The following is a 72,089-nucleotide window of genomic DNA, read 5'->3' on the forward strand; positions in this document are numbered from 1 at the left end:
AAAAAAAATACACAAACACAAGATATTTCACGATTTTCAAAAACTCATTTCACAATCAAAGAGAAATGTGGTAACATAACAACATTTTAAGGAAACTCATTTCAAACCTTTAACAACAAACCATCAAAACAATACATAAACACACTTTCAACACAAACAATGACGCAGAAAAAAGGGTTAAATATGTTTTTGATCCCTTAACTTTCAGTAAATTTTGGAATTAGTCCATTTTGAATCTTTGGACCAATTTAGTCTTTCATCATTCAGAATATGTGGATTTAGTCCTTTTAATCAAATTTTGTTAAGTTTATTTAATGTTTTGTACGCCTTTCAGGGTTGTATTTGAGTTGTTTATACTGTTTGACACATTTTTGCTTTAATGTTAAGTCAAATACTATTATGAAACGTGCTTGAAATGTCAAATAAACTTAACAAAATTTGATTAAAAGAACTAAATCCACATATTTCAAAAGATGAAGGACTAAATTGGTTCAAAGTTTCGAAATAGACTAATTCCAAAATTCACTGAAAGTTAAGGGACCAAAAACATATTTAACTTCGCAGAAAAATGGCAAAGAATTGCATGGTAAAAAATTAAAGAAAAATTGAAACTTTGACACCTAGAAGACGAAAACGAAAACTCACAGCTACAACCACCACACTCCACAGACGACCATGCTAGCCACCATACACCATACAAGGAAAAGAAACACCAATAAAATTAAAATATTATTAAAAACTAAAATAAAATTAAAAATTACCGATTGGATTGAAAATCATTTGAAAGCTCTTAGCTTTCCTAAAAAAGGAGTGAAACCATGATCGAGGAGTTGGAAAAACAAAAAATAAAAGAGGTGGGTAATGGCAGCAAAGGCAATAGGGCAAGGATTGAGAAGAAAGGTAAGGGGAGGAGGAAATCAGAAATAGAAAAGGAAGAGTAAGGATATGACAAAAAGAAAAGGAATCAAAGGAGTATCAGAGGTTTGAAATTTGAAATGCATAATAAAATTAGTGCTCAAAAGAAATTATGGAAAAAACAACATATGTCAAACTAACAAATAGGGTTAATAAAGGGAATTGGATCAAAACATTATCAGACTTCTAAGAACGAGAAAACCAAATAAAAGGACATGTGTCAGCAACTTAAATACGGGTATTTACCTAAGCTTCTAAATTGAATTATTAGTAAAAGGCTATGAATGCTAAGTGACATGCTTTACAACAAAATCAATCTTGATTTCTTTTCAATCTTCCAAAAGGTAAGAGTTCTATTGGTTGTAAATGTGTCTACATGGTTAATTATCATGCCAATGATAATTAACCATGGTTGAAAAAGATATAAGGTCAAATCAGTGGCCAAAGGTACACATAATTAGAAGGCGTGGACTATTTTGGTACTTTCTCCCCTATTGCTAAAATCATTACAATAAGAACGGTTCTTGCCATGACAATTATTGAAGGATGATTTCTGGAGCAACTGATGTGAACAATGATTTCCTTCATGGAGACCTTCATAAGGAGGTTTACATGGTCCCTCTTCCTAGTTCCTCTAAAGTTTACTGATTCATAAATCCATTTATGGCCTAAAACAAACTAGCAGGCAAATGACATATCATCTTATCTACCACTTTTCTTTCTCTTAAATACAAATAATCCTTTACTAATCAAGCTTTGTTTGTTGCATCTACTTCTCCTTCTTTTACCACATTATTAGTTTACGTGGATGATATTTTTTAGCTAACAATGATTTTAAAGAGATTAATTATTTTAAGAATGTCTTAGATAGTAAATTTAAAATGAAAGACCTTGGTTCTTTAATATACTTTCTTGGTTTTAAAATTGCAAGGTTGAAATGTTGAATTCACATGAATAAGAGAAAATATATTCTTGAACTTTTTTAAGACAGTGGTTTGATTGGTTCTAAACCTACAAACACTCCTTTGGATCCTTTTATTAAACTTCAAACAACTCAAGGACAATCTTTTTTTGATGTTGTTGGTTATAGGCGGTTCATTATCAAACTTTTGTATCTTACCATCACTCGACTGAATATTGCTTATTTTGTATAACAACTCAGCCGATTTATGTTCAAACGTCTTGATACTCATTACAAGGTTGCGCTAAGAGTCCTCTATTACTTAAAAGGATCTCATGCTCAAGGTCTGTTTTCATTTGCTACTTTGAAGCTTAGACACTCAACTTTTGTTGATTTTGATTGGACTTACTACTTGGATACTGAAGATCTATCATTGGGTTATGTGATTTTCTTGGCATTTTATTGATCTCTTAGAAATAAAAAAACCTATTTCTTGTTCTACCTCTGAAGTTGTTGAGTATAAACACTAACACAAAAAGTGCTTGTAACATCTGTTATTTTCAGCTTTTGACGACTGCAAAAATACCAACATCATATATGGTGATGTTAAAATTGACGTCTAAAAAAATCGATGTTCAACTATGCCAACAGGAGGGAAAAAAGGCTGAAATTGACGTCTGTCCTTGCACTGATAAACGTCAAGGGACATCGGACAGTGCTATACCCGACATCCCTTGGCGTTTGTTAGTGAAAGGATAGACGTCAAGTTTAGCCGTTTTTTTTTTTAATTTTGGCTGTATTTACATATAGACGTCAAGTTAGTGTCTTCTGATAGAGGTGATGGATTCTTGAAGCGCTGAAAAGATAATACAGATTCATTATGCATGAATATCATTGTTTAAAGTTTGATATGATTTATAATAACGTAAAGATATATACATATATTATTACCTCTATCCATTCATCTTTAACTGCAACTCATTTTCATACTCTTCACTGATGCAACGCTCATTCATCTAGCTTCGATCCATACTATTTTCTTTTCGTACAAAACTTCATCAATCTCAAATTTTTAATTCTCACAAGGTAAGACCCTACCTATTCGAAAAAATTATTTTTCATAATTTTCCTACACGTATACGAAGAAGTCAAACATCATAAATTTGACAATTTTGATAGCATTTCGCATTGGTCTCTGAAGTACACGAAATGAAAGAGATCAATCATGATCACAATCAAGTATGCATCTAGAGAACAACATAAATTGGCTCAATCGAAATTTTATCAAATTTATGCATAAACCTCAATATACACATTATAGGCAATTATGAAAAATAATTTTTTCAAACTGTCTGATCGGAAAATTCAAGATCTAATACAAACGATTAAAAATTTAATCATTTGTACTAGATCTCAAACGGAAACTAAGGTTCGCTAAAAATTGTGAACTAAAATTGTAATAAATCTTCACATATAAAATAACATGCAATAATAATATTAAAAAATAAAAATAAAAATATTTTAATATGCAACAAATCTAATAATAAATATAAATTTTATTCCAAATTTATCAATTAAATTTATCAACTATCATAAAATTTGAAATAAAAAAATAAGCCAAAAAAATCAACAAAATACATTAAAATCATTTTAACATGCAACACATCTTATAATAAATCTAACTTTTATTCCAAATATATCAAAAATCATAATTTTCCTAATAAAAAAAATAACCGAAAAAAATATACAAAATAAACGCATACATAAATTAGAGGAAAATGAAAAACTAACCTCTTGTAGCAAAAACAAGGATGCAGATGGAGGAGGGTGGGCTGTCGACGAAAAGCTTCATGGTGCAAAGAGGGAAAATCCTGCATTTATGTAAAATGGAGAGCAAAACGAAATCCAATCGGTTCAAAATGCTTAAATCAGTGCACAAATGAAAACCCAACAAGATTAAAGGTCGAAAAGTCACCTACAGAGGTCGCGCTGGCCAGCGGATGGCAGAGAAGGCTCGTGGAAAGGAAGAGGGGTTAGGTTTTCGCGGTGCTGTGAGTGATTTTATGAAGGGGGACGTCAGTTCTGGTACTAACCGACGTTAAGGGACGCCAGATTAGTAAAGAAACCGACGTTACGGGACGTCGGGCGCATGGGGAACATACGTCATGATGGGGGGACGTCGGGCGCGTCAGTAACCGGTGTTACGAGATGTCGGGTAATTACTGCACATACGTCAAATTGACGCTTTATTTACGAAACTGCCACCGATCATTTTTGACTTCTGTTTACTCTTCGACAGATGTTAACTGAATGACGTTATAGACTCTTTTTGTGTTAGTGAAAGCTTTGACCGGTCTTTCTTGTGAAATTCAATGGTTATATTATCTCTTTTATGATCTTCATGTTTTCTTAAATCCCACTTATGTACATTGTGACAATCAATTTGCCATTTACTTAGCTCATAATCGTATGTTTCATGAGTATACCAAATACATCGACATCGGTTGTCATCTAATTCATGAGAAAATTCAGCCAGATTTAATTCACTTGCTTCTTGTTTCTTCCTAAACCCATCTTGACGATGCCTTCAGCAAACCTCTTTCATCACACACCTTTGTAACATTCAACATTCCAACTTGAGGAGATATTACTCTATAATTTTCCTTATTTGTGATACAGTATAGTTGCACGTTATAATTTGTTTTTGTATCAATTTTTTTTATATAATTATATATTAGCGTTGTTTCTTCCATCTTTTTGTAATATAATGATAATTTTTATAAAATATGAGAACTAAGATCTTTAATATTTTGTTTAGCTTTCCAATGTTTCGTTCCTACTTCGCTTTGATATCTCTTTTAACATTTTAGCTGCAAAACTTATGAGTGGAGTGCAAATCTAAGCATAGAGAATTTACTTCATTTATGTTCTAAATCATTTTAGTATGGTGAGAGATTAAAATAGTTCCTTCTGATTTGGAATTGGTAATGTCAAATGTTTTTTTTTTTCATTCTAAATACGTCTAGTACTTTATTGATATATACGTGCTTTATGTGATAAGAATTACAACTTTATATATATATATATATATATATATATATATATATATATATATATATATATATATATATATATATATATATATATATATATATATATATATATATATATATATATATATATACTTTATGTGATAAGAATTACAACTTTATATATATATATATATATATATATATATATATATATATTCTAAACATTTATATGATTAATCAATAATATCTCTAATTAGATAAATTAAAAGGATTATCATTATATTCATTTTCTCTATTATAATTGAACTTATTTGTATGTATAAGGATTTAAATTACAATACATTATGTATTTATATTCTCCCATAGTACAATAAAAAAGTTAATCTTTTATATACTATTTTTCATTTTAATTTAAAAAATGCTGAAAATCGATTTGCCTTTTCTAATTGTATGCCAAAATTTGATTTGTTTTTTTATTATTGGAGGACATAAACACACAATATATTATAATTTAAACTATTAATATTTATAAATTAAATTTTAATTGTTAATTATAGTATAAAAATTTAATACCTAAATATAATCATTATTTTAATTTTTAATTTTAAAAAGTAAGGAGTTCAATTTACTCTGCCACTCTCTAATTGTGTCAAGGTTTCATTTTTTTTTGGTTGCTTTTGCCATTATTAATTCCTTCTCCTATTCTATCTTCTGTCTTTTCATAATCTCTTTGCTGTATTCAGTTTTTGTATTTGTTGAGTTAAAAACTTGTTAAGTTTGATAACTTGTGTTCAATTAATTGATTAAAAAGGATGGATGATGCTAAGAGTGTCTCTTATGAGTGTGAAGAAAGACAAACATTTGGAAGATGTAAGTAGTATTAAATTTTTGTTTTAAAAATATTGGTCTAAAAGATAAGTAAGATATATTGGCCTAAATACTCACTTTAATTTTTGTTATTTAAATACACAATGGCCTAAATTTTTTTTAGTTATTTAACTTACTTTTAAAAATTTCAATTTTTATGTAATAAAATAAAACTTCTTAAAAATTTTAACTATTTTTTTATTCAAATTATGAAAATATTCTTGATATATTTTTAATTTCAATAACAGGAAAAATGGAAAGAAAAATTTTTTAAATCAACATTGTAAAGACATTATTAATTTATATTATTTCTATTATATATATACATCAAAAAGAAACCAAATAGGATATTCACAAGTGTATACTGTATGAGAAAAAAAAGCATTTGCAATTTATAATATGAAAAATTAAAATATTAATTATTTTTTAACTTATTTATATTTATATTTTTTCTTTCTATCACATAATTAATCATAGTAAACTTTACGAAATATACAACCCTTTTATTTTTTGGACTACCCTCTAACTAGTCATTTTAACTCTCAAGGCATTCTCCTAGAGAAATTGTTTTCTTCATTCTGCATTGAATAAAAAAATCATGTTAAAATTCGACCAAAAAAAATTAAAAATTTAAAAAGAAAAAAAAAAAAAAAAACATTTCATGTTACGGCGAATACAATATTATCGTTGAACAGAAACACCATTCAGAGTTTCACAAAAGTGGTCGCTAGCTTCTCCACAGCAAGAGAAGAAGCAGAGACATGAAAGCCCCTTCTTCGCTTTTCCTCAAAGGCCACATCTTCCCTTCCTCTATTTTTCTCCTAACAAACACCAAACGTAAGTAACGCTTCATTCCTTCAATTTTGTTTCGATTTGTTTCAGCTTTCATATCTTAATTGAGTCATTTTATGCTATAACTATATCTGCAATGAACTTGAATCTGTTATTTTGTTGGGTTAGTTTGTGTTAATACACTTTAAAGAGTGCTGTTTGCTATTGGGTACATTTTGCAGGGACACCTAATGTAAAACTGCACCCTATTTTGTACTTATGTAAAGCCATCCAAACTAACTCATATGAAATTTCCAATGGAAGCTATCATCCCACTGTGCAACACTCAACAGAAAAAAATACAATGGTATGTGCTTATGTAGTATGAGTATATTGCTTATGTCGTATGTGTATGTATGTATGTGTATATTCCACTTAATAGTGTATTTGTGGTAATTTGAAAGAAAGATTTGCTAGTTTTATTGTTTGAAGGAACTTTTGAATTGTAGGAGAAGCCATCTAGGAAAATTGAATCTATTGGAGCATTTCAAAAGTTGCCCATAGTGATGCCATCAATTGACATTCTTGGATCTGCACTGAGAAAGGCGAGGAAGGTTTCTCCAACGAAAGGTACTTGGCTGCAATTATGTTCTTCGTTTTCTGGTTGATAATTGTGTTTACATCTTAAACCCTATAGTTGACATTGACTTTTAGTTTGCTTAAACTTTAGGAATTGCCAACATTGCAAAAAGGGAGAAAAACAAGGGTGCAAAGCAACTTGATGCATTGATGAAAGTATGTTTTTTTACTTTTGAATATGTCATGCTCTGAGCTATAATTTGTATTTCAGTTTCTACTGTCCATTTTATAGGAAAAAGAATGTATCATAAGTTAACAGCGCAGCTCTTGTTAGGAAATTGCTGTCCCCTTAAGGACTTATGTGGAGAGTTTTCCTAACAAAACATACCTTCATCCTTATGAAAGATCTCTGATTGAGCTGACTCTTGGAGATGGATACTATGAAATGGTATGTTAGTAAAACAGCCTTGTAGTACTAGACGTGTTTTATAACTTCCATTAGTGCATCCCCTTTGTTATTGCATGACATATAATAGTCTTATCATTATTTATCATTCCCAAGGCTGCATGGATACATATTCTTGGATAATGGCTGCATTCATATAAATTGTTATTTTAGACTTTGTGTAATTTGTTTTAAATATTTTTTACAGGTGCTACAGAAGGTAGATGGTTTAAGGAAGAGAGTAGTATCTGTTGGAAAGGAACATGCTTCACTTTGTGCTAAGGTTTATTTAGTAATTTACATTTGATTTTGATCTATTTCCTTGCCGGGTAATTGTGTAGTTTTCATCATGCTGCTTGAAAGTATTATTTTAACTGATATTTATGAAGTCTTAGTACCAAAATTTGGAATATTTTATGGTAGGTCTTGATGTCAATACTAATTTGTTCTTGTTGAATGTTTGAAATCTTGTCTTCCCCAATGGCAAGAATTTATGCTATTTAACTTTTTCAGAAAAAGAGATTTTTAATATAATTTGTACGGTCTTCACTGCTTCATCCTTAAAGTTTGAAGCTTGCTTATGTCACTATCTGTACCATCATGTTAGCCTCAGCCTGTAACGTTTATGAATTGAATTCTTTCAGATGGTTCCAATGTCTCTTTACGTTATCATCTTGTTAAATTGGTGATTTCTCTATTTATCCTTTGCTTTGCTAACATGATTGATTTTATTTCATCTTGTAATAACAGTCTTCATCAAAGCGAGAAGCAGAGGAAAGGTTGAGTGAGGTGAGGTGTAGATCTTTTGAGGAATCATCTTCTTCCTAATTTTTCTGAAGATTTCAGTATGTGCCATGATTTTATGCAGGGTCTTAAGAAAATTGAAGAGGTTTTTGCTCAAGAAAGAAAAGTTGTTGATGATTTGTTAGGCATAGCCAAGGTATTCTGCATTTTCAGCAAATGACATGCTTCTTTCGTTTTGTCTGTGTTTTCTACAATCATACATATCAGGGTTCACAATTTGGGTGACCTGTGAAATTTAATATTGTTTTCTCAAATAATATTCTGTCAACTTAATTTTTATTATCCAGCTGATAATTATAAATGTTACAGACTCTCAGAGCAATGCCAGTAATCAATTTGGAAACGCCAACTCTCTGTCTTGTTGGAGCTCCTAATGTAGGCAAATCTTCTTTGGTCCATGTACTCTCTACCGGCAAGCCTGAGGTATGCAACTAAATGCTAGAATAATTCTTTGTTAAAATTGCATAAGGCTCTTTAAAAATCTGGGCTTGAATGGAATTGTTTATCCTACTAAGTATCCTATCCATGTTTCCAATAAATCTACATCTCTTTGAATTTCCTCCTTATTGGTGTGCCTAAAAGATTAAATATGCATGCGGTGATCAATCAGGATACAATCCCCTTGGTTATAATTGTAACTAAAGGATAAATATTTCTGTATTGTTACTTGGTTGATCCGTGACCATTTATAATGGTTATGTGCTAGTGGTTCAGAAATGTTCGAGTGCTTTATGTTATAGTTGTGCTTTTTCTTTCTCTTGTTCTTGAAGGAATGGTTTTTACTAGACTGTGAGGTAGCACTTTGTATATATAATTTACCTTGTTAACATATGTACAGTTAAAAGGATCCTAACTAATCATATGTACAGTGAAGTGATACTAAACTAAATTAAATCTTGACATATTTTTCTTCAAGCTTAAGTAAAACTTCTTGATTGCTGAGTATTTATAGATTCCACCACCCACTCTATTTCTCATTTGCTTTCTTCCTAAAATTTCAGATCTGTAACTATCCTTTCACAACAAGAGGAATTCTTATGGGTCATATTATTTTTAACATTCAGAAGTTTCAGGTTAGCAAATTTGTGACTTTTTATTTTCCTTTTTAGCATTCTTTTCTCATTGTGAACTGCATGTCATGCAAGTTTAATTGTATACCTTTCACGTCTGTAGGTTACAGATACTCCGGGCCTGCTGAGGAGGCATGATGGTAATTAAAATTTCATTTGTTTTATCAGTTTCCTAGTTTTACTGATTTTTCTTATTTGGTGAATGTTATGTCCAAAGTTTTTCGTGGGGAATTTTTTTTAGTCCATTGGTTTTAGGATCAGTTTTCCTAATAGGAGGGGTATGGTTATATTATAATACTATGGGTTATTGGAGGATCTTAGACCTCCTGTATCCACTAAGTTAGCTCCAATAAATCACAATTTGTGATTATGCATTAATTTTACTGTTGATTTTGTTTTCCTTTTTATTTAGTTAAGCACAATCGTTTCCACTTTTTAATTTGTTTCTCTTGTTTGGATGTTAAGAGGACAGGAATAATTTGGAAAAGTTGACTCTGGCTGTCCTTTCACACCTGCCAACAGCAGTTTTGTATGTCCATGACCTTTCGGGGGAGTGTGGGACCTCACCTTCCGATCAGGTGTGCTTCTTTGGCAACTGAATTATTAAAACTAAAAATAAGTGTGAAATATAAATCTTCTTTGAGGGTCTATGAAGATAGTTATCTGGTTCATTGCTTTCCAAATTAAAATGCAAGAAATACAATTTTCATTTAAGCGGTTGAATCATGTAGTTATCTAGTCTACATAGGTTTAACTTGGACTTGTGGCTCCATAAGATTTAGATGCCAATGAAAGACTTGTGTTTGTGTTCAATTTCAGTGATTCTTCATTCTAATGTATTGTGGGGCTATCAATTTTTGATTATTTATTTTCTAATTACTTCCGTGGAAACCTATGAAAGGTATATCTGATAGCTGTCAGAAATAAAACAATAACGAAATTAGAGATGATGAAGCAATTGGGATGGTCTCAAGTGAGGATGCTTGATGTTCTAGGCTGCTCTTATTGTATCTGCTCCTATCGTTTTTTGATTTGTGCATACACTGTAAAGGGAACCTTCTTTGAGAAAGTTCCCTTGTTAATGAGCTTTAGTCTAAGTTATTGGACTCTTGTGCATTACAAAAAAAGGGTTCATTAAACCTTAACTTGGATGCATCACATGAGATTCTGTTGCTCTCGGTTCAATCATATAAAACTAGTTGGTCCCTACAACAATCCTTTCAAATTGTGGAGAGAGATTTTGGACTGTCGGAAAAATATCGCCAACCTATTAAGATCTTTAGGGGCAAATATTTAGCCTGTCATGCTAGTTAAAAGTGGTTCCAAATTCAAGAGAGGATTGGATTGAGTTCATAAAATGTTTCCAAAAACAATTTACAATTTTTATCTTTGAAGAATTATTGTTAAAGCTATTTAATGTCTTTAAACTTAAAGGACTCGATAAATGATCAAGAGTACCAACACATCCACGCTGACAGTATTTAAGATTGCAATGTGAAGTATATACACTGGAAAATGGATAAGATAGGGTATGGAATGGGAGCTGGAGATATATTTCAGTTCAGCTACTTCTACCCAGATAACTATAGGTGCAATTTTTATTTTCACAGCTCAACATGTGTTTGTTTTCTTGGACGGTGTTACATGCAGTATAGATGAAAAATAGCCATTTGAGGTAGTTGGGAAATGAAAAAACTAGCCATTATAAGCTAAAAAAGCCCACTGTATAGGGTTGATGGGCATCTGTTCTTGGTCTGTTCCTTGTGTATTAAGTGCTGCTTCCTTGCACTCTTGCTTGTGTAGAGCCGTGCTTACTCTAGATTGGGGTAGAAAATTAAACAGTTCAAAAGGTTGGTCCTAACACGATGCTATTATTCTCAAATTGTGTGCCACATTGCTGGCTTATGGTTGTCTATGTGTAACTGTGTACTTCAGCTTAGCGGAGAAACCTTGCCGTCCCATTGGGTAATTGTTGGCAAATCGGAATTTATCTGTATAATTAATCTGAAAATTTTTACACAAAGAAAGACAAAAAGCTTTTTGGTTATAACTTTTGGCTATTACATTCAATTGATGACTGTTGGTTATGCAGTTTTCAATATACAAAGAACTCAGAGAAAGGTTCACTGGACATTTATGGCTTGATGTCGTGTCAAAATGTGATCTGTTGAAGACTTCTCCTGTGGTCTATGCAACAGATGAGCCTCTTCCCTCACAACCCGAGCTTGAGAACTACCGGAAATCAGGTCCTGATGGAGCTATTAATGTATCTGTGAAAACAGAAGAAGGGCTACATGAGGTGAGGAAAATCTATTCTCATTTTAATATTTTGACTAGAATCTCTAATATGATGGGTGTATGTTAGAAGAAAGCTACACAGTTAGCTAAAAAATGACTACATTGTTAGAATCGCGCAGCAGAATGATCGCGTGTGGACAAAAACTAAGAAGGAGGTGTGGTTTAATTAATAAAAATTAAGACTTTAAATTTTTTTCCTCAAAATTTACTATTTAAATGAAAGATTCAATTCTTTAAAAGTAAGTGCATTTTTAATAAAGAGGGTAGGGAAGAAGATGAACACAAGTATTTATACTGGTTCGGATTGAAAGATTCTACGTCCAGTTGTTAATCTCTTAAACAAAGTGATTAACTAAATCACTAAAATAAACACAATACAATCAAATAAGAGAGTAAGGATTTTGAGAACACCTCTCTTGAAGTATTTCCTAGCCACAACAACACTCAATCCCGCAAGAACCTACTTGGTGAAAGTTATTGCTCTACTCACACTAAGTTTTTCAATGCTTCCTTTCTTAAAAACACTCAAACAGTTCTATAGCAATCACAACACTCAACTTCTGATGCTCAGAAAGGTATTTTCGATAGTGGAAAAGAGTTCTATAAATAGAGGTTCGAAAATTAGGTCAAGAAACTGAAAAAACAAGTTCCAACTGCAAGTGATAATCGATTATTTTCAGAGCAATTTCTAAATACAATATTTTTCGTTGATAATCAATTATCCATTGAGATAATCGATTATTACAGAAACATTTCTGAAAACTAAAGAAAACTTAGTATAATCGATTATCATGATAATTGATTATCACGGTGTATTTTGCAAAAATAAAATGTTCCCAAAATGATTAAGTGCTGACTGCAGTTTCATGACGTTTCTAAGCTTACTTAAACTACAAAATATAATAAGAACTTATTACAAGAGGCTTTAAACAATAATTAAATATTCTTCCAATATTTGCTTTGTGGTTCCTTGCAATTTTCATCATCAAAACCTTTGCAACTCAACTCCTCTTGTTTTGCCAGCACACATCGAAGCTGGTTTATGGAATTCTTTACTTGTGAAACTATAAAAACTTATGATATTATTCTAGATGTGCCCAAAGTCTTGCAGAATCTCAGCCTAGTAAATCATAACCTCTTTTTTCCCTAATAAATCACTCTTTTACGAACAGAAAACTTCTAATGATAGCCATAGTGCCACTCTTTGTGCTCCATCCCGTTTTTCAGTACTATATATATATATATATATATATATATATATATATATATATATATATATATTCTTTTTGAACTAAACTTATGTGTCTTGATGGATTTCAATGAAACTATTTAACTGAAATCTAACTGTACTATGTATTCTGGTAAAGGCAGTTACTGTCAGTTAAGAGTTCCCTATTTATAGGTAACAGAGAAAGAGTTATTGATGAATAAGAGTTGTGTTTTTATGTTGTGTAGTTGAAGCAGAGAGTGCATGAACTGCTTAATTTACAGATGGCCAAGATAATAGATACAAGCAACAAGCAGGAGAAGTGAAAAGTGCCACTCCAGTAAGGTTGAAATCCTAATTTGTGATGGAACTTCCTGGTGAAATAGGTATTCTGAAACCTTCATGAGTCTGAATATCTGCTAAAATAATTATGCAGCTATGTGGCCAGTCTAAGCATGAAGAGAAGCAAAGGCTTCATTACTGCTCTTCAAGCAATTGAGCATTGTACAGTATTTGAGTGGTAGGCTAAGCCTAGGAATTTTCCAGAAAATGTTTGCTCACCTATTAGCTTTGTTGGGAAGATCATGTTCCCATATTGAACCTTCTTGAAGAAACAAGAAATGGTTGTTTATCAACTTTCGAGTCTTTTGGTTCTTATTGGCTGTAAGCATGATGCATCTTAACATTTTAAGTCCATGTTGTTAGAAGTCATCATAAATTGGTTAATGTTAAAATCTGAGTTGATAGTAACTTAGATATATTATAATGTATTGATATATTCATAATACTTATTCTTATTTATACTAACCATAATTCTAACTAGTTAGGAAACAAATCATAGGATTAAGAAATATGGTAATTTATCCTAAAGATAAAGAGGAAATAGAGAAACAAATCATAAAACTGTGTTTCTCATGTATACAGAAAGTTGTTTTATTAGAAATAAAAAAATGAAATTTATGTTTGGCTAGTACATAAAGAATGACCACATTGAAGCTTGTTTATGCAATTCTTTACTTGTGTTTTGGCATCCATATAATTTTTGTTTGAGAAGGGTTTTGAGCCAGCTTCTAGTTTTTTACTAAATGAAAAACTTGTTTGATCTTAATAAGAGTGTTTGATAAACAAACTTTTTCATTAGCTTGCAATGTGTTGAGATGTTACTAGAAGCAATATTATTTAAAGCATTATTAACCTCTAATAATTTATTTTTTTATCCTTAAGCTATTTATTGAATTTCCCTTTTAACATTTTTTATTTTGTATTTCATATGTTTATATATACACACATATATCGTTATTCATTATTGAAAATTTTACATCATTTTAAATTTCGTTGAAAATATTTTAAAATATAGCCTAAGATTAATAATAGAATACGTAATAGTAAATACTTAATCGAAATATATATATATATATATATATATATATATATATATATATATATATATTGTTTTGTAAATAAAAGGTTGTAAAAGTTAAAAATTAGGTTTAATTATCCTTTTGGTCCCTCTATTTGTCATGAAATTTCATTTTGGTCCTCACGTTTTTCGTTGTCTCAATTTGGTCCTCATTTTTTTAAAAATGACTCAATTTGGTCCTCACCGTTAACTTTGACCAGACGGTGTTAAAGTCAATGCCACGTGTCAATTTCTGGTTTTTTTGAATTTTTTTCATATTTTTTGATTTTTTTTTTGAATTTTGAATTTTTTTTTTGAATTTTTTTTTCTTTTTGACGTGTCAGTTCACAATTTTGCCATGTGTCAAAGTGACTCAATTTGGTCTCTATATTTGTTTTTAGTTTCAATTTAGTCCCAATTTTTGTAAAAGTGAAGCAATATTGTCCCTCCTTAGATTGAGACTCAATTTAATCTTTGTATACAACTTATGATGATATTCTTAATAAAATTGACATTTTTATTAAATATTTATAGAAATATTTTTAAATAATTTTTTTATAGTTTTATTATTAAACAAAGTTAAATCCCAAACTTAATTTCAAAAATTAACAATTTTGTCATCATATATAAAGGCATCAAGTGTATCATATTATACAAACTTGGTAAAGATTAAAAATCAAAATTTGTAAGAATATCACCATAAAATTTATAAAAAAGTAAATTTAGTGTCAATTTGAGGAAGGACAATATTGCTTCACTTTTACAAAATTTGGGACTAAATTGAAACTAAAAACAAATATAGGGACCAAATTGAGTCACTTTGACACGTGGCAAAACTGTGAAGTGACACGTGTCAAAAATTTAAAAAATTCAAAAAAAAAATAAAAAAAATAAAAAAAAATTCAAAAAAAAATATTAAAAAAATATTAAAAAATTAAAAAAAACCAGAAATTGACACGTGGTGTTGACTTTAACACCGTCTGGTCAAAGTTAACAGTGAGGACCAAATTGAGTCATTTTTAAGAAAATGAGGACCAAATTGAGACAACGAAAAACGTGAGGACCAAAATGAAATTTCATGACAAATAGAGGGACCAAAAGGGTAATTAAACCTAAAAATTATTATGCCTCTTTTTCTATTTTATATTTATAAGCTACTTTAATTAGATGTCAAAATTGGGTTGTGGCTTGTGGGCTACTTGTCAGCCCATCAAAACTTACAAGCTGAGTTGGAAGTTTCGACATGCCAGCCTGTCTAATTTGCCTAAAAATCCAAATTTGTGGGTCAGTTTGTCTTTAGTATGTTTTGGTTTTTATTTTTTATTTTTTAAAATTAAAATAAAAATAATTAAAAAATTAAAATTTTTATATAATATGTTTGTAAATATGCAAATATGAAATACTATTATAATTAAAATTATTAATACTTATAAATTAAGTTTCAATTATTAGTTATAATAGAATAATTTAATATATATGTAAATGTAATAATTATTTTAACTTATTCAATTAAAATATTAATTAATCAATTAAAATTTTAAAAAATATGTATATTATTAAATATGTTTTAAATATTTAGTTATAAGTATATATATAAATAACTTTTAGAAAAATTAAAAAAAATAGAAAAAAAGTTGTGAACCAATTCGCTTGTCTATCCTGTGACGAGACAGGTTACAAGTTCTTATCTGTTTTTTTGAGATAGGCTAACCCAATCTGACTCATTTTTGACATGTCAAGAATGGTTAAGATGAAAATGGGTCAGGTTATCCTTTTGTCACCCCCTAACTTTAAAAGACAACTTTACTAAATACTTGATTGCTAAACTTTCACAATTTGATAAAATTCTAAACGATTTGATCAATAAAATTTTGTCATACCCAAGCAACGCAATTTTGATAAGATGCTCTATACTTTTTTCATAGCAAAAACGAAATTGTTTTGATTATATAACATTTTCATAAGTACGATAATCAAATCAAACAATCAAACAGCAAGTGTAATCTTCATAAAACCATGTAATTGTTAAATTTCAGAACTCTGCACTATATACAACTTCAAAGAAAGCTCACAATAAACAATACTAAAAAATAACTATTTTTTGAATTTTTAAATTTACTAAAGAGTCATCAACATTTAAATATTTCCATGAAGATTCTAATAGATTACACTCCTTTGAGATTATGTGTCGAATTTCGTGTTGTCACTACAAGAAAGAAAAATTCAATATGAAAGGTATTTTATTCATAACAATTTGAATGCTATTAAGAGAAGGAACTAATTAAAAGGCTATTGACCTACACTATAACTTAGTTACTCTATTTTCAAGACCCTATATATAGAAGTCAATCTGTGTAGATTCAACTCATGCTCTTACAAGCAGTGGCGGAACTTGACCAAAAATTCTAGGGGGGCCAAATTATATTTGTTATATATAAATTATTTTTTTAATTAAAAAAAATTAATTTCTTTTAATTAAAAAAAATCAATTTCTTTACATTATTTTTTTTATTCAAAATAAACACTCATGACAATAGAATCTAAACAATATAACAATGGATAATTTTCTAGACACATTTGATATGGATCCCATTTTAGATAAGTCTTTCGTACCTCATCAATTTAATTTGGTGGGTATTGCCAAATTTGAAGACGCTTTCCCGGATCACGTTCTAAAGTATTTTCAAATTCATTATATGTAACTTTAGGAACCTTAGAGAGTTGTTTTTCGTTTTCTTCAATATTTGGATTCTCATGAAGTTTCTCAATTTTAGATACGTACATGCATTTTTTTCATCTTCATCACAAGCCTTCCTCTTGAAAAAAGAATCAATTCTTTTACTCTTTATCATAATTTTTCTAATATAAAATTTTCACCTCTCACCTATTTACAAAAAGATAAAAATTATGAATAATTAAATCTTAAAAGCAAGACTCAATATTTTAAGAAAATTAATAACGTCTAAATGATTAGCTTCCCTTACCTTAGAGTATATTCCTAATCTTGTTCTTCCCTTACACAACTTCAAAACCTAAAATAGCTCTATCTACACAAAGAAGAGTTTGATCAACAATTAAAACATGATTTTATGATCTCTAACAGATAGACATATGCCTAGAGCGTAGAAAAGCCACATACAAGAGAGAAACATATTACTTCAAAAATAAAAAGGAAAAGATGAACTTACTCAAAAGAAGAAATTGTTCAGTCCAAAATGTTCCTTAACTCTTCAATTTTGTCGTAGTGCAATTTGATTTTGAAAATAATAAGAAATTGATGGTGAAAATTGAGATGAAAATAAAATGGGAGAAAGAAATGAAGGCACGAAAGAGAGAAACCAAATAAAAAAATTTTAAAAATTATATTAGAAAAAAAAACATAATTTTTAAATTTTAAAAAAGATTTTTCAAACTAAATTAATATAAATAAGATAATAATATATAAATAAGTAATAATATATAAATATATTTTTTTAAATATATAAAAAATAAAATAAAATAAAAATCAATTAATATAAATAAAATAATAATTTATAAAAATTATTTTTTAAATATATAGAAAAAAAAATTAAAAAAAAAATGGTTGGGGGAGCCGTGGCTCCCCCCTGTCACTTGGTACGTCCGCCACTGCTTACAAGAACTTCCAATGCATTATGGTTGCTATATAGTTACTATAGGAAAAGTCTAACATCTAGGATTTTGATTAAGTGCTGAAAAATGTAAAAACATGGTCATGTTTTGTCTAAAAGACAATCTGATAAAAGAATAATAGATCATGTAAGACGTAAGTGTTTCTTTTGACAAATGATACAATATTATGTAATTTTAGTTTATGTATAGTAAAACGTGAAAGCTTTCACATGATAAGACACGTAAAAGTAAACTAACCTTATATAACACTATATATATATATATATATATATATATATATATATATATATATATTTACTCTATGATTGTAGGAAATGTATATTAATTCAATCTCATAAAGAGATTTTGTTTGCTAAAGGACAAGAAACTTCTTAAGATCTCTCAAAACAATAGTTAAAGCTTATTTTTCTTCACCAAATTCCTAAGTAAAGTATTGTCAATTTTGGAAGAATTGTCACCTTCATGTGAGAATGCTACTTAAGCCAATTCAAGGAAATGCACACTAGCCATGAAGAAGAAAAACACATCTAGTATGGAGACTTTGACAAAATGAAGAAAGAACATTTTTGAGATCCAGTTGAGGGTCTATAAATTATCAAAGAAGTGCACTGGTTCGATTGTAGCACAACAAGATTGTATCCATAGAGATTTGGTTTGATAAAACACTAATCTATAATCTATTCAAGTTTGCAATAATAAAGTGATAAAGGTTTGATAGTTTCAAATATGTTTAAAAAAAAAGTGGTGAGTCAGCTTGTCAGGGCGGGACGGGTTGCAGTATCCAACTCTTTTTATTGTGACGGACCAATCCGACGTGACTGTTTTTGACAAACCAAAGACGAGACAAGAAAAAAACAGACAGGACTGGCCTGTTTTGACACCTAAAGAGAATTGGTGTCAAATACTATATATAAAATGGTGTATGTAATAATCGTACAAATATGACTACTAATTTATAAATAAATACAATTTAATTAAACCGTAAAAACAAAATAAATCCAAAGCGAAACCCATATCATTTATCATAATATTAAATTCAAAGTAGGACCCACGCCATGTATCTCAACATCAAATTCAAAGCGAGAGCATGCAACTCATATGCCATAAGTCGTAATAGAAAAAGATAATAAAAACACTACATTTTCCATCCAACTCCTATTTCACATCTATTGAATAATATTTTACTTAAAATATAAAATAATTTAAAATGAATCACAAAAAAATTAAAATAATATACTTTTTTTATTAAGTGTGAGGGTAAGAAAATTGGTTAATGGTCAAAGCAAGGGACATATGTGCATGACCATAAACTGCATCTGAGTAACGGCTTCTTCAACATCGTGCTTTGAAATTGGGATTTGGAGAGCAGAAAATGATCACGTCCCAAAACTATTTTTTTACTCTTCTACTTTCTTAATATTTACACTCAAACGCAATAACCATTTTTCTTCCGACACTTAAATAGAGGAAAATAAGCTCAGGGGAATATGAAAATGATCTTAAAATGTGTTTGGATAGAGTATTTTAATGAAGTAAGAATTTAGATTTCTTTGTAATAAAATATTTTGTTTGGATATAAAAATTAAAAAGCATTTCAAATACAACCATTTTTTCTGAGGGATTTCAATTAGCTAAATTAGTAAAAATTTAAATACCCTCACAATAGGTAGAATTTGAAATTCTTCTCACTCAACCTCACATTCTAGACTCTTTGGTAGGCCCGATGACACAAACGGGACCGACGATTCAGACGGGTCCAACGATCCGAATGGACTCCACTATCCAGACGGGTCCGACGACCCGAATGGGCTCCACGATCCAGACGAGTCCGACGACCCGAATGGGCTCCACGATCCAGACAGGTACGACGACCCAGATGGGCCCGACGACCCAAACGGGTCCGACGACCCAAACGGGTCCAACGATCCGAATGGACTCGACGATCCAGACAAGTCCGACGACCCAGACGGGCCCGACAACTCAGACGAATTGTTAAAATTAAATTTTATCTCACAATAAATTCAATTTTTTTTCCAAACAAGAAATTGAAATGTAAAGTATTTTAATTTCCTTATCCAAACAAGTTATTTAAAAAATGAATGGAATTTAATTGCAAGCAATTCAAATGCAAAACATTTTAATTTCTAAGCATTGTTGAAATACTGTATCCAAACACAAGGTTAACCTAAAATCTCTCTGAGGTCTGAGGTTAAAAATAATTAAAAACAAAGCAATAATAGGACCAACAGAAAGGGACAATTTTCCAACGGACCTATATTTAAATTATTGCCAATCTTTAATTTTGTGAATAGACCTCTTTACTATAAATGTAAGAAATTTCTTTTCCAGTCAACCGAAAATATAATTGTATTTGTGCATGTATTGGTAGATTGCCTACAGTAATTTGACTTTCTGATAGCCGAATTCTAAGTAGGTATTTTAGTTTCTTTTATTTAGACAAATGTACAGACAAAAATAAAATATAAACATTTTTAATATAAATTTTAGAAATTTTTAAATTGAAAAAGTATAGAATATTTTTAAAAAAGTTTTATTAAAAAATATAAAATTTTGATAGTTTGATATAAATTTGAAACTAAAAATATATTTCATTTAATATTTATAAATAAGTTAGGTGTAATATCCCATTTAATAAATGAACTTGATTAAATGAGATATCACATACAATATAATATAAAGAGCCACACAGCGAAATATATCTGTGTTAACCATTACAATCATCCAAAATATACTACAAGAGTAACTAAGGCACACCACGATGCCATGAACAGAATAAGAACACAAGTTTGACAATTATCCAAAAATACATGCTCATATAGCAAGATAGTACATAGGCCACAGTGCCTTAAAGAAATACTTGGAGCAAGGGAATCCCACCCAAGATTAGCTACGCGACGGAGTTTCCATCACCCTGATGACCACTAGAGGTTCCCACATCTGCTCACATCAATAAATTGATGATCATCGCAAAAGGAGAAAACCACACACAAGGTAAACACAGACAAACAGAAAGGGTAAGCTAGAGTAAAAAGGTTTTATCATACAACTAAACATGCAATTTAAAAGTCAAGAATACATATCAATCATCAAAGCATGTGATAGCAAACGAGCAAGACTCTAAGACTCAATTATCCGGATACATATAATCAGTCAGATTTACTGAATGTTTGCACTTGTGGTGGCCTCTACTACTCTACAGAGTTATTGCCAATAGGTTTCACCCTACCACGCACAAGATTAGCCTTCAAACATCTAATAACTCTCACCATAATAATAACCCTCTTATGTTTAACTTAAACCTTCATAACTCTTCCCCTCACCCCACCAAAACACCTTTTACTCTTCTCGCCATTCATTCTTCCTCCACATAGGTTTCCACAAAAACCATTGCTGGATTCAACACTTTCTTACTCACCTACACATGGGAAGACACTCTTGTTGCTACGAACAGAAGTTACGAAAAGGCCTTTGGTCTCCAGAGGAAGATGAGAAGATTCTGGATTACATCACCAAACATGGTCATGGATGTTGGAGCTTAGTCCCCAAACTTGCTGGTATATATATATATATATATATATATATATATATATATATATATATATATATATATATATATACTATATTGTTTCATTGATGCAACGTGCACAATGAAGGAGTGGAGTTACTTCATTCTAATCTTAATTCTGCATGCCAGGTCTGCAGAGGTGTGGGAAGAGTTGTAGGTTGAGGTGGATAAATTACCTCAGGCCTGGTTTGAAGAGAGCAGCATTCTCACAAGAGAAGGAGAACATGATCATTGAACTCCATGCAGTTCTTGGAAACAGGTAGTTCAGTAATATAGTTAAATATCTTTCTCTTTCTTTTTTAACGTACAATTATTTCTTTTGACTTTTGATCTTGTACATGTAATGTTTTACTGTTTCTTTTCTCATGGTGACTGCTATATAAGGTGGTATATCTTTTCAAAGATATTTTCACCCAGTGCAACTTACGTGATACTTCTTCTCTCTCAAAAAGTAGAGGAAAAAAACATAACAAAGTTAGTTTCTGCCATGTTTTAGTTCATCTATTTGTTTTAGTGTTCAACTACCTAAATGCCCCTGTGTCCAATGCTCAAAGTTGTGGTTTTCTTTTCTCTAGCTAATTGAATTACAATATCAGGGTATCACTTGGTCAAATATACAGGGTTGAATATGATCCAAAACAATACCTATGGGAAAAGGAATTCACCCTTGCAAGAAGAACATGCCAACGACAAGATTTGGAGGCATGTATGGACAATTTTTTTAGATTCAACTACTAGTATGGCCTCCAAGAATGTGAGTGATTAGGCATGTTCAGAAGAACTCTTTAGCGTGTTCATATTATTGGGCTTTATTTTTGTGTTGTATGTGGTTGGGATGTAACCGTGGATTCAAATATTCAACCACAAAGATATTTGGTTCAACAAATCAGGGACCACGATTTTCAACTGAGAAGAAATTGAATAAAAAATAAAGAAGTATTTAACAACCCCAAACCAAACCCATTTCTTCAACCAAAGAAACAAACAAAATAATCCAACTTCATCCCCATCTTCATGTACAAGTTTTCATGTCCTTCACCATACCATCACCATGGATCTATTTTTAAAACTAGGCCACAAAACAATCCCAACTACCGTGACCTTCTGTCAACTACTTCACTATACAGTGGCATTTTAACCAGTCACTTAGTAGCAGAATTTGGCTTTGTAGCTGCCATGATAGAGAATATAAAACTCTTATATCCACTTACATGTAGTGATTGTTTACCAAACTATTAATTTGCTCTTAGTCTATTTGTCAAGTATTACTAAACAATCTATGTTTTATTCTTTCAGAGGAGAAATAATTTAATTTTAGACAGTGAATTACTTGCAATGTTTTCCCCAGTCACATTTCATCTGCTAAGAGTAATCAATAATTTAAATCTAACTCCATCAAGCATGAGAGTGGGAAATATCAAATTTTCATTATTCACTAGCAAGAAGACTTAAAGCATAAGGTTTTAATACCTCTTTAGAAGATACAATATGCTCTATGGCCTCTTAGATGCTGAACTCTTACAACGCTTCAGATATGTACAATAACATCTGATTTTATAGTTCATGTACCTGTAAAACAGAATTTACCCATATAGCTCACTTTCACTGTCAAAAAACGAGATACATAATTCATCATTATCACATATACATGCAGACTTATGTAACAGAAGAAGGATATCTATATGTGTAATAAAATGACTTGTACTTGAACTAGTTCTACAAGATAATGGTCCATGGGATGCAGGATGCACTTCCACGGAATGCAGGATCCAAAGCAAACAAAGTGCATCAGGTTAGTTAAATTATCCACTTTCAAAGTTATTCATAAAGGCAAGATCAACCATTATCCTTTCTAAAATCTTATGATGATCCTTAACACATAGTGCTTTTGGAGGATTTTAGAAATTTTGTATTGAACTTTTAATTTGCAAAAGTTTCCTACTATCCACTTAGCCACCTCTACTTATAGCACTAAAATATATAACATCACCTTCTTTTCCAACTCTCACCACCACATGACTACAATGCTTTCTGCAGATTACAACGTTACTTCCCCCTTTCACTAACTTTTACATTGTTAAAAGATACCAAAAAAGTTAACCTATAAAATTACAACAAGAATTATTGTGTAAAGGATTAGAATATGTCTACGAGAGAGTTACACAAAAAAGAAATACAATTAAACCATAACTAGAAATGAAAATCAAAGAAAACGTGAGAAAACCTACCTATGAAAATTGTAGAACCTCTGAAATGGCAGAACACTAGAACCTGTAAAAAATAAAATAGCAATTAACAGTAGAACCATTTCAATAACATGTGAAAATCACAATAATAATGTGAATCATGGAAAGAGCATATGAGAGGGGAGAGAGAGCAAAAAGAGAAAATGAAAGTGCAAACAAAAACCTAAAAGAGAGTGAACCACTGAGATCAAAATTCAAACCTATGTGCCAGGAGCGAAAGACTGAGAAAAATGTTGCCAAGAGCAAAGGAGAAAGCAAAATGCGTAAGATTGTTGTTAGGTAGTGAGAAAAATACTGTGTCGTGGTCGTGTGAAGTAGTTGAAGAAGAAAGATGGACAACGTTTGACAAATGTGAGAGGAAGAATGTCTTATAATTTGAAAAATGGATCTTTATAAAATTAGTTTGCTGCAAATTAATTTTATTTATTATAAAATTACTTTCATATTTTTTAAAATAAATATTATCATAAAAATAAAACACATTTTCTTTAATTTGATAACAATACTTAATTTAATTATTAAAAAATAAATCATAATAAGTATAATTACTTTAGAATAATTTTATATAACAAAATTCACGTGAATTAATTGTGGAAGGCTTTTTTTAAAAGAAAATAATCTACATGTATTTTTTTAATAAACAATTTTTAAGGAATATTACATATATTTTCATAGAAATAAATTAGCAAAAAATATTATAAGTAATAATTGTATACATTTTATGGAGTTTGAAAGAAACCTAGACTATTTTCTAGAGGTTTAAAACTAAATCTGTGTAATTTAACAAAGATTTTAAAAACCTATACTACTTTTTAGAGGTTTAACACTAAACCTTTGTAATTTAAGGGATGTTTTAAAAACCTATACTATTTTTTAGAGGTTTAAAGTTAAACCTTTGTAATTTAACGGAGGTTTTGAAAACCTACACTATTTTATAGAGGTTTAACACTAAAGCTTTGGAATTTAACAGAGATTTTAAAAACCTCAGTTAAGTTAATCTATTGCTAAGGTTATATTAACCTTCACTAAATAACCCCCGTTAAATGCAATTTTTTTTGTAGTGTGTGAAACGTTTTAGAAAGAACTAAAGAAGGATTTGACATAATTACAAATTTAATTAAACAAACACTAGAGGTGTCAAAATGGATTTAGCTAGATTAGGTTGAAAAAAATTCAATTTTTTCAAAACTGGATTGAACTAAACCCGGCTCACTTAACCCACGAATTAAACGGGTTTGAGCCAGGTTGAAGGTGGGTTGACCCACTTAACCCACCAACATTTTTTTACAATTTTTTTAATTATTTTAATAATTATTTACTATTCCTAATCATATAGGTTCAAAATTTCATATTTTTGAATGCTAGAATGTTGCTCAATAATATTTGAATAGTTTGAATGTGTAATTAATTTGATTGTCAAGTTATATACATCGATACTTTAATCTTTAACTATAATCTTTATAGTAAATTATTCAAGCAACCGTCTTATAATTTTTTTTGTCTAAATTACCATGAAAAAAATTGTAGTTTTTTTATTTATATTTTGTTGAATAACATGACAGAAAATGTGTAATATTAGTCATGTTTTCTTGAACTGTATGGACACTTTCTTGGAAACAATTTATCATATATTGGTGGTGAGCATGATGAAGACATTGATTCTTGATTTTACTATGATTGTCATGTTATAGGTTGCTTAAAAAATTATTTAAATATTTGAATACTTAAAAATAAATTAATAAATTAATATTTTTATGTGGGTTGGTGAGTCAACCCACTTAATCCACCAACTCGTGGTGTCTTGAGCCGGGTTGCAAAATTTTTGGCTTCTCATAAAGTGAGCCGGGTTGGGTTCACTCATTTTCAACCTAGCTCGTGGTGAACCAACTCATGTGATCCAGGTTGGCTCATTTTGACATGTCTAACAAACAAATTACAATATTTGTGTATATCTTCTAAAGCTTCTTAATCAATATAGGTCCAGGTTTTGAGGTCATCATATTTTTTATAAGGGTTGGTGGACGTATATTTGTTGTTTGGGTGAACATTTCAACGTTACGCCAAGTGTGGGGATGTACCACGATTGGGTTTAGATATTGATTTTTTTTCCAACGATTGATCATTTGTGCAACACCATTATAATATTTGATATCAACCGTATCATGCACAAGGTGGTTATTAACTACCATTACGGGATGACAATAGTTGATTTCAGTAACTCTCTTGCGATCTCCACAATCTATTTTTTAGGTTTTTTTTCTTCTAATAATTCATTAAACGTGCAAGTGTGTCAGATTGACATGGTCGCAAGGGTGTCTGATGTGAATGTGAAATCGTAATCACATTGACTTTCCATGATGGTTGCCCTTTAAAGAGGTCCTCCGAAATAAACTATTGCTGGTGAACACGGAATGAGGTTTGGATATGTGGAAGAGGGTAAGGGAGTTGGATTTAGAAGAGAAAATATTTCTTCAGTAGACCTTGTAAAGGTAACATACAATTCAATGATTGTGTTAATAGGAAATTGAGACTTACAAATGATCATTTCTAAGACATCACGATGTGTTGCTTTTTTAGCTGCATTATATGTAATGGCTCTTCATTCATTCATTGTGGGTCTTCGGAAGTACAACCTGTTAATGGTTGCGTTAGTTGGAACTTGTAAGTTATGCACGTTTTTTCCTTAAGAAGGTTGAATGTGCAATTGTATGGGATATGAAAGAGTTTCAAACTTTCACATTGAAACTGCACACCATCTTCAAGTTCTGTGATTTTCTCATTTGCAAATAAGGTTAGGAGATAGGAATTTGAATAATTCTCATCCTTGTTGAGGCCAAAGTACTACATGTCAAAGTTTTCCATGTATTAATGTTAAGATAGAGAATGGAATGGTTGAGTTTATTAGCCAAAGTAACAATATGCTAGTTTGTGGTTGAAATATGTTTTGAAAAAATAATAAGTAAAATTGGAAGAACTAGACATGTTCAATTTTATCCATTTATAATTCAAAATTTTCTATTTCATATCCTAAATTGACAAGTAAGATGAATTATAGGAAACTGCTTATTTAATGCAAAAACATAATTTTGTGTTGTAACAAGAAATATTACAACTAGATAATTACAAAAAAAAAACAAATCTTCATGTGGGTCGTCCTGTAGGCTCATAAGCCAGGACTTATGTTGGGTAAGCCAAAACAGGTTGACCCTGACCACATTGTCATCCCTAATCCTCGTTAGTACTAGTGAAGGTTAGAATAAGAATATAAGGTGTAAACTAGGAAATCATGAAGAAACAAAATTAGACTAAGTTAAAATTATGCATATAATATTTTGTGAGAATGATAGTACACTACAAAAAAAAAGATATATAGCATGGGTCATTTTATGGAGGTTAAAAAGACCTCCACAAATAGAGATTATATGAGCTGGTTATGATAGATTTTTTAAAAATTGATAATAGAGGAGGTTTTTTATTTTTTTTTGGAGGAGGTTTATAACCTCTGCAAATTGCAATACATTTTTCTTCGAGCAAAGACACGTGTTCCTCCCAAATCAGAAAAATTAGAATGAAATTTTCCGACAACCTAAGTTCAGTGTCGCAGCCTCAACCAATCGAAAACCTAAGTTCAGTGTCTTAGCCTTAACCAATCGAAAACCTAAGCCAACCATCGCGTGCAGCGATCTCCGTCGCGCTGTCCCGTCTTCGTCGCGTCGTCCCATCTCCGTCGTGCCCTTCCATCTCCGTCGCGCCATCACCGTAACGCCGTCGCGCCATCTCCATCACGCCGTTGCGCCATCTCCGTCGGCGTTGTCTTCTTCGCTTCATCTCAGTCGCGTTGTCTCTGTTTCCCCTTTCCGTCGTCGTGCCATCTCTAGAGGTTCCTTGTCCATATACCTTTTATGTTCCTGGTTAAGATTTTATGTTCACTGTGTGAGGTAGAAGTGTTGAATGTTATGTTTTGTTTTTTCTTTAACAGGTGATTCGGACATTGCTATCGAAGGGTGCTGCCTCTATTTCCTATCCTGGTAGTTATTTACTTCTCTAGTAGATAAACAATAAGGTTAATTTTCCTCTGTTGGCTATTTTATGTGAATAAAAGAAAAAGATAAAGTGAATTGAACTTCTTCATTGTGTTTAATGATGCTCACAATTTCTTTATTTGGTATTGAAAATAGCAAGTGCTCTGTTGAATTCAAAAATTCAGATGGTAAAAGAGTTGATAGCGTTGTTTATAAAAATGTCAAAATAAAAGACTAAGAGTAGAATACCAAAACGAAAACAAGCTGAAACACCGTGCAGGTTAAGTATCGTCCCCAATATGAATCACTCAGAAATGCTCCGATCAATGAGAACATGTAAACAGTTCCTATCCACTTACTGACATTATTAGCAGCACTCACATTGTCTTGTCCAAGAACTCTGGTTAGGAACAGAACCAAGTTCACTCCCACTCCAAAGAAGGCTAGTGTAGCTAGTGCTTGATTCACTGACAACAAACCAAAAGTGCATTCAGTCACGAATTATCATATACAATGGATTTATTGACCCTTCTACTAACAACTGTAAAAGTTATATTTGAAACTATTTCTTGAAAATTGAAAAGTGAATTAATCGATCATTTGTTCAGTACCTAGCAAGAGGCTTGCGACTTTCGCTCCTCCTATTTTCTTTTCATCCGCTCTGCTACTTCTCTCCATGACAGATTCCTCTATGTAGCTGCTATCTCCTTCTGTTACCTATTTCAAGTGCATGTACTTAGAATCAATGCATCGTACATACATATACAATCAGTTATTTTTCACCATGTCTATTACAGATTTTGAAGTCAAAAGTGGATCTATGTGGACAGTGTAATTCAAAATTTATGGAATCAGCGTTGAATTATTTGACATGTTAGACACCCTGTACTTTTAGACGTGTTAAATATGAGTGAGAGCTGTTCAATACATGTGTAGAAATAATTGTATGAATATAATTGTAAGAGCTAAAGGTTTCACTTTCATATGTAGCGACTAAGGATCCACATTCAATTCATATCTTAGTAAATGATATTTCCTGTAAGATTCTATCTGATTTGTGTTCCTTTGTTCTTGCTTAATTCTTATAATTAAAAATTTTCATGACAAAAGGTGATTTGGATCTTCTTCTTTTTTCAAATATGGTTGTGGTCAAAAACAAAAATGATGGAATGGGATTCTATATCCACATGAAATGTGGACTGAAATCACTTGTTCCATAATTGACAATTATTTCATGTAGCCTACCATTTTTCTTCCTGCACCATATCATTTTACTTAATTCCAGTTCAAGAAAAGAATGGTGATTCGTCCTTGGAGAAGGTTGGTTAGTGGTTGCTGCGGTTTGGCATTGTTAAGCTGTTGAAGGAGCGTTGTTGGTCTTTGAAGAAGGAGATACATCGCTGCAGGTAATAACCAAGTATTAGGCCTTTACTAAATTATTAATAATAAAAAATTGAAATTACATAATTTTCGATAGTGTGACGGCCTGCAAGCAATTCATCAACACCAAATTCGTCTTCTCTAATACTATATCAGTAGGCCTGACAGCAACTCAACTATAACTAATATTCTGGAACTGAATGATGCTAGATAGAACGACGCTAAAACCAAAAGGATTGGACCGACAACTATATCTGTCATCGAGCTATGTCAGTGTTTTCCTTTTTTTATTCTTAATTTTGTTGTCATTTTTAAAACTATTTAAAAACACGTGGGTAGGTACTGAAATGTAGTCCAAACTGTAAGAATTGAAAAGCCATTAGTTTTCAACTGGTCCAATTGTAATGGATTTTGTTACTATTGAGTTGAATTTATCTAGACGTTGTATCATACAACACGAAGCCTTTTGCTATTTGATTGAACTATTTACTAAGCTTGAATATGCTGATAAAGTTTGGAAACGCTTTTATCATCTTTTAACACTAATTAATTGATTAATAAATATTTATATATATATATATATATATATATATATATATATATATATATATATATATATATATATATATATAAATAAGATATTTGATTCTATTTTATAACTCGAAAAAGTATTCTCAATTGCTCTGAACGACAAAGCGCTCTCATATATTCTTGTCTCGAATTTCACAACCTTTTTTTAATAAACAATTGTCAAAAGTTCTTGTTGAAATTCACAATGTTTCTTCAAAAGAAACTCCTCTTGATATAGAACCTTCTATCCTTTGCTTACACACATCAAATACTCATTTTTACCTAATTGTTTAGATCCCTTACAAGAAACTGATAGAGAGGTTAATATCATTGACTTTGGGAAAAACAATACTGTTGAAAACTTGACCAATCCAATAGCCTTTGATATTGTTGTGGTTGACCATAGGAGACATGCTTGAGAGGGTGTTTCAAACAGGCCAAATTCACTAGTCAACATGGCATAACCAATTGTAAATGATACTTATATAATATGTGTACAGGTCAGCAATACATATATAATATTATTAATATTCACTCATCATCATATCATTTACTAAATTAAAATCATTTCTGAAAATAATAGCCTTTGAGATTAAGCAGCATGATATAGTAATAATCATCCACCATATTATATATACTTACACATGCATCACTCCAATCATAAAAAAAGTGTGTCGAACATTTCCTAACGAATTAATCAAATATAATTTACTTTTTTGAATAGTCTTTTTATAATACATTATTTGTATCTTTATTAGTATCTTTATTAGTATCTCCTTTCAATTTTAGAGCACATTAATTTACCATGTTTCTTATTTAGTTATTGGTGAACCATATTTCTTATATTCTTCTATGTTTTATAAGTGTTTGTGTATTTTATAAAATACACATTGTCATTTTGTTTAGGTATCTATTTCAATGGATAAATCTTGGATTGTTAAACCTCGGAATACAATTGAATACTCAATTGGTTTAAAAAAATTCTTAGATTTTGCTTTTGAAAATGGGGCTGTTGGAGATACAATTAAATGCCCATGTCCCAAATGTGGGTTTATGAAATGGCAAACTAGAGGCGTAGTTGAGGAGCACTTGATTTTAAAAGCATTTCCCAAAAATTATGTTATATGGAATCTTCTTGGTGAGAAACAAATAGAAGATATTTCTAGTAATGAAGATGATATACAAGAGGCATTTCATTATGAAAATCCAATGGAAACAATGATCAATGAAGCATTTGGGCACTATAGGCAAGAAAGTACTAATCTAGGCAGAACACAACCATTGGGTGTAGATGATGTTTTGAATGAAAGGCCAAAGGAGGATCATAATGAGTTTATTGAGTTTCTCAATGATGGAAATCAAACATTGTGTGACGGGAGCAAGTACACAAAATTAGAGTTTGTAATCAAATTATATCACATCAAGGTTTTGTGTGGATTAAGTGACAAGGCAATGACTATGATCCTAGATTTGTTAAAAGATGCATTTAATGAAGCAAACTTGCCTCTTTCGTTTTATGAGGCTAAGAAAACCATCAACAAACTTGGTCTTAACTATACCAAAATAGATGCATGTCCGAATGATTGTATGTTATATTTAAGAGATGATGAAAAAGATTTGCAAACATGCAAACATTGCGGTACATCTAGATGGAACCCAAAGAAGAAGAAAAAGCAACCTGCAAAAGTTTTGCGTTACTTTCCATTGAAACCAAGATTGCAAAGATTGTTTATGTGTTCTAAGACTGCAGAGCATATGAGATGGCATTCTTTAGAGAACAAGGATGGGTTCATAAGGCATCCAAGGGATGGTGAGGCATGGAAAACATTTAGTTTATTGCATCCTGAGTTTGCTTCTGATCCTCGAAATGTTCGTTTAGGCCTTGCTAGTGATGGTTTTAATCCTTTTGGTACTATGAGTTCTACTTATAGTATTTGGCCAGTGTTTTTAATTCCATACAATCTTCCACCATGGATATGTATGAAGCACACTTCATTGATCCTATCCATGATCATTCCAGGCAAGCAAATGCCAGGAAATAATATTGATGTGTACTTACAACCGCTTGTGGATGAGTTACGTGAGCTATGGAATGATGGTGTGGAGACCTTTGATTCTTCATTGAATGAAACTTTTAGGATGCGAGTAGCTCTTATGTGGACAATTAGTGACTTTCCTGGCCTAGGCATTTTATCTGGTTGGAACACACACACAGGTTTAGCTTGCCCTACTTGTAACTTTGATGCAAAACCTTGTCGTCTTCCTTATAGTAAGAAGTGGTGTTTTATGGGGCATCGTCGCTTTTTGAGTAGAAACCATAGATTTAGATTGAATCGTGTTCGCTTTGATGGAAGCACTGAAACAAGGAATCCACCACTAAAATTATCAGGATCTGACATTTTTAGGCAAGTTGAAAATATTAATGTTACATTTGGGAGAGGAGTAATTTTGGATGGTAGAGGAAAAAGATCTAGAGAAGAAGTTAAACAATGGAAAAAAAGAAGCATTTTCTTTGAACTTCCGTATTGGGAGTCTAATTTGTTACGCCATAATTTAGATTTCATGCATATTGAAAAAAATGTATTTGACAATTTGGTGTATACTTTGTTACATGAAAAGCCTAAATCCAAAGACAATGTAAATGCTAGGAAAGATTTAAAGGAAATGGGCATAAGAGAGGATCTTTGGCCAGATGATAATGGAAGATATCACCTTGCTTTGTTTTCACTAACTCGTGATACCAAAAAGTTGTTTCTCAAAACTTTGAAAAATGTTATAGTACCGGATGGTTACTCAAGTAACATTTCTAGATGTGTTGATGAGGTGCAACAAAAAATATTCGGGCTAAAAAGTCACGATTGCCATATTATTATGGAGCAATTACTACCGCTGGCAATACGTAATTTGTTACCAAACCATGTCATTGCAACCTTGGTGGAGTTTTGCTCATTTTTTAAAGTCCTTTGTAGTAAAAGTTTAAATCCACAAGAACTTGAAATGCTTCAAGATCGCATTGTGCTAACACTTTGCCACTTAGAGATGTTATTCCCACCATCATTCTTCACAGTTATGGTTCATTTAACTGTCCATCTGGTGGAGGAAGCAAAACTTGGAGGTCCAGTTCATTATCGATATATGTATCCTATAGAAAGGTAATGCTTAGTACTTTTAGATTAAGGTATCATTATCATAAATATCCAAGTTGTTTACTCTAATTATTTCTCATTATTATAGGGAATTAGGTCATTTAAAGACCTTTGTACGAAATAAGGCAAAACCAGAAGGTTCTATAGTTGAGGGATACTTAGCTGAAGAGTCTCTTACCTTTTGTTCTAGATACATTGAAGATATAGAGACAAGGTTCAATAGAACAAGACGTGTTTGTGATAAAACAGGTGATAATGAGCCTTTTCTGTCATCTATCTTCCCACAAGGTGGGAAGCCAGTAGGAGGTTCCTCGAATTTTACTTTAACTCAGATGCAAAAGCTACAAGCCCATCGATATGTGCTTTTAAATTGTGCAATAGTCACACCATTTGTTGAGTGAGTAATCTACATTAAGTGTGTGATTTGTATTTAAACTAATTAAATTATATTAGTCATGTTGTTTGATTATATATATATAGTGAATTTAGACAACTAATAAAAAGAAGTTCAAGGGGAAGGCGACCTTCAACCACTGAGATCGAAACTAGAGTGTTTAAAGAGTTTGTTGATTGGTTTCAAAGGCGGGTGGGTTATCAAATAGTACACTTTCTGTTATTTACTATGTTTTCTTTCAATTATGGCTAACATAACTTCTTTATTTAGATTATGAATCCAGAAACAACAAATACAATGTCTAATGACTTAAAGTTTCTAGCACGAGGTCCATTGGAAAATGCTAACAGATTTACTGCGTACAACATCAATGGGTTTAAATTTCGAACATTGACTCGAGATGAGGGATTGAGAACACAAAATAGTGGTGTGTTTTTAACATCTAATACAGCTTGTGTATCAAGCAGTGTTTACAGGAACTTAAGGCAAGTAGACTTATCCTATTATGGAAAGTTGGAGGATATCATTGAGCTTAATTATTATGGTCAATTCAAAGTTGTTCTTTTCAAGTGTAAGTGGGCAGATACTACACGAGAAAGAGGATATAAAAAGGATCAATGGAATTTTAATTGTGTTAACTTTGATAGACTAATTCATATTGGAGATCGTGAAGAACATGAACCTTATATTTTGGCATCTCAAGCACAAATGGTATATTATGTAGATGATGTGATCAATAAAGGATGGAGTGTTGTTGTGCATTTAAAGCCAAGAGATTTGTATGAAATGGGAGAAATAGTAGAAGAGGTATATGAAAATGAGCCATACCAAGATCAAGAGCTAGAGAAATTTTATAGTAATGACAATGAATATGTGCAATTGGCTACAAACCATTTAGATGGTGATATCCCTGACTCAAATGTATGAGTTGAAAAAATAATTAGTAATAAATTTTTTCTTAAAGGTAATGATTTTTTATATTCAAAGTTATTTTCAATGCATGTATACTTGACTCATGTTTGATTTTTTAATGTTGCTTCCTCTTGTCAATTTCAGGTTAGGAATGACATATATATAAAGAACCTATAATAAAAAGTGTACTCTTTATTCTCCGATTCTCTTTCTTCTCTAGTTCTCTTTCTTCTCTGGTTCTCTTCACAGGTTATAACTTATATACAATTTCTTGCACTTCATTAGCTTCTAGGAAAGCATAACAAATCCTCATTATATACAATTAGATAATATGTCATTATAGAATTTTCTTTAGAATTTTCTGCTTCATATTCTTAGTTGACTTTTCTCAATAATTAAGATGTTAACCAATTTGTCCTTGTAGAGTTTATAAACCTCATCTTGTCAGAATCAATTCTGCAACAGAGAGCATATATTGAAGGCTCCACAGGTGGTTTCTTTTGTTTTCTGTCCTTCTTCTCTTGCTCTCACCCTGGATGGTTAGAACTATGAATCTCTTATTTTTTTTCTCAACTACAAATTCTCTTCTATACTTTTTGTTTAGTTTTCTTCCTTTCTGTGGGGGGAGAATAAATGCATTATGGGTACTTTGTAAAATGCTTGGAATAAATGCATTCTGGTTGTGAACTTTAACTATCTAAAGCATTTTTTTTTTCTGATCTAAGAGCACTGTAAGTGAAATGGTTCACTCCTAAAGAAGTATTTATTAATTTCCTATAAATTGCAGTGCTTTTATGTTATCCATCATGAACTAAATCTAGTGAGCAAAAATCTTTTGGCAAGCATGTACCACTAATAAACAATGAAGACCTAATGGTTATAATTTCAGTATTCTCAGTATATGGAATTTTGTTATAATTTCCATTTATATACACCAAATCATTTGACACATAAAAGAAATCGTTCGATAGGAATTTGTACTTCACTTTCAATTTAGATTAAGTATGATTTATGTTATCGAATATATTGATAATTGTTTGTCATTTCCATAATTGGTTCTTTGTTTTCTTTGATGATGTAAAAAGTTTATGTATCTATCTTTTCCTTACTTTCTTGTGGATGTGCCTCCCTGTAGGTGCTATCAAAGAAGCAATCAATACATTAAGGAGCAATAATGTTAATGCATTTGTTTTGGACCTAAGAGATAATAGGTGATTAGGCAATGAACATTTCCCATTATGTACTTTCAATCACTAGTTTTCTGAAGCCTTTTATTTGTTGCAGTGGTGGTCTTTTCCCAGAAGGAATTGAGATTGCCAAAATTTGGTAAGATAGGATTATCAACTATTGGCAAATTTACACCTTGTATTATGTATCATTTTTCTTTGGTGGCACTTGAAAATATGCTTGATAGTACAACTTATAGTCATTCCATGTCTGCATAGGTCACTCCATCATTCTTATCTTTTATGTCAGAAGTGTTCAAACCATATTATCAGAAACGCCTCGTAATATTTAAAATTATTTGCGTAACTAAAATAGGTTGTGAAATTCTTTCAAAAATCAATAATCCAGTAGATCCAACAGTATCATCTTTAAATTTTCTTTTACGTAACTATCTTGCATGCAGCTTTGAGTTCTAGTTAAATTAAGAAAGCTAAGTTCTAATGGATATTATCAACCAGGTTGGACATAGGAGTAATTGTGTATATTTGTGATAGTCGTGGTGTTCGAGATATACTTGATACAGATGGAAGTAGTGCACTGGCAACATCAGAACCCTTGGCTGTACTGGTAAGTCTTGCTTTCATCTGTTGCATCAACATCGAGTAAAGAGTAGGCTCAAATGCATACTAGAGAGATATGATAGTTCTTATGGTCTCGTAGGTTTTTGTGTGCAAGTTCCTTAAACATGATTTTACAGAATTGCAAGTTGTGTTTGGCATGAGAAGCATATTTCGAGAGTCAAGTGGCATTGAACAGAGATGCAGGGCTATTAATTAGTTGGGGGTGTTTGAGAATTCCATTGACTCATTATATCACAGTTAAAATACTCTCTCATGTCAAATTATCTCCATATACTGAGAATACTGAAATTATAATTATCACAGTACAGAAATAAGATAGTTTTGTCTAAGTGGGTATGAGAGAGTCTCAAACAAAACTGATGGAAATAAGAAAACAATCATCTATGCAATTCTATGGGTCTTCGTGACTTCTGAATTATGAATCTATGGAACTAATAATGTCAATGTATATACAGTTTCAATTAAAATTAGAGACCAAAGATCCATGCATTTTACAGACAAAGCCTACTTCAAATTAATTGCAAGACACTGGTTGTAGAATTCTGCTACATGTCAGATCTATGCATCTTAATAGGAACCTAAAAGATTGAAAACATAGATTTAATTCCTAAAATCATCTCTCTTGCTAGTATTTACCATTAGTAATCAGAAAAACCTCAATCCTCAAACATGGTTGTAAAAGGAAAGGAAAATAATGTCATATGAACTAGTTATTATTACCTCTGCTATGCTTTTGCCAGAGCCAAATGCACCTAAAATATTTCCACACAACAAACTTAGGCAACTAAAATAAACAATAATATTAAAAATGCCAGATTCAGTACTCCCTGTTGGCAAGTTATGGCTTGTTAGTTGCTTACCTTATTCAGCTTTGTTTCTGCAGAAGCATGGAGCATTCTTTTTTTCAGCTTTTCTTTCATCAGGTTCATGGCAAATTTGTCTAATTCCTTCTCAGTTCTTTTTTCCTCCTTTTCACATTTTGCACTGAAATTCTCCTAAGCTGATTTGCTTCTTTGAAACAGCTCCCCAAGTGAAGTCCTGTGTTCTTTCTTTGCTGCAGCAGTTGTTTCAGACAGTTCAATAGCTGTTCCAAAGAGATATCCCTGGAGTGGACAAATTGCAGCACCATTTCCATTTGGTTCTGCACCTTCTATTGGCTTTCCACTGAGTGTTATTATCTGGAATTTATCGAGTATCTCTTTGAAAGGTGCCATACCTTGCTGTATTGGTCGTCTCTCACAGTTGCAAATTCTGTAAGTCAGTGTAACCTAAACCTCTCTGGCATAATGATATTAATAACTTTATGATTCATTTTTTCCTCCCTGTCTTGCTTTCTGCATCTCTCCTCAACTGTGCTAATTTTTCTCTATATTCTGTTTCTATTCTATCCAAAGCAGCATTCTGTTTATATTATACCTTGTAACATGCAGACTAATTATTCACACTCATGGATTACAGTAGGGTGATAATTATTCGCACGCATTCTGTTTCTATTATATGTGTACTTTTGTAATGACAAATTCATTGCATGTAAATAGGTTTGAGGGTACTCACCCTTGGATTTCACTTGGTTTTCCTGTTGTGCTCCCCCATGCTGAAAGTGATCAAGCTGCAGGCAAGTCTCACCCTTGGATTTGATTTTTCTAAATACTATCTAATTTCCTTGATTTAGAACTACATACATATTAAAGAATTATGGTCACTGTTTTGTATGATAATCCCCATGCATTCTTTATATCTAGTTTTCATTGTTGTGATTCACTTTTGGTTTCTCATAAATATATGTAGCCATGCCAAAGGTGAAGCGTTTCCGAAATCCACAAAAATCATCACTTCAGCCTCCAACTAATTCTTTACCATCAACAAATCCTGCACCAACAAATGAAACCTCATCACACACTTCAATGAGCACAACACCACCAATAGATTCCTCATTACCCACTGAGAACTCACAGCAACCTGAAACATCTACTAAACATGCTCGACGTGAATCTTCATCATATTGGACTGTTCATGCAATAGGTATATGTCATATTTATTTTTACATGATCATAATTTTTAAAATTTTACTTATGGTTAAGTAAGTTGTTTTATGGTTAAAGACTTAGAAGGAGTTATCAAGAAAATTAAGGTGAAGGTCAGAGAAGTAAATAACTTACCTCGTGGGGAACGCATCATTGTGGACTTTGATGAGTTAGGCATGGCAATTGGTGAAGGACAAGGCGTGCTTGCAGGATATTGTGGTACATTGGCAATTGATTGTAATTTGTTTCCAATTAATTTTGAAAGATGGTCTGGGAAAACAGGCATGCCTGACACTTACTTTTTGGAATGCTTTAAGGAAATATTACAGGTATATCTTTATGCATGTATGACCTTATATCTTTTGTAAATGTTACATTTACTCAAATGTTTACACACTAACTATGTCTTCTTTTTTCAAAAGCCTCGGTTTTGTTTTAAGACTGGTGAAGCTAGTGCACAACGGTATTGCAAACTAACTCTTGGTAGGAAGTGGGCTGCACATAGGCAGAATTTATGGAATGAGTTCTATGATCCAACAAAAAGCAAAAATGAAATCATAAGTAATGTGCCAAATGGTATAGACAGAACTCAGTGGGCTCATTTTGTTACTTATCGTCTAAAACCGGAAACATTGGTACAAGTTACATTATTTTGAATGGTGTGAATTGTTTGTGTAGATATTTTTTTATTGTTGTGTGAACTTACAATTTTGTTTGTTCATAGGAGATTTGTAAAAAAAATAGAGAAAATTGCAAAAAGCAAGTAATTCCTCATACTGGTGGTTCTAAACCTATGTCAAGAAGAAGACATGAGATGGTAATGATAGTAGTTAACATGACACTATACTATTTTTTAATTTTTACTATTTAACTTAACTTCTCTTTTTATTTAGTTTTTGGAAACTGGACAACTGCCTAGTCGGGGAAAGTTATACATTGATACTCATAAAAGAAAGGATGGATCATTTGTAAATGATGCGGCAAAGGCTATATCGGTTAGTTGTACCATAATATGATATTTTCGTGCATTTTCCTTCAATGTTTAGCGTTTTCACTACATATTGTTGTATGCCTATAGGAACAAATTGAAGTGGGTTTGACTCAAAGCACTAATGATGAATCAGAGGTTTCTCCTAATGATGTTGTTGGTAGAGTGTTAGGCCCAGAGCATTCTGGGAGGGTGCGATGCATGGGTTTAGGAGCAGCTCCTACTAACTCATTTAGAAATACAAGATTTCGACTTTCGGATTTAAGCAATGCTTCATCTAGTGCTGCCACATCATCAACATCTTCTGATCAATGGCAACAGAAGTACACTAATTTAGAATCCCAAATTCAAACCACCTTGGGTGCACTAAAAGCCTACATGATAATGAAGGAAGGAAAGATCCCTGATGAATTAACTGCCTTCTTTGATCCTCAACCACAAGTAAGTTATGTCCAGCCTTTGGAAACTAATTATCTTGGTACTTATTTGTGATGTGATTTTTGATACAAGAATTATACTGTATCGATGTGAGTTAATCATCGATACCAACTAATCATGATTTTTGTGCAGGTCAATGATCTAGTAATAAACTATTTTAGTATATGCATGTTGATTTCATGATTTGAGGTTGACTTCCTTCTTGCAGCTAATATTTATCTTTTATAATTTCAGCAAACTGGTGATGCAAATGAGCCCGAGTCTTCTATGGGTACAAGAGGATCATCTGGTGGTAGCAACATTTAGGGTGTTGATGATGTTTTTTAGGATGAAACTATTTTAGTGTGTTATGAACTTTGAGTAAGTATGGATTAAGTTGTAATTGTTTCAATTTAAATTGCTTTTATGTTAATATGTTGATTTCGAGAATCAAAAGTTCTAATGATATATATTTGAGCACTTTGGTTGAAGTATTTGATTGAAGTTTACAAAAAATATTGTTGATGTAAAAATATAAGTACCTCAAATGATGACATACATTGTCAAGTATAATAGGAAATTCTAATTACAAACAAAATATTGTTTTTTTTTATGAGATTTGAATAATGCAAGAAAAATACAGTATTAAATCTACAAATTAAATAATACAAATGAAACAGGTTAAAATTTTTACAGTATAATCCTCAAATTGAGAAGGGTATTAACCCCGACAAAAAAAATGAAAAATAGAAATTTTGGAATCAAATAGGTTTATGGAAATAAAGGAGGTTTTAAACCCCTACAAAATATTAGTCATGAATAGGAGAGGTTATAACCCTCCATTAAAAAACTTCCACAATATAAACATGATACCAGGGGTTATAGAAAACCTCCACAAATAACTTGTGGGGAACCTAACTGTGGAGGTTTGAAAAACCTCTGCAAATTATTTTGTGGAGGGTAAAAACCCCCACTAAACGAAATTAAAACCTCCATAATTTAGCTTTTTTTTTTGTAGTGGTAGATTATGTGAGTAAGATAAAGACGACAACATGACTGGGTGGGTGCGAGTTTCACTATCCTTATCCCCTTTCCCATTTCTAAAATAAAAATTCTTTTGCATTCTCATTTTCATATCCAATTAGTATAAAAATTTTTGTCACATCATCATCCTCATTGGCTAACAGGTAAACCTATACCAACATTTGTATCCCCTTACTATTTCAAATAATTAAGTAATATTTACAACAAAATAAATCACAACAAAGGAAACATGATATTATCAAGGGTTCAATATTGGATAAATCAATATCAAGATAGAAACTACAATTGCATAAATCTCAAATCAAAGTATCAACTACCAATTGGATAAAGGTCAACTTATTATAAAAAAAAAGTGTAAAATTAATTAGATATGTGTCTTAAAAATGATTTGTTTTGATGAAATTAAGGATTACATTTTTTGAATTGCAACACACAATTTAAATAAATTGTACAAAGGAAAAAAATGTAATAAAGGTTGTAATGAGAGGAAAAATCCCTTGTAGATTTGGGTAAACTTGGTGGATATTGAATGAGTTAAATTGTTGCAAGATAATGGAAAAAAATTGCAAAATAGCAAAGGTTTTCAAATGAAAGAAAACTAAGGGTAAAAAAGAATAGAAAAGATAAACTTTGTATATTACCCATTAAACTAAGGGTTTACACAATTAAAACATTTGGAATTTAGAGTTAAACATTTTTATGTAAAACACTAAACAATAAATAAAAAACATTAAAAGTGAGTAGAAATAATAAATTTTTGTTGTAACATCCCGTCAGAATATTACTAATTTAAATAATAAAATAGGGAAAAAGTAATTACGCCGCATTTAATAATACCTCATTTCTCAAAACACGGGAAATTAAAATTTTATTAAATAAAGAAAGTACTCTGAAATCCACAATAAAATACTCGGGTTTTATCAAACAGGCACAAGCCTTTACAATTTATTTCCAAAACATGAAATAATATAAAGATAAAACTCCCGAGCTATCCCCTATCTGCGGCTAAGCTCCACCAGAACCACTTGCATCAACATCATCTCCTCACGTGTACCGCGTACACGATCATCGTCAAACACAAGCAGATAAGGTGAGCTTAACATATTAAACATAATAAACACATATACAGATGGTAATCACCCATACATACATATATATATATATATATATATATATATATATTTATATCATATATATATATATATATATATATGTATGGCCAAAGGGATTTCCTCATTCGATTCCATATCACATGGCCATAACCATGTTATTCGTGTTCTACATCTTCTAATGATTACTTCAAGGTAACTTGCTGCCATACCTACCGGCCACAATCGATAGAGCACGTGCGGGAACCATTGCTACGGATCGTACACCGTAATGCCAGGTGGAGTTCCCAAATACGAACATAGTTCGCAACGTCCCAAGACTACCAAACTCGTCAGTCAACTACTGAGGAGGGCAATCTATCTAGACCCATCCGTACTGGCCACAACCAGCACACTCACATCGGCAACACTCGCCAACCAGAGCTACAACTCAAGAGTTCCTCGTGTTCATCCGTCATCCCAGGCCACAACTCAAGATATGTTATTCCGAGCCACAACTGAAGGAATACCACGTGCTTTAACCCCTATCCCGAGCCACAACTCAAGGAACACCAACAATCCCACCTTTGAAGCATCACCAAAAGCCTTATAGATCACGCCTATAGAATCAACAACCCAAGGTTGCAGCAGCAAAATCGCCTAGCGGGGGACACGTACCGCCAGGTGCTACCAGCTTCCAGACCGCCTAGCGGGGGACATGTACCGCAAGGCACCAAGCGCCTCAAAAATTCCCAATGCTGCAGACACCGCCTGGCGGAACCACCCTCACTGCCACGTGCATGAGTTCTAGATGCCCACTGATGTAGCTGATATCGCCTGGCGGAAAGCTCTCTGCCGCCAAGTGCCACACTGTTCCAGAGCCCATTGTTTTGTGTCTGTCGCCTGGCGGGTCGCTCCCCATCGCCAGGCGCCACGCCAGTACCTGCGCAATACTGGCTTTTAGTTCAGATTATAGCACACCTTTGCACATGTTGCTCTCGCTTGCCCTCATCCCAGTGTACCCCTAACATACGCCTTGCGCTCTATAATATTCCAGACCTTATAGTACCTCACTTGTACATTCATCCTCTTAGTCATATAGACAATCTCAAACATTCACACTTATAATTTATTTAAAGGACTCTAAGTATTTCCTCCCAAAACAACCCACCACTATATTCTTTTTCTGTACCATTAAACATACTCTATGTTTAACTAAATATCAATTGATTCAACTAATTCAAGCCAACCCTCAACTTGACTAATTCAGCTTATGGAAACCTATGCCAACCATTGTGATATTCGAACTGTAGCCACAATACCATTTTAATTAATTCTTTCAACATAATTAAGCCATTCCAATTCTTTCTAGTTTAACACATGCATTAATCACCCTTCCTACTACCATATCTAACATTTTCTCAACCTTGCTTCTGTGTACTAAAATTGTCCCTATTTTGAATTTCACTCCTGCAACCAAGCTCAGGTTCACCCTCACTGTTTTGCGCCTACCGCCTGGCGGCATGACATGCTCCGCCAGGCGGTGCATCAGTTTCTGGAATTCCCAGAACTGTTACTGCACCTATACAAGTCCTCCACCCCAATTTCTCACGAGTTCTCCAAATAGACCACCATTCCAATGCTTAAAGGTTTATGATACTTTTATATTGTTTCCAACCTACATAATAGTAGTAACCTTCTCTCCTTAATTGAGTCTAGAATCTCAACCCTCAATTCTTAAACCCCAAGAGGTATTCATACAATTTTTCATCCAATTTAGTCTCTAATTACATGTAATCCAATGGAATATGATGCCTAATCGCTCATAAACATTTAAGACTTTAATTTCCTCCACTCAGAATCACCCCAAAAACCCAAAATCATCAAAATTGAATAAAATAGACTCGCGTCACCTGGCGGAAATTCATCACCGCTAGGCAATTCATCAGGAAAACCCAAAACTGGGTTACAGGCTTGTGTTGCCTGGCGGTACAGGGCTTCATTGCTAGGCGGTTCCTCGCGGGAACCCAGAAAACACACAACAATGGATGAGCTGCCTGGCGACTATGTGTAGCCCGCCAGGCGATTTCTAGAAAAATCCCAGAAACTCTAAAAATTTAGCAGAAACACGACGAATTCATGCATTTCACAATATACACATCATGCAATTCAAACTTAATGTAAATTAGACGCGTAAAACTCCCTAACCTGATTTCCTTAGCTTAGCTTTGACTCTTGAAAGCTATCCCTTGATCACCAATGGCCTCCTTTGTCTTTCTCTCCCCACTCACCCTTTGCCCACTCAATTCTCACAATACACACTGAATCTCGTCCTCTCTGCTCTAACCACAATAACAACTCAACAAAACCCTTTTTCTTACCCCTAATTAGCTTTTTTAATGTGGCCTTAATGTGGTTTAATTGCACAAAAACAAAAATGTCATTAATCAAATGTTAATTACCACTTAATGGCCTAATGTATTCTGTTTTTCAGCCACCCTTGGCTGCCATGTCTGCTAGGGTTTCCTTTAACCCTTCAAATTCAGTCCAAAACCAAAAATAGCAAAAAATAAAGTTTAGTTTGGGTTCTTCAAGGCTTGAACCCACAACCATGCTAATGCCAAATCCATGCATAACCATAAAGCAAATTCATGTTTTTTGCTAACTAATATAATTCAATCATTATGTCATTAATCAACATGCTCAATCATATTATTAAAACAATAATAATTAAATAACACATAATTGGCATACATAAGACTTGAACCCAAGTCCTATTACACAATCAAGTACTCTCAACCATTTAAGTTAATACTTTTGCACATCATACAAGTTAGAATTTAATGGCATAAAGGCTCTCACTTCCCACATTTATTAATTAATTATTTATTTAATTAATTAAATTTCGTGGGTCTTACATCTGCCTTATAAATTATCTGATCCATGAAATTGAGGTTTTTGTTTCTTGAAATGTAATTTGAACAAAATTGCACAAAGGAGAAAATATGTAATCAAAGTTGCAATAAGAGATAGAAAGTACATTTGAAATTTAAATGAACTTTTTGAATTTTAAACACGTTCATCATTTGAGAGAGAATAACAAAAGTATTGTGTAGAAAGAAAATGATTATGAAACTAAGGACCAAAGAATACAACGAGTATAAGTTTTTTGCTTATATAATAAAATATCGATGTTTTAGTAATTCAGAATGGAGACGAATACGAGAACATGAACGAGTTTTGAGATGACTATGGAGATAAAGATGAGGTAGATGTGTATATATTGATCCCTCCTTATTCCAATTTAAAAAATAAGATATTATTGATACTCATATCCTTATTTCAAAATATATTTGTAGGGACAAATTTATTCATCGTCTCTAACATAAGATAATAGAAAGGAACCAAATTGTTCCTATTTTTGAAAAAAGGGTTAAATTCATGAAACTAACATTAAATTTTATGAAATGTGGATAATATAAAACCTTTCCCTTTCTTAAGACTAGGGATGACAAAGAAATTGGTATTTTTTGATATCTCTAGATAAAATATGTAATGAATACCAAATAGATATCCTTAATGGATATCGTGGACAATTAGGGATGGAGACGAGTTTCGTTATCCCATACCCATCCTCGTAGAAAAAATTCATCCGCATCCTCATACCCAAACCCAACGGGTATCAAACTTTTGTTCCATCCCTATCCCACCGGATAATGTGTATAATCTCGTATCCATACTCGTACCCGTTTTCTTATTACTTCAATATTAATTTTAATTAATTTTTATAAAATAAAAAAAATGGTTAAAAAACATAATATTACCAAATATTCAATATTAGGAGGATGGTTGTTTCTTCAATATCAAATATTTTGAAATAAATCATAATTGTTTACATTTTAAATTAAAATACCAAATAAAATTTCATGAGAACCAAAACATTTATTAAATTTGCAAACATTAATAAAACTTAGTTGATAATTTTTTTTTAAATATAAAAGGAAAAAAAATTCAAATTAAAATATATTTTAAATGTTTGTTTACTTCAATCCAGTGGCGGAGCACTATTGATGCAGGGAGAGGTCATGGTCCCCCAAAGTTTTAAATTTTTTTCTATATTATATATATTTTAATTTTTTTTATATTATAGATATTAAAAAGTATATTATAATTAAATCAAATATTTTATTTCTTTTATAAACATAATAATTAATGTTAATAAATAATAAAATATAAAATTAAACATAATAAAAAATAAAGAATAAACAAATTTATCAAGATATTTTTTTTTTATTTATTATGATTTGAGTTTCTCACAAATTGTTCTCAAATTCCATTTTTACCTGTTTTTTCTTGTTTTTGAAGAGAAAAAAATCTATTATTTTTGCTCTTATTTATCCTCTGTCTTCTTTCTTCCATTCTCATGGAAGTAAAGAAGAAGGTAATTCTTTGGTCTCAATTGATAGTGAAATATTAGTTTAATAATTTATTTAATGATCCTCTTTTATATTAATTGTTTATTTCATGAATATAGAAAAAAGAAATTGTATTGTGTGTTTTTTTTATAACCGAATCTTAATTGTGGTTCCATTATATGTCTTGAGTTTTTCACAAATTGTTCTCATATCTCATTTTCAGTTGTTTTCTTTTGTTTTTGAAGAGTAAAAGATCTATCATTTTTGTTCTTATTTCTTCTATGTTCTCTTCCATACTCGAGGGAAAAAAAAGTAATTTTTTGGTCTCAATTGATAGTGAAATATTAGTTTAATAATTTATTTAATGAGTCTGTTTTATATTAATTTTTTATTTTATGAACATAGAAGAAAAATACTATACTGTGTTTTTTTTTATAATTGAATTTTAGTTGTAGTTTCATTATATGTCTTGAGTTTCTCACAAATTGTTCTCACCTATCTTCTTTTGTTTACGAAGAGAAGAAGATCTATTATTTTTGCTCTCATCTTTCAGCGGTTTTCTTCCATTCTTGAAGAAATAAAGAAGAAGATAATTCTCTCTTGTTTCGCTTGATAGTAAAATATTAGTTTAATCAGCCTCTTGTATATTAATTTTTTATTTTATGAAAATAGAAAAAAATATTGTACTTTGTTTTTTATAACTGGATTTTAAATGTGATTTGATTATTATTGAATTTTCTTTTGACAATTTTTTAGATATGTGTGATTTCTTTTTTAGTTATTGTTATACTAAATTATGTATTTAATTTTATTTTATTAGTGACAATAATTAAATATATAAATTTTTGATGTATTATTTTGGTTCCTCCAACAATTCTCGTCAAGATCCGCCACTGCTTCAATCTTTTTAAATTCTAATGAATATCTTTTTTATACATCACTTGATCAAAATGACGCAAAGAATAAAGAATAAATATAATAATAAAATTTTAACACAAATCTTGTATCTTTTGAACTCTAATATATGTTTGATGGTGATAAAAAATATCTATGGCAATTATATAAAATTTTTATATTGTAGTAAATAAAAGTTATTTATACAATTATAGTGAAAATATACAATAAATAAAAATATTAAAAAAATAGAAATATTCAAATGTGAAACATACATTTTTTTTAATTGACATACATAATTTTAACATAATTACATAAAGGTTATGATAAGATAAAAACTGTAGTGGAGATGCGAATGAGTTTCATGACAAATCAAATAATTAGAAAAAATAACAATTTAGAATATATATATATATATATATATATATATATATATATATATAGAGAGAGAGAGAGAGAGAGAGAGATAAAGTTACTTAATTAATTGTAAATATTTTAATAATTTAATGAGGACGGAGATAAGATAATGACGAGTATTATGGCGGAGATATATACATCCACATACTCATCCCCATACCCAATTAAAAAAGTCGGGGATTTTTCATACTCATACCCATACCCATACCCAGTCAATGCGAGGATTTCCCGTCAAAACAAAGACAATACGAGTTTATTTGCCATCTCTATGGACAATAAATACGAGCATATGAGTATATATGTATCATGATATCCAATCTACAAATTTATATATTTAGAAAACAATTTATTTTTGTGCAACTCATTTAAATTTCCATTTTGGAAAAAAAATATTTGCATGAATATTTTAGTATAGAATTTTATTTAAATTCTTTTATCTAAATTTATATTTTATATACTTATTTTTAAATAATTTTATTTAAAATTAAAAAAATAAAATAAAAATATCTGTAGATATCTATAAATATCGAAAGGATTAAAATACCGTGGATATTTATTCATGAATAACCGACATATTATAAGGTGGATTTTCATAAATAGTTCCTATATTCAACCCAATTCGTTGTATTTTACTATAGACTTACTCTTGTCACTCGTAATAACATAATAACATGATTCCTTTATTCAAGATTATATCTATATCATTCTAAATGTGTTCATAATAATATATGAAAAGAACCGTTATTTTGATGTACATAATTCTCTTCTCCAAAATTACCTATCAGTAAATATTTCCTTTAAATAAAATATATAACTTTCCTACTTCATTCAATTTTTTTTTTTATTTTTTCTTTACATTGAACAAAAACATATTTAAAATATATTCAGAGAACTTATTTTTCTTATAGCATTTTAATTACAATAGTCAACAACAATTCACATTATTTTTTAAAATTTTAGAAAAATGTGGAAATTTTTTTGACAAAGTATTATTTCGAATCCATAATCTATAATTATCTATAACTATATATCTATGACTATATATAAATAGAATTTTCTCTTTTGTGTCTATATTTCATAATTTCAATTTTACCTTCCACAATATAAATATTTATTAAAATTTTAAAAATTAACCATTACTTTTATATATTTTCTATAAAATTGTTTAATTACTCTCTTCCTTTTCTTCTTTATTCATCAATAGTTATTTCCTCATTTTCTCTCCATTTATTTTACTGTATTTTTAATAAATATAAATTAAATTTATTTTGTATATTAATTAATAACATTACAATATCATCACCTACACTAATATAATAATGTATATTTTAAAAATGTTACGCTGAGGATTCCCTCTTCTGTGTTCATAATTTCTATAAAACTGTCTATCTTTTTTTTTCCTATACATCCACAATTATTTTCTCATATTTCTTCCATTCATTTTACTTTATTTTTAATAAATATTTATTTATTTTATACATTAACTTAATAACATTATAATATCATTACCTACAAATATAATATCATGCATATTTAAAAAATACATATACATATTACTTGTGTTTAAGCTTACGCTAGTTATAATAACGTACATTATAATGATATTTAAGGTTTCTTAACGTGTGTCTAGGTGATAACCGGAGAGAGTAGATTGTAGTGATATTCTAGTTTATTTTTTCTTCAATTTGATGTATTTTTTACTACTAAAATATATTATTTTTTAAATAAAAAATAAAATAGTACGGAATTTTAAAAAAGTTATTTGAGAAATTAAAAAAATGTAAGAATAATTTAGTTGTAATATAAGTTAGACTTTTCAATGTCTTTTTCTTTCGTTTACTTCTTCATACTAAAGAATTTTGATGTGGACTTCCTAAGTACGCATACTATTTGCTCTTTTATGTTCATTTTATTTATGTATAGTTTATTCCCATTCTTAAAAATCATTGTATTGGATGGCATTCATGCATGACTGTCTTCTATATATGGAAGAAAACTTCTCTAACCAAAATCGGGCTTTTTTTCATACCTTGGGATGGTATTACAAGTTTAACTTTGAAATGAAAATTAATTAATACAAAGTAAATAAATAAGAAGAAATAAGTATAAGAAAGAAAATAAATAAATAAATAATATAATAAAAAGTTAAAATTTTTAAAAAAATCTACAACATTATTCATGTTATGCATTTTTTGTTTCAATAGAAAAGTAAAAAGAAATAAAATTCAACAAATATCTTCCATCAAATAATATGCATGTTGGTTATCTACGATGAACATGCATTAATCCTGTATGTTTGTGATCTATGTTGATGGAAGTACATTTAGAATATTAACCAATGTTTTATTCTTAAATAGAAAAATAAAAAATAAATGAAACAGTAAACTGAAGGAGAGTAAGGACTATTCACTTGGGAGTGTGATAAATGAAATTAAGTTCCTCTGCTGTGTGGGTTTGGAACGTTTCCTTTTGGTTAGAATTTCGAAACATAAAATTGATATTCTTGTACTGAGTATGATCTTTTTGTCAGCATGTGCAGTCTGTGTGGAGACCCTTGAAGATCTTTTTGGCTTTACATGCTTTATTATTTACTCTTATTTGGATTACCATTTCCATTGAAAAAAAATTCTTCAGTACTTCCTTTGCTTCTTTTCTTGGCGCCATATTTACGAATTTGGAAACTCCACTCTAAGACTCTTCCTCTTCCTCAGTCTTTCTTTCCTTCTCAACCATGGTTTCTTTGTCCAACTTTTTCTGATTCTTCTGTCATTCACTTGGCATTATCGCTTATTGGGATTGATCCTGGTGATATTGAGAATATAAGAAAAAAAAAAGTGTTTTTTTTTTCTTTTGTTTCATTCTGTTTTCTCTTGTTGTTGCTTGAAAATGTATAAGGGTATTCCTATTGCTCTCAGGACTCGAAGCAATAAGGTGGTGGTCGGGGGTGGTTTGGCAATGGGTCCGAAAAGAAGAAAGGTGGATGAAGATGACGACGAAGACGATGATGAAGTAATTTGTTTGGGAGAAAATTTGGACGGCCTTGCAAGAGAGAAACTTGCGTCTGGGTCTGGGGCTTCATGTTCTTCACCGGGTTTCATGTATTTGGGAGAGACTGAGGATGATCCTGATCCTGATCCTGAAAAGGTGGTTAACCTCGAAGACCATGATGCGGTTGAAGCGGGGTTTGAGTGTTGCGAAACCAAGGCTTTTCAGGTTAAGGAGGAAGAGAGGGATGAGGAGGGTGAAGGGTGTTCTGTAGCAGCTGTGAGACCTGAAAAAGTTGAAAGCTTTGATGATGAAGAATACGGTACTAAACCTGAAAGGCCGGTTGTTTTGTTGCCCCATTTAGAGAGGAGTGGACGTAGTAGCTCTGATGAGGGATACGATTCATTTTGGTCTTCAACGGAGAGTGAGGATGTTGAGACCAGTGATGATGATTTTAAGGTTGATGAGGACGATGATGATGATGATGATGGTGAGAGTGAAGACTCAAGCAGTGAGGAGAGTGATTCTTCTGAAGAAGATGAAAGGAGGGGATACACGAAGATGGTTAAGGAAAGAGTAAGAAAAGTGTTGAGTGAATCTGAGAGCAGTAGAGTTTGGAGAAGGAAAGTTGAAAGGAAGAGTAAGCACGCAGAGGAGGAGGCGGAGAAATGGAATGGTGGAGATTGTGCTAGCGTTGCATCTAGTAAATCAGAGATTAATAAGGAGGGAACAAAAAGGGCAGAAGAGAGGAAACAAGGAGCAAACAGAGTAGGGAATGTCAATAATGCTGATCCTGAAGTTTTTAGTGATCAGGGGCAAAGTTCAGGTCTGTCTGTGTCTTCTGAAGATGATGCATCAGAGGATAAGGAGAAACGAGTGGGGAGTCATCAAAAGGTGTTTTTTCAGAAGGAGACAAATTCTACTGTGAACAAGTGTGGGAAAAATAATAAGGTGAAGGCCAATGCTAAAGAAACTGGACATAGAGATGAGCTGCATGAAATGCTGAGGATGTCATCGACAACAAAGAACCAGTGTTTCGAATTCTTCACTGAATGCTTTAGGGGCAAGCGTGATTCTGCTAAAGATGTTTCAAGAGATTTGGATAAAAAAGTTGATGGGGGTCAGACTCAGCCATTTGGTTCAAGCGACACAATTTCTTTAAACTGGAACTCCATGATGAAAGCAAAGCCTGTCGAGAAATCTGAGTCTGAGAAAGAGTTGGATATGTTATGGGAAGAAATGGAGATGTTGCTTCAAGCTGAAAAAATCGGAGTCCAGGTAAATCTCAGGCCAAACAAAAACTGTAGTGTAATATTAGTTTTTGTCATTACATTTTAAGAATTCTTAAATTTGAAGTTACTCACTTACTTTGTTTAATCTGCAGGATAATACAGGAACAGATGAACCAGGAGAAAATGAAGAAAATTCAGTCCCGCGTTGCAAACATGACACCATTTTTAATGAGCAGATAGGGATATATTGCAGATGGTGTGGTTGGATTGAAACTGAAATAAAATATATAACACCACCGTTTGTAAGTTCCCTTAAACTTTGATGATTGTTTGTTGAAAATACTTTCCATTTCTTTCAATATGTTAAATAAATTTTAATTGTCTCGAGTTAGAGCAGTTTCTTTCCACATGTGAACCTAGGCATAAAGGATGATATTTTTTCAATTGAACCATGATGCTCAGTATAGTTTAGTATTTGTGCTTTCTTTCATATGTAAAAACTGAAACAGTGATTGACTAGTGTTGGAAGCATAGGGCTTAGATAAATTTGTACTAATTTACTTTTGCTGTGATTTGATTGTAAAGTTCTGATGTGTGCGTTGTTGTTGTTGTTATTGTTGTGTGCATTGCGCATAATACAGATAGATTCTGAGAGATGTGGCAGAAGGGCGTCGCCTGGTGGAGGGAACAACTCGCGTTTTGATGGCGTTCTGTTCAGTGAGTCTGGTGAAAATTCAGAAGCAGTTAGGTCTCACAATCATGGCACAGTTTGGGACCTTACTCCAGGCATAAAAGAAAGCTTGTTTCCTCACCAGCAAGAGGGGTTTGAGTTTATTTGGGCGAATTTGGCAGGAACCATTGAACTTTCCAAGTTGAAGATGGTTGATCCTCAGAGTGAGGGTGGGTGCATAGTTTCTCATGCTCCTGGAACTGGAAAGACGAGGTTGACCATGGTGTTTTTGCAGACATATTTGCAAGTGTTTCCTAAGTGTTTACCCATTATCATTGCTCCAGCCAACATATTACTCACTTGGGAAGATGAGCTGAGGAAGTGGAACATAGGAATTCCATTCCACAATCTGAACAATGCTGAATTATCAGGGAAGGAACATGCCATTAGGGAAGTTGATTTGTTATTCAACCAACAGCAGAAGAAGGATGTCATAAGAATGGTGAAGTTGTGTTCTTGGTACAAGGAGAAGAGCATTCTGTTAATCAGCTACAATCTATATGAAAAGCTAGCTGGTGGAAAGTCTGAAGGAGATGGGGAGAAAGAGAAGAAAAACAGAAAGATTGGAAAAGAGAAGAAACGTGCAAGATCTAGGGAGTATGTTGAAACTGAATTGGGAAATGTTCTGCGAGACTATCCTGGTTTATTAGTTCTTGATGAAGGTCACACACCAAGGAACAAGCGAAGCTGTATTTGGAAGGTTCTGTCAGAGAGTAGAAGTCAGAAGCGGATCCTTCTTTCAGGGACTCCTTTCCAGAACAATTTTCTCGAACTCTACAATATTTTGTGCTTAATGAAACCATCTTTTCCTGACAGCATACCGCAGGAACTCAAAAAGTTCTTGAAAAACAAACTGATACAGGAAACGAAAGCTTCAAAAGATGAGAGTTGGGAACCCATTTCTGCAGGAAATCAAGCAGATGAAAAGATAAACCAGCTAAAGCTGCTGATGAATCCCTTTGTTCATGTTCACAAAGGTAGCATTCTTCAGAAGAACCTTCCTGGTTTAAGAGACTGTGTGCTGGTTTTGAAGCCAGAATGCTTGCAGAAAAACATTCTGGAGAGCATTGACTGTTCTCAAAATGCACTTAACTTTGAGCACAAGTTGGCCTTGGTCTCTGTCCATCCCTCGCTCTTCCTGAACTGCGCTCTGTCAAAGAAAGAAGAATCTGTTGTTGATTCGGAGCTGTTGAACAGGATTAGATTGGACCCTTATGAAGGGGTGAAAACCAAATTTCTGATTGAGTTTTTGAGACTATGTGATGCAGTTAATGAGAAAGTCCTTGTGTTCAGCCAGTTCATTGATACCTTATGCTTGATCAGGGACCAGCTGGAGTCAGCCTTCAACTGGAGTGTGGGAACGGATGTGTTGTATATGCATGGAAAGCTTGATCAGAAGCAAAAGCAATTTCTGATTCACAATTTCAATGATGCAAATAGCCAGGCAAAGGTGTTGCTAGCTTCTATAAAAGCATCTTCTGAAGGAATTAACCTTGTTGGAGCTTCAAGGGTGGTGCTTGTTGATGTTGTTTGGAATCCCTCGGTGGAAAGGCAAGCTATTTGTAGAGCATATAGACTTGGACAGAAGAGGGTTGTTTATACTTATCATCTTCTTGCACAGGGCACCCCTGAATGTGCAAAATATGGTAAACAGTCAGAGAAGGATCGCTTATCTGAACTGGTATTCTCAAGTAGGAATGTTGAGAATGATAAGCTTGAGAATGTTGGAGTGAAGTTTGAGGATAAAGTTCTTGATCTCATGGTTCAGCATAACAGTCTCAAGGACATATTTGGTGAATGTCTGGTTCAACCAAAGGACAGAGATTTGGAAACTTTGGGCCCTTAAATGCTTTAACTGTTGGAATTTTTTGAAGTTATTCCATTTGATTTGGATGATTGTAAAATTATTTTTGCACAATTTACTTGATCAGAAATTTATAACTGCCGCAACTGCTGCCGTTAGTAGAATACGAAAGTTCATGACTTGGTCTTGTATCTGTTTTGTCCCGCGATTCTTTGATTAGGTTCAGTTTGGTTCTAAGAGATTCATTGTTTCGACGGGGATCGACCAAATTTAATAGTATAGTTGATTCTTCAACCTTGATGGGTATCATGACATTAGTATTTTCGTTGAGGTTTTATACAATTGAAATTACTTTTTTCGTATTGCAGCCTAGTAGAATACTATAATGGGCAAAATAATTGTTTTAACCCAAGTTAAAGTTCGTTTAGATAACTTGCGGAAATAGTAATGATGAAAGAAGATTTATATGAAGATTTATAAATACATATATTAAAAATTATATTTTTTTTATTAATTGCGTGCTAAGTTTTTATGTAATAAAATGAACTTTTTCTTTTTCTGTTTGCTCTACAGGACAATATTTATACCAATAAATGTTCTAGAAATCTCAGAAATGTTTGTGGATAGTTTCAAACATGGAACTTCTATAGTAATATTTATTAATTGGATAATGATATTGTTACTTCATAGAAATATGTTGTCGGTATAATGTTGATAGGAAAGATATATGGTCATGAAGTCGGGGTCACAACAAAGGCATGTATTGGTGTATCCATAGAATTGAGGTCATTGCAAGAATCCAGAAAGATGTTTCAATGTCTTCCTATAACTGACGCCACATAGGCTAGTTGGTTGATGGTTCAAGATTTGTGAGGATGTCTCCTTAGGATGGACGCCACAAAGGCTAGTTAGTTGAAGGTTCAAGATTTGCGAGGATGTCTCCCTAAGACCAACCTCCCTATAGGAAGTTAAGATTGAGAGGAAAATATTGAAGAATATAAGGGAGAATCGTGCAGAAAAATCACATATATGTTTAATGAATATAAACCAGATTAGGAGATATTATTGTTGTTATTTACTAATTATTTTTTGATTAGATTATTTGAGAATATTTGAGTATGTATATCTACAAAAATTGTACTCGAATTGCTTATAAATAAGGGTGTTACTCCCACGGTCAAGGGACAAAATTATAAGGTTAAAATACTTCTTTCTTTTTGTCTTCGGTCAAAGGTTATTTTACACCTTTTTTCTAGACCAAAAAATTGACGCCCACCGTGGGCATCCTTAAACGAATGGGCAGGCCAAAGCAGCCAACAAAGTCATACTACGAGGTTTGAAACGAAGACTAATGACAACTAAATGAGATTGGTCAGATGAGGTTCATCGGGTGATATGGTCGTATCACACCACACCTTAGCCTGATGTATAGGACAAATGCAATGATTCCTGTAGAGATTGCTGAAAATGTGGAAAGGGTAAGGTCATTCAATGTTGAACAATCAGAGCAGGGGTTGTGAGCTAATTTGGGTGCTTTGGAAGAAACGAATTTTGTCTTAAGGAAGATACAATTAATTTAGATGGACAACAAGCTGGCGCCCAAATGGATAGGGCCTTAACTTATCAAGTAACTAGTAGGAGCTGGGGCATATAAACTAGAGACATTGGATGGAAAGGAAATTCCTAGAACATGGAATGCTACGAATTTATGATTTTATTTTAGTTAGTTTTGACATATGTTTTTGTTTATTTTGTTTGCTAAGAACATTCATTTAATTAATTCAAGTCATTTTTATTATTAATTCTGGGTCCCGATGCTCGATGACAAATTCGAGCCACGATGCTCGATGATAATTCCGGAATGACAAATTCGAGCCATGATGCTCGATGATAATTCCGGACCTCGATGCTCAATGACAAATCAGAGCCGTGATGCTTGATGATAATTCCGGGCCTCGATGCTTGATGACAAATCAGAGCCATGATGCTCGATGATAATTCCGGGTCCCAATGCTCGATGACAAATCCGAGCCACGATGCTCCACGATAATTCCAGACCCCGATGGTCAATGATAATTCCGAGCCATGATGCTCGATGATAAATCTGGGCCACAATGCTCGATGACAATTCCGGACCACGATGCTCAATGCCGAGCCATATTGCTCGATGCTTTATACAAGTAACTAGAATCGTAAATGCAACCAATATTGAGAAGATCAATTCCTTGCTAATGACTATGTGACTAAGTTGAGGTATGAGTATTATAGTATTTTCTGTTGTTTTGAAACTGTTATAGTCTCGGTTAAGCCGATTTCCTTGCTGATGACTATGTGACTAAATTAAAGGACTGAGAGCTCAAGGTTAGATTATTTTCACTTGTTAGTGAAAGTTGAGAATTAAATCGTTAAGGTATGGTGTGGAGGTCTTGGTTTTTGGCCGACTTCTCTTATTATGTTCATTTGTAGGTACTGAGAGCTGGAGGTTAGCTTATGTTTTACTTGTTAGTGAAAGTTGAAAATTAAATTATTAATGTATGGTGTAGAAGTCTCGGTTTTTGGCCGACTTCTCTTATTATGTTCATTTATAGGGATTGAGAGCTCGATGTTAGCTTATGTTTTACTTGTTAGTAAAAGTTGAGAATTAAATTTTTAATGTATGGTGTAGAAGTCTCGGTTTTTGGCCGACTTCTCTTATTATGTTCATTTACAGAGATTGAGAGCTCGAGGTTAGCTTATGTTTTACTTGTTAGTAAAAGTTGAGAATTAAATTTTTAATGTATGGTGTAGAAGTCTCGGTTTTTGGCCGATTTCTCTTATTATGTTCATTTGCAGGGACTGAGAGCTCGAGGTTAGCTTATGTTTTACTTGTTAGTGAAAGTTGAGAATTAAATTGTTAATGTATAGGGTATAAGTCTCGGTTTTTGGCCGACTTCTCTTATTATGTTCCTTTGCAAGGACTGAGAGTTCGAGGTTAGCTTATGTCTTACTTGTTAGTGAAAGTTGAGAATTAAATTGTTAATGTATGGTGTAGAAGTCTCGATTTTGGGCTGACTTCTCTTATTATGTTCATTTGTAGGGACTGAGAGTTCGAGGTTAACTTATGTTTTACTTGTTAGTGAAAGTTGAGAATTAAATTATTAATGTATGGTGTAGAAGTCTCGGTTTTTGGCCGACTTCTCTTATTATGTTCATGTGCAGGGACTGAGAGCTCGAGGTTAGCTTATGTTTTACTTGTTAGTGAAAATTGAGAATTAAATTGTTAATGTATGGTGTAGAAGTCTCGGTTTTTGGCCGACTTCTCTTATTATGTTCATTTGTAGGTACTGAGAACTCAAGGTTAGCTTATGTTTTACTTGTTAGTGAAAGTTGAGAATTAAATTATTAATGTATGATGTAGAAGTCTCGATTTTTGGCTATTTCTTTTTAAAATAATATTTTTACAATATAAACTACAATTCTTTCAAGAACCATAGCTATCCTATACTAGAGGCTACGACTCTTGCCTATAATCAAACTTTTTTACTAGCGTGAATATGCTAGGTTCAATAACCGTAGTTTAATATAAAAAATAAAACCGAAGTCATATTTCCTTTGTGCGCTATCCATGCTAAAAACGCTATGAATATATAGAACATGCATACAGGATTAATATCTATATATAAAGAAACAAATTATTAATTAATAAAGATATAATCTTAAAAGGATAAATACATGGTTATAAGATGGATCTGAATATGTTTTAGAAGCATCACCAATGCAAATAAGGTGATTCGAACTCTTTAGAAGTTTACTACCTTTTCTGAACACTTTTATTTTTTTGTACAGTATTGTTCCATTTCTTTTAATCAATAAAGTTTTAAAATAGTGGTGATGAATATTTTAATATGTTAAAACAGACCTTATACACAATATTTAACTCATCAATTTTAGTATGTAACAAAGCATCACGGGAAATGCATGTTACAAAAATTTTGAGAGTAAAATTTTACACGAAAACTTATCTTGATCATAGGAACAAAGTTCTTCCTCAAAGGATGACATGCATGCATAAACGGTGGGAAAGTAGCTTTACAAATTCATGTTTTAGGCCTTACACACTTTTGGAAATGTGAATAATGTCTCTTTTTATTAAACTAAAAATCATCTCTGAATCAAAATTCTTTGGTATTAGAGAGAGAGAGTAATAAAACATATTTTGTTCATGAAATTACTATTTAAAAGCATATGAAACTTGGATTATCTAATATTCTCCTTTTTTAAAGGGTGACAAGTATAAAGAATATTTTGGTAAGTCAATTACTCACACAAAAAAAAATAGTGGAGTTATATTTGGCGTTTATGGAGTTTTAATTCACACTAATGGTTTTATCAGGGTTTGTAATTCTCCTGAAAGGGACAACATGGCTAACAAAGTACTGAAGATTTTTAGCAACCCTGGAACTAGCGTAACTTACCGGAGGTTTACATATCCCCCTTTATTGCTTGGGATTTTAGAAACCCCCGTTAATACCTAGGGTTTTGAAAACCTCTTTTAATACGGAGGGTTTCAAAAACTCCCATTAATGCATGGGATTTTGAAAACTCTCGTTAATACTTGGAGTTTCCAAAACCCATGTTAAAGTTGGAAGTTTCGTACCCACTCTGGCAACCGTGCTTATTATGATATTGTTGTATTGTACTACAATGTGGTGATTATTATATTAAGTTGGGGTTAATAACACTTGAAGCCAAAGATTCAAGATTAGTGATAATTGATTAGTTGAGTTATTTCTCTAAATACCTAAGAAAAGAACCTCATTCTATGGAATTTCCTATTTTATGGCTTAACATTTTGATTTTCATTCTTATTTTGGAGGATGACTACTTTTGAAAACACAACCAAAACAAAAAGAAAAGTAACTTGAACATTTTGTATAACCCTACCTTAATATAGATAAATTGAATACTCTTAGATGTTAAGTTTCTATAAAATCATTCATTTTCATAATACATCTCATTAACTAAAAAGAAAAAACTCCAAGGGATCATCCCCTTATAGAATATTTGATGGTGTAATCTCAGAGTAACTTAATGTAGACATGTTGGAGAAACTAATTTTGACAATCTTGGTTTACATAACATAGACAATGGACTTACTTCAAACACATTCAAATGTAAAATTTGATAAAAGTAATACATCATGATCAAAACTAAAAGATTAACCTGATTTTGTAATTGAGCATTAGAAGGAGAACTTGAAGATGTTCCACTATGAATGACCCTTGGAGCCAAACACTTTAGATGGGCAAGGACCCAAACCCAAACCCCTAACACATCCAATGTTCTTGGAGAAGCTAAGGAATTAATACTTGATATTTCTTTTGATACAAATGATGATGTTGATTCATATGCTTAAATTTTTCCTTCAAAGAACATAAGAAGAAACTAATTAAAATAACACAAAGTATGGTTGACAATTATAGACTATTAGAATTCAAATTACACTAATTTCCCTCGCTTCATCACTCACAAATGCTCTATTAGCATGTTTATGTGTTGCTATCCATACCTCCCCTCTACTAACCTATGGCCACACTCTTTTTCCTATAAAATTGAAGAAAAAATATATGACACATAAAGACAAAAATTTGTCACCATTTCATCCATTTCCCTTGCAGTGCTCTTAGATCCACATGTGTGAGCAATGGTTTGCCTTGCCCTAATCATCAACGTACAAAAATTAATAATCATTAACTTGAATGATGTTGATGAAAAATAGTTTCAATATACTTTTTTTTTAATTCCCACAACATATTCCACACACCTTGCTCGTAAAATCTATAAGAACCTCTCCAAAGACAAAAAGTAAAAAAGTTCAATTCCTCATGTGAATCTTCAAAAGTCGCATCAAACACATGAGGTACTTTAAGAAATGTATAGAATATTCTATTTTAAAAAACTTATTGGTATGTGATAAATTTAACATTAATTAAATATTCCATTTTCTAAAAAAATTAAATAATTAATGACAAACTTTAAAGTTTGAAATAAATATGAGGAGACAAAAGAATATCAATTTCTCATTATGTGAATGCCCACATTCCTAACAACCAATAGAGTGAGTATGATAATATACCTTTGGTTTACATTTTTATTTGAATTTTTTTTTTGTATTGGTAATATATAACTTCATTAGCGGCTTTTGTATTTATATGTGCACTAGGCCAAGGTTGCACTACTACAAGATTCTGAAGCATGTAGAACAACTTAAAACTATATTTTTTTATTAAAAAATCATTTAATATTTTAAAACCTTCAAAGATAGTGATATATTAACAATAGACAAGGAATCAAAACTAAGCCCTTAACAATTGTGAAAGCAGAATGCATAAAATAGAATTTCTTTTGATGCACTTTCAATAGCTACAAGTTACAAGAATGTCTTTATGGTGAAAGAAAAAACCCACCAACTATTTCACAAAGAACTAACCACATGCCATTCAAAACATCTAAATGGTTCTGGAACAAAAGTTTAAAAGTTTAGTTTATCCACCACACTAGCATTTGATGCAATTAGGATATCTAAAAGGAAAATGAAGGGTTGTCTAGAAATATAGGTTAGATCCTGCATAAAACACCCCAAAAAATAACCATTTGTAAGCTTCATCTAACAGCATGACAAACCAAGATTGACTTGATTATAATGCTTCAGTAAATCTTACAAAGAAAATGGACTGAAAGTATAACATAAGACCTTTTTAAGGGACGATCAAGAAGCATGTTAAAATCAAGGAATTATAAATTGATTTTCTCCTAGACTACTTATAATAGGCTTCACCTTTAATATTGAAAAGCATGAAGCAAACAAAAAATCCCCAAGGCTGGCCACTCAAGAGATTTTACAAACAACCAACTTTCAACTTCTTCATGAGAATTAGTTGAAGCAATCAAAATGTAATGAGAATAAGTCCAAGATGCTCAAATTAATAATTGAAGACATTATATTCTATACTTCTCATTTTAATTATTTGCAATAAATATAACATAGAAAATTTAACTACCTCTTAAAACACTAAATAGAAGTAAATGAATATTTACATTTAAAATGGGTCATCTTGCAAATTTAAGATAATGGGAATGCACATAAAGTGCATTAGAGATGTTATAATATTGTAATATCTGAAATTAGTGCTTGAAGAGAAAATCATGAAATTGACTGCTAAGTTTTGACTATTTCTAACCTCACACCAACTATCCTTTGGAATTCCTCTACCATAGACCGAACCATGTAGCAGTGGAAATCATACTTTAACGAAAGGTCGTGATTCTGCCATGAATAATGAAAATATAGTAAGTTTTATATATACTACCTAGTTGATGACATTATCTAATAAAAATTAATTTTCAAAACCAAAACAAAATAAACCTTTCATTAATTTTATTGCTGTAAAAGAAATAGGCTCCGTGAAATTAAATTTAAAAAATGTGGATTAGAAATTCGTGGTAGACATAGTATCAAATGTCATCATGGAGTAGGAATTTTCCATGTTTTAGTCTAACTTTCAACCCACACATAAAATACAAACTCAAATACCCCTTTTACCTTTTGTAAAAGCAAAAACACATTATTTTGAAAAATAACGAAGAAAAATTAGGGATGAATGCGAACTGGATATTGTGAGAAGCCAAATAGGTTTGTGAATTGAAATTATACCTATTTTGATATACGAGCATCACACTCCGGTTGCAGTGGTTGTGGTCAACGTTGCTACTTGACGACACTTAGTTAGAATAGGGAAAATAAACAATGAGTTAGGGTAGTGAGATGAAATTACAGAGACGAAATCAAACTCGAAAACGAAAGAGGCAAGGATGCAAAATCAAACATGAAATCAGAGAGACGAAGTAGTGACAAAAAAAAAAATGAAAGCACGAGATGAAATCAGAAAGAGAAATAGTTATGAAATTGAAAGAGAAATAGTGATGAATCAAAAGAGGAAGCATGGAGAACGAAAAATTTGTTACCTAGGGCTTCAAATTTGATGAGAACTGAAGAGTGGGGAAGGAGAACAAAAAGAGCTTCTCAAACACACGGGAACACAAAAAAAATTCTAGGTCACTTTCAAAGGCACTGAATACTAAAGCAAATCATCCCTCCCCCTTGAAGGTGGGCCTCGAGGTGGGCTTGGGCTTGTTGATGCATTTGGGCTTAGGCTTATTGGGATCACATCATCCCCTCCCCCTTGAAGAGGATTTGCCCTCAAATCTTGGTGGTGTTCATCATCCATGAATCCTACAAAAGGAATTAAATGATATATATTGAAAGTGGAATGAACACCATACTGATAAGCAAGATTATATCTAAAGTAGAGGACAAAAGAAGGTCTTGTTGTATTGTTGAAAGTTACTTGAAGATGAACAAGACCTACTTCACAAAAATAATTTTGTGTACTTTGAGTTGTCTCAAACCTAATAGGCAACATTAACTCAAAGTATGATTTTGCAAAATCTTTTGAGGAGTTTAAAACAATGGGAAGGGAAACTGGCTTGAAAAACTCAGCAAAAGTAAATATTGGTTTGAAGAAATGAGAATGATTGATGAAATGAGAAGAGTTAAAAGATTTGAGCACTCCCTTTAAAATTCCTGATTCAATGAAAATTGTGGGGGTCGGAGGTGCCTTTAGTAGCATTCCTTTCTTGAGTAGGATTTCTTCTTCCTCTTTCTCTTTCTTTTCAAGCTCTATTTTTTCTCTCTGTTCTCTCAACGCCCTATTAGATTCTTTCCTTTCCTCTTCCTCTCTATCTCTTCTTTCCTTCTCCTCTTTCTCTTTTTGCACATGGTCTCTTTGCTTTTAAATTTCTCTTTGCTTTTCAATTTCTCTTTTCTTACTCAAGAGAAAGTCAAGTTTATCTTTAAAATCTCTTTCTTGACGAGAAAACTTCTTTAGATTTTGAATGAATGTATCTCCTATATCAATGAAGTTTTCTAGTCGAGACTGTTGCTCCCGAGTGATCCTATATGAAGAGGGAACAAAATGTTTCCACATGCATGCTTTCAATTCATAAAAGGTATTAATGCATGATGCTCTTCCCTTTTCCACTTGAAATTGCCTTTTATACCACCACTCACATGCACGTCCTACAAATCTAGAAATAACATGCATAAGAATATCATACTGACAATATCTATTAAAGAATGGTTGCACCAACTTCTTTGTATCCCACATCCAATCTATGAATGATAATGGACCTATATCCTCCCCAAAGAATGGAATGTCACTATGAAATGTATGATGCAACTCATGACTATCATGCTTATGCAACCTAGGACTATATGTAGAATATGTACTCATGATGATTGAATGAACTTATGCACTTGGATAAAAGGGTGAAAGAAGAGGACTATCACAAGTGTACCTCCAGGTAAGCGAGGTGACTCTCACAGACTTCTTAAGTACCAAGGCTAATTCTTGCCAAGGTTACACTTGCAAAAGTACTCAAAGTTCACACAAATGTTCAAGTAATAAGTAGATAGAATCACATGAGGCAAAGCACACAACAAGCACAAACAAGACTCAAAGAAAAGAAAAGATTAACACTAAAAACGGACCCCTAAATGGCAAAAATTTTAGAGACTTTGGTCTCACAAATTTAAACCACTAAGTGTCTAACTCTGTGGCCTAAAAACAAGGTGAGAAAGTACTTAGAACTTTCAACACACTCACTTACTAAAACGTTGCACTATAGTATGAAAAAGGTTCTACTTAGGAGATGAGATTGAACACCTTTTGTTCCCCAAGACACCTAAGTAGGTCATGGATACAATTGAGAACTTGAAGCAAAAGAAATTGATGCACAAGTTTGGGTACAAAGTGAAGCAAACCAAGAGCAAATTGGATGCTAGAATTCTACCACCTAGGATGCTACCATATCATAGAAACCATTCTAAACTCTATAGCATCATCAAAGAACCAAAAATTGAGAGGCAAGCGTATGAACCAATCAAAGGATAAAGCAAGAAAAGCTAATTAGAAATGCTAAACCAAAGAGAATTTAATGAAACATGACTGAATGAGTAAAGAAGAATTGACAAAAAACAAATGAAAGGCTGGAAAGAAAGGAAAGCACCACAAAAAGGAACCTAGAAATGCACTAGAATAGATGAAAAAAAAACTAAAAATAGAGAAGAAAAAGTGCCCAGAAACAGCCACTGTACTCATTGCAATTTTGTTTCAAATTGAGGGAATAAATTCCACTTCTATTGAAGGCAAACTCAAGGCAATATAGAGTACACAATCAAGGAATCAATTAGAATAACAAAGAGCACTTAAAAGCACCATAAACCCACAAAACAGTAGTAAAACAGAGAATTCCCGAGACCACTGCGCCAGAAAACGTGAAAATTTGCCTCAACTTCACGAATTTTTCATTTTTTTTGTACTCAACATTTTTGAATGATTCTTTTTTTTTGTATTTTTCGTCTGGATGTTAGCTAAATGAGGAAAATTTCAGATTAAAATTTGGACCACGCAGTGAGTCATGAAAAATCTCAAACAATAGGTGTGCGTGCAGTGAAAACTGGAAAAATAGATTGGAGCAGAATTGCTCACGAAAATTGTAAGATGTTCTATGAAAATTCAAGATGAATGAACTTGATTATGATCTAAAATCAAGTATGAATCACAGAAGAACATCTTAAACACTCAAGAGCATAATCCAATAGGTGAAATAAACGAAAAATAATGAGACCATTGCCTTACACATCCACAAGCATCACTTAAAGTTCATAGCTCATTTTGTGTGATGTAGGACTTAGTTCTCATCAAGTAAGTGCAGAATTCAGCCATATGAAAGAAAATTAAGATGAATTAAAGTGCTTAAACATGACTTAAGACAAAACACAACATAAGGAATTGAAAATTAAAAGATGCACTGATTAAAATGAAGAGAAACAACAAAGAATAAAAGAACAAGTGCTGGAAAACAAAAATGGAACCTAAAACAAATTTGCACCAATGAAGCAAGGAGTACTACAAGATGAATCAATGGAGATTCATGTAGCCTCAATGTCAAACGGTGTAGAGCAGCAAGCACATGAAGAAGATAGCAAAACTTGAAGAAAAAAAATGGAGAAGAAGAGACAAGACTGAAATTGAAACAAAACACAAGTATGGACCAAGAACCTTACCCAAACCAAGAGGATGGATGCACCAAAGGCTTGGATGGCTCTAGATACCAATTGATGGACGTCCTTGGTGTAGGAGAGGAAGAGATCCATGGAAGACACCAAGAAGTAGATGAAATGCATCGGAAATGAAGATAAGAGCAAGAAGAGCTCTCAACATTGGAGGTTTTTGGTGAAGATGAATAGTAGAAGTGGAGCTATGGTATGGAAGGTGGCTAGAGGAGATGAAGGAGAAGGTTAGCCGTGTATGCTCTCAAAATAATAGAAGAGTGGAGTGATCTCAACACAAACATTCTATTAGAAATTTCAAAAGTCCTTACAATAGCCTAAAATTTTGGCTTTTATATGAAAGCAAATACACATAAGCACTCTTAGCCCTTGGAGAAGGAGCAATGTAAGACCCGCAAAATTTAATTAATTAAATAATTAATTAATTAATAAATGCGGGAGGCTAGTGCATTTATGACATTAAATTATGATAAGTATGACGTGGAAAAGTACTAGCTTAAGTGGTTGAGAGTACTTTGGTTGTGTGAGAGGACTTGGGTTCGAGTCCTATGGATGCCAATTGTGTGAGATTTTATTATTATTGTTTTAATGGTATGTTGCGCCACATATTGTATGAGATAATGATTGAATTGTGTGTGGTAGCAAGAAGCATAAGTTGGTCTGGTGGTTAGCTTTGACTTGGCATTAGGAAGGTCATGGGTTCAAACCTTGGGAGTCAAATTTAACTCTTTTTGGCTTAAACTTTAGTTGTGGGCTGAATATGAATAGGTGGAGAAACCTAGCAGAAAGTGGGTAGCTAAAGGGCCGAGAAACAATCAAGTCATAGCCTTGAAAAACAATAAAAAACCCAAATTAAATCATATTCACGTAAGTCAGCCCTTGGTGATCAAAGGAAATCTTTTAAATTCAAGCTTAAAGCGGGGAAGTTTCAGGTTAGGGGAGCTGAACCTGAATTTTCGTTTAACCTTGTATGCTTGTGATTCTGATATGTTTTGTACCCTGAATTTTGTGCTGCACATGAGGGAAATTGGGGTTATGGGTTTTGGGGTCTGTTTCATGAAATTTGACCCAAATGTATGCATATAATGGGGTTGTGTTCTGGTTATTTTGTGATTGTGAAAAGTTGGGTTATTGGGGCATAATTTCGTGTCCAATTATGTTCATATGCCTATCTAAGTTGTGCTAAATGAATTGGTATGTTTGGGTTGTGTTTTGAGTCTCCGGTGCAATGTTGTACGCGTGAATTCAGTGCCATAACCTGCAATTTTCGCTCAGGCGAGACATGCAGGGACTCATAAACCTCTCTCTGCTCGAGCAATTCGCTCAGGCGAGGTGTTTTGGTCTTGGGCGACAGACCATCTCGCTTAGGCGAGGGTGACTCGCCCAAGCGAGAATTTGTGTGTGTCTCAAGTGTGTTGGTTGCACATCTCGCGCAGGCGAGGTTTATTGTTTAGGCGAAGATGTGTCTCGCTCAGGCGAGAGTTTCTCGCCCAAGCGAGAGTGCGAAGAGCGTTCTAAAGGGAGTTTAAACATTCAGCCCAAGCGAGAGATGAGGGTCTTGGCGAAACGTGATCTCGCCCAGGCGAGTGTGACTCGCCTAAGCGAGGGTTCGTGGTTAGTTTTAGGTATGGTGCTCGCTCAGGCGAGGTAACCTAGCCTAAGCGAGATGAACTGGAATACTTAGGCGAGAGTTAGATGTCAAGCCCAGGGAGGGATGGATGACATGTTCAGAAGCGAAATGGTTGCAATATTGGATTGATTGGTATTTGAGTGATGATGAAGGATTTACAATGTTCCTAAGATATCTCGATGGTGAGCTTGTTGGAGTTCCATGGGTTGTGGCCCGGAATGTATCCTTGAGTTGTGGCTCAGGATAGGGGTAAGCACGTGGCATTCTATGGGTTGTGGCCCGGAATGACTTCCTTGAGTGGTGGCTCGGGATAGCGGATGAACACGAGGAACCTTGAGTTGTGGCTCGGGTTGGCGAGTGTGCCGGTGGAGTGTGCTGGTTGTGGCCAGTACGGATGGGTCCAGATGGATTGCCCTCCTCAGTGAGTCACTAACGAGTTTGGTAGTCTTGGGACGTTGCAGACTATGTTCGTATTTGGGAACTCCACCTGGCGTTACGTGGTGTGATCCGTAGCATGGTTCCCGCACGTGCTCTATCGGTTGTGGCCAATAGGTGTGGCAGCAAGGCGCTCCGAGATACCTAATAGGAGATGTAGAAGACTACTAACATGGTTGTGGCCATGTGCAAGGACTGGGACGAGGTTCTCTGATATACTTCACTATGCATGGTGGTGGCCATGTGGTGGGAAGGTAACGAGTCTTCCACGAGGTGTATCGATGTACATGGTAGTGGCCATGTGATGGGAATGGAGTATACGTCGCGAGATATGCAAGGATATTATTTATGGTTGTGGCCATGTGGTATAAAGGAAGAGTTGTATTATTGATATAATGTTTTATCTATTATACATGTATATGCGTGTGTTGGTACACTTTTATATGTTTCTTCTATTAGCTCACCCTATCTGCTTGTGTTTGGCGATGATCGTGTACGCGATACACGTGAGCAAGTGATGATGCAGGTGGAGCTAGTGAGGCTTAGCTGCGGAGAGGGGATGATCATGGGATTTTATTTCTATGTTTTCTTGATTTTGGATTTTTAATAATATGTAAACAGTTGATGAGATTCTGAAACATTATTACATTTTGTACACTATGAGACAATGGTTATTATATGAGGTTAAAAGTTTTTAATTTCCCTGATTTTTGGGAAATGAGGTATTATTAATTATTGTGTAATTAATTCTTTATTTATTTTATTTTATTAAATTTGTAATATCCTGACGGGATGTTACAAGCAAGGCTTATGGCCATTGGATGATGCCTTGGAAAAAGAGGAAGCATTCCTAGCCCTTGGATGCATTGGATCCATGAGATGTAGGAAGGAATGTTGACTTCCACTTAGTCCACCTTGGAACTTTGGTAGCTCATGGCCAAATCTCCTATTGGGCTTAGTCAAGCCCAATTTTATCAATTCAACTACACATTGTTTGACTTATTATTCTAGAAAAACAAGGCCTAAACAATGACCCAATTTAAATCTAAACTACGGTCTTCCATGCATAAACTCATATTTTGTAGATTTCTTTGGCCCATGTGAATAAAGTGAAAAGCCCATGATTGACTTGATCATCTTGTGAGAGGCCCATGCAGATTTTCTTCATCATGCTTCTAGTGATTGGGTCTTGAGGTGGGCTAGGGCTTGTTGATGCATTTAGGCTTAGGTTTATTGGGATCACATCACTTTCAAAGACACTTAATACTAAAGCAATTTTTTTTTAAATTATGAAAAGAGAAAAAAATGAAAAAACATTGAAAATTTAAATTTTACTGAGGTTTCTTAAGAAAACCCCTTGTATTTAACAAGGATTTTCAAAACCTCTTCTATGCCAATTCTTTTCTATAGGTTATTATAACCCTTGTTAATAAACCCCACTAAAATTATATATTTTTGTAGTGAATTTTTTATGTTCACAAAACTTTTGATGAGAAAAAAGTGACAAAAATACAATGAGTTGAATTATGTGGATTATTATTATTTTCAAATGTCATACTAAAGATGAGTTTTGAATCAGTAAAGAAAAGTTTTATTCTGGAAAGGCATTTTAAGACAAAATTTTGAACAATATGAAAATTAAAATTGTGTAAAATTATTCTTTTCTAAATATTTAGTTCACTTAACAAGTTCTAGAATACTGATAGTTTCACTATCATAAGAAATTGACAAGCAATTGTATTAATATTTTAACTATATATTTTTTATTTTTTCAAATTAATTTGATAATGTACAGTGCTATACTATTAAAATAAAAGTTGTTAAAGTGGATGTTTATTTAGTAAAAAATGTGAAAATATAATTTTTCATAAATCTCCGATTATTAAGTATTATTTTAGTAAAAAATTTTAAACTTAAATCGAACTATACATTTTGTTGTTATAAGTAATTTGAATGATGTGTTACTTGAAGATTTGATGAAGCTTTTATGAAGGTACTTGAATCCATTGCCTTGGAACCATGATTACATTGATGAAGATATGGAGATTTGATGTTACTCGTGTTGATCAAGTCTTGTACGCATTCCTTCTATCTAGATCAATAATGGGGAAAACAAGCTTGAAGATTGTAGTTCATTTTGTAGACCATTTAGCATTAATTAGATGTATAGGGTATTTGTTGTGTCTTTTAATCTATTGAAATGTTTTTCAATAAGTTAAATGGTGTCTTTTAATCTGTTTAATGGATTTTTAAGAAATTAAAAGATTAGCTGCAGTAGTCTTAACTGAGACTTATTCAATCATGTGATTTATTTTTTAATCGATTGATTTCACTTAAGTTAAGTGAAATCAACCGATTGATTTGAAAATCAACTTGTTGAATTTCGTAACAATTTGACTATAAGAGCTGTATTTTTCGAAAGAGAGGTTAGCCAATATTTTTATTCCCACCTTACATAAATTCAAACAATCAAATAATTACTTGGTGAAGTCATATACTGATTACAACCTCTGATGTGCAAATACTATATATATATATAATCCCAACTCATGAACTATTGACAATCCATATCACCCATCCCCAACTTAAGGAAACAAGACATCATATCTGCAAATACAATACCATGGCTTAGCATTTAACAACTTACATGTTAGCAAATATTTTTATTCCCATCTTAGATAAATTCAAACCAATGAAAGTAATAATACATGGTGAAGTCATAAACTGATAACGAACTATGATGTGCAAATACTATACATCTACAATCCCAACTCATAAACTATTCACAATCCATATCACCCATCCCCAACTTAAGCAAACTGGACATCATATGTGCAAAAACAATACTCAAGCTTAGCACTTAAAAACTAACAGGTTAGCAAATATTTTTATTTCCCACCTTACTTAAATTTAAACCAATGAAAGTAATACCTGGTGAAGTCATAAATTGATTAAAAACTCTGATGTGCAAATACTATGCATATACAATCCCAACTCATAAACTATTGACAATCCATATCACTCATCTTCAACTTAATGAAACAAGACATCATATGTGCAAATACAATATCATGGCTTAAGACTTAACAACTTATAGGTTAGCAAATATTTTTATTCCAACCTTAGATAAATTCAAACCGGTCAAAGTAATACATGGTGAAGTCATAAACTTATAACGAACTATGATGTGCAAATACTATACATCTACAAGCCCAAGTCATGAACTATTGACAATCCATATCACCCATCCCCAACTTAAGCAAACATGACATCATTTGTGCAAATACAATACCATGTGTTAGCACTTAACAACTAACAGGAAAGCAAATATTTTTTTTCCATCCTTACATAAATTCAAACCAATGCGTTGCAAACCAATATTAGTTCCAATAACAATCAACCTTACAAACCAATATCCCACTAAATCAATTCCAATAACAAAACCAAATTTATAGGACATTAAATCTTTTGAAAACCTTAGCCTACTATCACGCAATGGATTTGGTTCAACAACCACGCTTTCAACAACACATCATACATATTGAAGAAAAAAATTACTTCTTCAACAATGTAGCGCCACGGGAGTAAGAAAAAAGACCAAAGCTTGAGATTCCTTTTTCGATGTTCAACAACACTATACCAAAAAAATACAAACTTTATCAAATATTTTCCAAAAAGGGAAACAAAATGCCTCATTTCCACCAAAGATGCACAAACAAAAAGGAATACCAGCACTTTCGTGTAGTGGGTAAAACCAGTGTCTTCTCCACCTAAACCACCAATGACGAAATAACAACCACTTCGAAAACAACCAGTTGGGAACTGAAAAAAGATTCGGGGATGGAGGAACAACACACTACTCTCCACTTCTCTCACGAGCTCCACTTTTCTCTCTCTCGCTTGCTTTCCAATTTTGTCACGAATCAAGGAACACTAGTGCAGGAAAGAGAAATGACAGCGGTTATTTTTACTTTTTGGCTTCGGGTGTGCACCCGAGGCATATACTGTCGAGGTAAAAAGGTAGTACTTTATACCTCGGTTATAAATCCGAGGCATATTTAATAGTTACTACCTCGGTTTTTGCCTAACCGAGGCCTAATGTGTATCAGAAATTCGAAAAAGAAAAAAGAAAATTAAGCGCACAATGGAAGCGCGTTTGTCTTGTTCGTGGCTACACAATGAAGAACGTGAAAATGAAGAAAAAAAATTAAAATTAAAAAAAGTTTTCCATGTTAAATACTGAGAGAAGTTATAAGATTTTGGTAGTTACTATAACATTTTTCGGACAAAATTTATATGGTTTCATCCATTAAAATCTCTATATAAGTTTAAGCAACTGTATACAAAATTATTTAATTTTCAGTATAGGAATTCATCATCTTTAGTCTCTATCATATAAAAATTAACTTTTATTTTCGTGTACCTCTTGACGAGCATAAAGTTTAACATTTTTTTCATTTGTCTTTAGGCATAAAAAAATATAAACACTGTAATAGAATCATAAGAAATTAAATCATTGTGTATTTGGTTGAATATATTTTAAATTTATATCGATTTATAATTTTTTTTGGTTATAATTTTTATTTCAAACAAATATAATGTACTAATTCCTTTTGTTTGATATCGGTATGAGATATTTTTAATAAAAATCAAATACTTAAAATAAATGTTGTCTATTTATTTTAAAAGAAACTTTTGCATTTAAAATATATATCCTTTACCTTTTATGATGAAATAAAAATAATTACTTTTACATAATAAAATAAAAAAAAATTTGTCATATTATTAAAACCGAAAAATATAATTAAAA

At 32.3% G+C, this 72,089-nt stretch overlaps 5 protein-coding genes across 15 annotated transcripts; all 5 read left to right on the forward strand.

Moving 5' to 3' along the window:
* Positions 1-6,394: 6,394 nt before the first annotated feature.
* PDE318 (P-loop containing nucleoside triphosphate hydrolases superfamily protein) lies at positions 6,395-13,674 on the forward strand. 2 transcript variants are annotated; one of them, XM_028070395.2, is made up of 15 exons: positions 6,395-6,552; positions 6,729-6,853; positions 6,996-7,116; positions 7,217-7,281; positions 7,400-7,513; positions 7,719-7,793; positions 8,261-8,299; positions 8,379-8,450; positions 8,624-8,737; positions 9,316-9,387; positions 9,488-9,524; positions 9,850-9,962; positions 11,477-11,683; positions 13,138-13,234; positions 13,326-13,674. In XM_028070395.2, the coding sequence occupies exons 1-14, from the start codon at positions 6,477-6,479 to the stop codon at positions 13,213-13,215; spliced, it is 1,308 nt and encodes a 435-aa protein (XP_027926196.1). In that variant the 5' UTR covers positions 6,395-6,476; the 3' UTR covers positions 13,216-13,234; positions 13,326-13,674. The 2 variants fall into 2 exon arrangements, with proteins under 2 accessions (XP_027926196.1, XP_027926194.1); XM_028070393.2 differs by having other exon boundaries at positions 13,138-13,674.
* A 13,619-nt stretch (positions 13,675-27,293) lies between these two features.
* On the forward strand, positions 27,294-39,923 carry LOC114185743 (uncharacterized). Of its 10 annotated transcripts, XM_085674138.1 has the most exons (17): positions 27,294-27,651; positions 27,751-27,799; positions 29,079-29,199; positions 34,340-34,444; positions 34,620-35,406; positions 35,480-35,521; positions 35,881-35,989; positions 36,887-36,926; positions 37,064-37,256; positions 37,542-37,618; positions 37,792-38,025; positions 38,106-38,356; positions 38,450-38,662; positions 38,752-38,844; positions 38,921-39,022; positions 39,106-39,456; positions 39,688-39,923. In XM_085674138.1, the coding sequence occupies exons 5-17, from the start codon at positions 35,207-35,209 to the stop codon at positions 39,757-39,759; spliced, it is 1,977 nt and encodes a 658-aa protein (XP_085530264.1). In that variant the 5' UTR covers positions 27,294-27,651; positions 27,751-27,799; positions 29,079-29,199; positions 34,340-34,444; positions 34,620-35,206; the 3' UTR covers positions 39,760-39,923. The 10 variants fall into 10 exon arrangements, with proteins under 10 accessions (XP_085530264.1, XP_085530263.1, XP_085530268.1 ...); XM_085674137.1 differs by having other exon boundaries at positions 34,340-35,406; XM_085674142.1 differs by having other exon boundaries at positions 34,340-35,406; positions 37,067-37,256.
* LOC146886194 (uncharacterized) lies at positions 29,206-33,290 on the forward strand. Its single transcript, XM_085674136.1, has 2 exons — positions 29,206-32,895; positions 32,978-33,290. The coding sequence occupies exons 1-2, from the start codon at positions 30,662-30,664 to the stop codon at positions 33,288-33,290; spliced, it is 2,547 nt and encodes an 848-aa protein (XP_085530262.1). The 5' UTR covers positions 29,206-30,661.
* LOC146886195 (uncharacterized) lies at positions 33,557-34,223 on the forward strand. Its single transcript, XM_085674147.1, has one exon. The coding sequence runs from the start codon at positions 33,557-33,559 to the stop codon at positions 34,208-34,210; it is 654 nt and encodes a 217-aa protein (XP_085530273.1). The 3' UTR covers positions 34,211-34,223.
* A 9,949-nt stretch (positions 39,924-49,872) lies between the features above and the next one.
* LOC114184813 (SNF2 domain-containing protein CLASSY 3-like) lies at positions 49,873-54,232 on the forward strand. Its single transcript, XM_028072123.2, has 3 exons — positions 49,873-51,553; positions 51,660-51,809; positions 52,149-54,232. Exons 1-3 carry the CDS (start codon positions 50,177-50,179, stop codon positions 54,081-54,083), a joined length of 3,462 nt encoding a protein of 1,153 aa, XP_027927924.2. The 5' UTR covers positions 49,873-50,176; the 3' UTR covers positions 54,084-54,232.
* The last annotated feature ends 17,857 nt before the right edge of the window (positions 54,233-72,089 follow it).

Source organism: Vigna unguiculata, chromosome 5 (genome assembly GCF_037176805.1).
Source record: "Vigna unguiculata cultivar grain cowpea cultivar isolate G323 ecotype 2 chromosome 5, ASM3717680v1, whole genome shotgun sequence".
In the NCBI taxonomy this organism is placed as follows: domain Eukaryota; kingdom Viridiplantae; phylum Streptophyta; class Magnoliopsida; order Fabales; family Fabaceae; genus Vigna; species Vigna unguiculata.

Excerpts from the sequence above, each read along its gene's own strand:
- LOC114185743 (XM_085674137.1), top strand. The coding sequence starts at position 35,207 with ATGTTATCGAATATATTGATAATTGTTTGTCATTTCCATAATTGGTTC. Across the intron at positions 38,663-38,751 it reads GTCTAAAACCGGAAACATTG|GAGATTTGTAAAAAAAATAG; the intron begins GTACAAGTTACA and ends GTTTGTTCATAG. Across the intron at positions 39,023-39,105 it reads ATGCGGCAAAGGCTATATCG|GAACAAATTGAAGTGGGTTT; the intron begins GTTAGTTGTACC and ends GTATGCCTATAG.
- PDE318 (XM_028070393.2), top strand. The coding sequence starts at position 6,477 with ATGAAAGCCCCTTCTTCGCTTTTCCTCAAAGGCCACATCTTCCCTTCC. Across the intron at positions 7,794-8,260 it reads ATGCTTCACTTTGTGCTAAG|TCTTCATCAAAGCGAGAAGC; the intron begins GTTTATTTAGTA and ends TTGTAATAACAG. Across the intron at positions 9,525-9,849 it reads CCTGCTGAGGAGGCATGATG|AGGACAGGAATAATTTGGAA; the intron begins GTAATTAAAATT and ends TTGGATGTTAAG.
- LOC114184813 (XM_028072123.2), top strand. The coding sequence starts at position 50,177 with ATGTATAAGGGTATTCCTATTGCTCTCAGGACTCGAAGCAATAAGGTG. Across the intron at positions 51,554-51,659 it reads CTGAAAAAATCGGAGTCCAG|GATAATACAGGAACAGATGA; the intron begins GTAAATCTCAGG and ends TTTAATCTGCAG. Across the intron at positions 51,810-52,148 it reads AATATATAACACCACCGTTT|ATAGATTCTGAGAGATGTGG; the intron begins GTAAGTTCCCTT and ends CGCATAATACAG.
- LOC146886194 (XM_085674136.1), top strand. The coding sequence starts at position 30,662 with ATGGATAAATCTTGGATTGTTAAACCTCGGAATACAATTGAATACTCA. Across the intron at positions 32,896-32,977 it reads TATATGTATCCTATAGAAAG|GGAATTAGGTCATTTAAAGA; the intron begins GTAATGCTTAGT and ends TCATTATTATAG.
- LOC146886195 (XM_085674147.1), top strand. The coding sequence starts at position 33,557 with ATGAATCCAGAAACAACAAATACAATGTCTAATGACTTAAAGTTTCTA.